Consider the following 56,767-nt stretch of genomic DNA (forward strand, 5'->3'; position numbering starts at 1 on the left):
CTGGGCATTTGAGACCAGATCCCTCACCCAACTAGAAAAATGATGACCAATACCAAAATTTGCTAACATTTGAAATAAGAATGGCCAATGCACAGAGTCAAAAGCTTTATGAAAGTCTAATTTAAGGACAAAGTAAGGTTGAACGCTATGCTGCAAGGAATGAACAATCTCGGATGCCATGATGAACTAGTGTTGGACCCGCTTATTACGGATAAAGGCGAACTGAGAGTCTGAAAAAATCTGGTTAGCCACCGATTTTAGCCTATTCGCCAAAACCTTGGCAAACATCTGATAGAGAGCACTCATAACTGAGATTGGGCAGAATCGTGAAATATCAGTGGTCTCATCATCTTTCGGAATGAGCGAAATAATAGCAACATGAAAATGATAAGGCAGTCTTAAGTTACGATAGAACTCATCAAACAATGCTCACCACGTCTGATTTAACATAGTCCCAAAAGATTCTAAAAAAGTCGACATGAAACCCATCAATGTCAGGCGCTTTCCAACCCGACAGATCCTTAATTACCCTAAAAATCTCATCGTCTTCTAGGGTGGGCACCCTGACTCAGGAGATTCGGGAGGGAGCGTGAGGCAACACAAGGCATCCAGTTTGTCAGAAGGACCAAAGGTAAGATCGTGGTTGGAAGTAATGGGAAAATAAAGGCATAGATGCAGAAAGTCGATCTGAGGATTTATCGGCAAAGATGGTTGGGGATCGGAAAATGCTATATATGAGGATCTCCTGAAGCCCCTTTCATGGACTCTGATAGCTGGCATATCAAGTTGAGACGAGAAGAAAGGGGATGGAATTCAGCTACATTTTTTAAAATCTTTCAAGATTATGGCCAAGCATTACCGACATCAAGTTTCAGTCTGGGAAGAATGATTTGTTTTAAATAAGGGTAAAGAAAGAGGAAGACATGAGGCTGATTATGAGGAAGGGAGCGTGGAAAGTAGCAGGGATAACGTTGATCACTAACGGATGGAAACCCGGCCAAGAGTGGCATCTAGAAGCGATATCAACAGTACCATTGTGGTTGCGGTTACCGGATCTGTCGGTAGAACTATGGGAAGAGTCTGTATTCAGAGGTGTGGCAAAATACTTGAATGCAACTCTCCTTGAAATTGATGATTGGATGAGAAGACAAGACAGGGTGATTTATGCGGGAATCTGCATTGAGGTACCGACGAAGTTCGTACTGGTGAAGGAGATGAAAATTGTGATCGGTCAGAATAAAGTGGTCAAACAGATGTGGATCATTGTATCACAAAGAAGGGAAGGAAATTCGAGCTTCGTCTAGAGCCGGAAAAGACGTTAAATCAAATGATGAGCAATGACATCAAGTGAAACTGAAAAGAGTTTGGAGGAAGGATATGAATCGAGAAGAAAACTTGGTTTCAAATAAATTTGAAATTCTTGGTGGGGTAAACAAAGAGAATGACTTTGTTTCAGAAATGGAGGTAGAGCCGCCGGAATCAATCATGGGTGATCGAAATTGCGGGAAGAAATCCGATGAGGTGAAGGAGTCTTTAAGCAAATCGAGTGACGTGGAGAAGGCTGAGAATTTTTTCTGGCATCATTCCACCGAATTCCGGTGATCAGAATATCAATAGTAACTATTATGTGGATCCAAATAATCAGGGAAATTTCCTGAATAGTGATGGTAAGTTGACTATTAGTTGTGAGGAAAGAATAGAAAGAGTTGTCTTTGGTATGGATTTGGAACCAAAAATCGGAAATGGAAATTTCAAATGAGGAAGGTTGTAGTAAAACCGTTAATAAGGACGATCGGCCAAATGAGTGGGCAATGATTGTGTATGGGCTGGATCAGTCCGGATCCAAAAGAGGTAGACAGACTTCTCTAGATCCACAAAAGAGAAAGTGAGTCCAAACAGCAAAGGGGGAGGGAGAAAAAAGAAAATAAAGCCTATTACGACTGTGCGAAAGTTAACGGCTTCAATGGAGCGAGCAAGTTTTTCCGCTGAGCATATATAGGCGAAAGGATGTTTTGGAGAACCGTGGAAAGCAGGATGAAGGAGCAATAATTTTGAGTGATCCCAAGGTCACCAATAATTCATCTAATTTGGTATTCAAAGGAAAGGATGTCAAAAACAACATTCTTGGATGGGAACTCCAAATTCCAGTTCTTTTCAACATTCTTGGTCTTTGATGATCAGTCGGGAGATTGGAATGCTATCAGAAATTTACAGGAACCTTCAGGAGAGGGGAGCTATAATATTGCAATAGAAGAGTTCAACGGCATGATAAATGAATGTCAGTTGTCAGAAATTGGTTTAGGTAACTCGATGTTTACGTGGCATAATAATAATCAAGTGGGGGCAGATTTGGATCTAGCAAAAATCGACCGTGCATTTGTTAATGCCGGGTGGGTGGTTGAATAAATTTCCAAGATCTTGGGCTGAAGTGCTTTCGAAAAGTGTGTATGATCATAAGGCTATTGTGGTAAGCATTACACAATCTTCGGGAAAAGTGATGGTTCCATTTAAAATTTTCAAAATATGGTTGGAAAAAATTGGGGTGCAGCTGAATCATAAAGGAAGTGTGAAAGATGGAGGTAAGAGGGCGTGATATGTTTAAAATTGTGACTAAACTTGATGAGATCAAAACAAGATTGAAAATTTGGAATAAATCTGAGTTTGGTTTGATTCAAGAGAAGATCAGTGAAGTCAGATTGTGCCTGGAGGATGTCCAAAACGTAGGTGGACTATGGTCAAATCTCGTTGATTGAAGAGGAGTTGTCTCTTGAGGAGAGTTTTTTGGGGGCAGAAAGCATGAGTTACATGGCTAAAAGAAGGAAATCGAAATACAACTTTTTTTCATTGGGATGAATGAAAATGATGCAGGGGAAAAATGGTATGAGCAAGATGACATTGCTCGTCTAGCCAAAGAATTTTTTATGGACTTGTTTTCAAGAGAGGAGGTGGATGCAAAAGTTTTGGAGGGCAAAGCCAATCCGCAGGTGTCTATTGAAGGGATCGAGAATCTTCTTAAAGATGTCATTAGAGAAGAAGTGAAAGAAGCAGTTTTTTAGATGAAAGGCTAAAGTTTCCCACGTCCTGATGGCTTCCCAGGTCTCTTTTTCCAGAATTATTGGGAGATCATTGATGATGAGGTATGCACGGTTGTCATAAATTTTTTTCGGCAAAATATTGAAAAGGATAAATGCCATGAATATTGTTTTGATTCCCAAGGCCGTAGGGGTTAAGAAACTTTCTCAATATAGACCTATTAGTTTATGCAATTTTTTTATACAAGATCTTATCAAAATTTATGGTATTGCTTATGAAAAGTATTCTCCAACGTATTATTTTGAAGAACAAGAGGGCTTTCTTAAAGGGCAGAAGCATACGGGAGAGCATCCTGATAGCTCATGAGATGGTGGATAACTTAAGGTGCAACAAGGATTCAAATTTCATTTTCAAAATGGATCTTATGAAGGCATATGACAGGGTAAGTTGGAGTTTCTTGGAGAATACTCTAATCTTTTTTGGTTTTAATAAGGAGTGGATTCAGAGGATATTGACTTATGTGACAAAGCCCAAGTTTTCTGTTATGATAAATGAGCAACCTAGAGATTGTTTTTTTAGTACTTGCGGAGTTAGACAAGGAGACCCGCTATCGCCATATCTTTTTTTGTTGGTTATGGAAAGGCTTAGCAAAAGGCTAGAGGTTGAAGGAGAGAAAATTGTTAGAAAAGTTTTAAAATTGGTGATTTGGTTCCCACCAAAAGTGCTTTAATAAGTTTAGTCTCATATCTAAGAGAAATAAGTTTTTTTAGTGGTTTAAATAGAGGGTTTGTTCTTTATCGTTTACTTTGGTAATCCATGTGTCTTGGGGTGGCTTGCACATTACACTTTGCACTTTGCACGCTCGCAGCGGTGCGAGGTGCGTATAAGGTGCAAAGGCCCATTTTGACCTTTCAGTTTTCGGATTGTCTGGCCTTTTTAAATGGTTTTAACATGCTTTTATGGTGCATTGTGACTGTTGGACGGTTTTGAAGGCCTTTGAGCACAATCAAAGGTGGGTGACCGTTCAGGGACCTTTTTCGTCCTTATTTCAAACTGTCGAATTTATGGCCATTAATCTCATTTATTGCAAAACGTTTTGATCTTTTTAAGAAATCTATAAATCTCTTCCTTCTTTCGTCTTTTGGAAATAAGAATTTTCTAACTCTTCAGTCGTCTTCTTCATTTCTTCTCGATTTGGCTTGCAGAGTTCAAGTGTGGTAGAGATCATTTGTTCTTGCGAAGCAGTGACTCTCTTGAGGTTCAAGCCTAGTTGTATCCTGGGAACTCAGTCGCAACAAACCCCTTTTCGCATCTTTGAAATTCCCGGAGTGGGGTGATTGAAGTTCTAAAGATAGCGATCTTAAGAACGTGCCTCTAGGCTTGAGATCTCTTTTCTGAAATCATGTTTTGTCACAAGGTTGGACTAACAATTTTAGAACTTCAATATGGCCTTTGATTCGACATCCAACTCCATCAATCTGCTCAGTCGTGACCTTGAAAAACTCGATCGATTTGATGGGTCAAACTTCAAGCAGTGGCAATCAAAGGTCTCTTTCCTGTTGTCTGAGCTGCATATCGACTATGTCCTCAAAAAGGCATGTCCCACTGTCGCTGCTGGAGAAGTTGAGACAGAAGAACATAAGAAAGAGTGAGAGAAGTGGCATACTGACAACTACATATGAAAAGGGCATATCCTGAACACTTTAGCTGATTCTCTCATTGACTTATATTCTCCATTGGAGTCGGCTAGAGAGTTGTGGAATGCTCTGGAGATCAAGTACAATGCAGAAGATGCTGGTAATAAAAGGTTTATCGTAGATCAATATGTTAATTTTTCTATTGTTGATAATAAGCCTATACTTACTCAAATTCATAAGATGCAAATTTTGGCCTATAAGATCAAAGGAGAAGGCATGTATCTTGATAATGACTTCCAAGTTGCTGTCATCATTGGAAAACTACCGGATTCCTGAAAAGAATATAGGAATCACCTAAACATAAAAATGAGAAAATCACTTTAGACAGTCTTCTTAAGGACATCTGAATTGAGGAGGAGACTCGTCTTCATGACAAAAAAATTTTGAGTCCTAAAGAATGTTATCCTAAAGTGAATTTTGTTAGTAACAAGAGTGACAAAATCATGAAAATCCAGAAAATCAAAAAGAATTTCGTGAAAGGAAAAAAGCCAACTGATAAAAAGAAAATTATTTGCTATGTTTGTGGCAAGTTTGATCATTTTGCTAGAGAATGCAGAGAAAAGAAGAGGACTGGTCCTAAGCCAAATGAGTCAGAGGAGAGGCTTGTCGCTCTAATCTCTGAAACCTTTATGGTGGTTGCAAATAAGGACTGGTACCTGGATACTGAAAGCACTGTTCATGTGGCTAACGACAGGAACTTGTTCAAGTCGTATGAACTAGTGGGGGAGGGATGCAATCTCTTTATGAGAAACTTTTTTTCAACTAAAGTGCAGGGAAAAGGGAGTGTGGAAATTAAGTTCACCTTCGGAAAAATCCTAACACTTGAGAATGTCCACTATGCTCCAGAAGTTCAAAAAATTTTAATCTCTGTGGATCTACTGTCACGAAATGGTTTTAAGATTGTTATTGAGTCTGAGATTGTAACTGTGACTAAAGGAAAAATGTTTGTAGGAAAAGGGTTTGCTACTGGTGGTATGTTTAAGATGAGCATAAATGAAACTACTACTTTTGTTTATATGGTTGACTCTTTCTTTAGCATTCACGATTAGGACATATAAATTCTCGTTGCATTCATAATATGAATAACTTTGGCCTTCTTCCTTGTCATGTTAGAATAGAAAATAATCATAAGTATGAGACATGCATTCAAATAAAGCTAACTAGACTTCTGTTTCCTAGTGTAGAAAAGAATTATAAATTGCTTGAAATAGTACATTCTGATGTGTGTACGATGGATAATGTTTTGAGTCGTGGTGGCAATAGGTACTTTAGTACCTTTATAGATGACTATCCAAAATTCAATTGTGTTTATTTGATGAAACATAAATCTGAAGTATTTTAAAAAATTTTCCTTTATTTTGCTGAAGTACAAAATAGATTTAAAATGAAGATTATACATTTAAGAACAGATAGAGGAAGTGAATACTTAGGTGGAGTATTTGATAAATTCTGTAGAGATAATGGTATTATCCATCAAACATCAGCTCCTAGAACTCCTGAACAAAATGGAGTAGCAGAAAAGAAAAACAGAACACTTGTAGAAATGATGAATGTTATGCTTCTTAATACGGTTTTACATTTCAATTTGTAGGGAGAGGCTATACTTACTGCTTGTTATATTCTTAACCGAGTTCCTTATTCCAAATCTGAAAAATCTCCTTATAAATTGTGTTTTGGTAAGAAACTGAATCTTAGTTATTTTTGTGTTTGGGGTTGTTTAGCATATGTTAAAATTTCAGAAAATAAAAGAAAAAAGGTTAGACCTAAAGCATTTAAATGTGCATTTGTTGGGTATGTTGAACATAGTAAAGCATATAAATTTTTTGACATTGTTAATGATGTTGTTGTAGAATCCAGAGATGCATCTTTCATAGAACATAAAAATGCATTTGATTTTCTTCTTGATGACAGTCGTATTATAGTAGATGAACATTCTGTTAATGACATGATTGAATATTCTAATGATTGTGTTGATGAATCAGAAATTGAAGTTAGACACAGTAAACGCATTAGAAAACCAACTAATTTTAGTTCTGACTTTTATACATTTCTAATTGAGAATGATCATGTGTCTTTTCAAGAGGCGATGTCTTCTCAAGATGCTGCCTTTTGGAGAGAAGTTGTAAATGATGAAATTGAATCAATTATGTTTAATAATATTTGGAAATTAGTGGATTTACCTATTGGTTGCAAAACTATTGGCTGCAATTGGATTTTCAAAAAGAAATTAAAAGTTGATGGTATAATCGATAAATTTAAAGCTCGTTTGGTTGCAAAAGGTTTTAAACAAAAAGAAGGTATTGATTATTTTGATACTTTTGCTCCTGTAACCGGAATATCTACTATTAGAATTCTGATTGTCATGGATGCCATATATAAGCTTCAAATCCATCAAATGGACGTAAAAATGACCTTTTTGAATGAAGAATTAGATGAAGAGATATATATGGAGCAACCTGAAGGTTTTGTAGTGCTAGGGCAAGAGCACAAAGTTTGCAAACTTGAGAAATCCTTATATGGATTAAAGCAAACTCCTAAGTAATGGCATAAAAATTTTGATAGTTCTCTGGTACATAATGGTTTTAAAATACATGATGCTGATAAATGTGTCTACAGTAAAGTAGATAGTAGCTCAATTATTATTATATGTTTATATGTTGATGATATGTTTATTTTGGGTAACAATAGTGAATGCATAAATCAAACAAAAAGATTTTTATCTTCCATGTTTTGTATGAAAGACTTGGGTGTTGCAGATGTTACTTTAGGAATCAAAATTGTAAGAAATAATAATGGCATTGCATTATGTCAATCACGTTATATTGAGAAAATTTGTACAAAGTATGGATATCTTAATAGTTCACCAGCATGCACCCCATATGATCCAAATATGAAATTGACTCCTAATGTTGGTGCAAGTGTTCAACAATTAAAATATGTCAGTGTTGTAGGTAGTCTTATGTATACAATGAATTGCACAAGACCTGATATTGCATATGCAATGAGTAAAGTGTGTAGATATACTAATAATCCTGGTCATCAACATTGGAATGCAGTGAACAGGATTCTTATATATCTTAAGCATACTTTATACTTTGGAATCCACTATACCAAGTTTCCTGCTATTATTGAAGGGTATAGTGATGCAAGTTGGAATACCGACTTTGAAGATTCCAAGTCTATGAGTGATTGGGTTTTTACCCTTAGTGGAGGAGCAGTTGCATGAGGGTCTAAGAATCAAACCTGTATAACTCATTCTATAATAGAATCTGAGTTTATTTCTTTGGCATCTGCTTATAGAGAAGTTGAATGACTTAAGAATATGTTAGTAGATATTCCACTAGGTGAGAAGCCTATACCTACTATTTCAATGTTTTGTGATAGCCAATCAGCTATATATAAAGCAAGTAATATGAAATATAATGGGAAGTCTAGACATATTAGTCTAAGATACAATTTTATAAGACAAATGATTGATGATAATATTATATCATTGAAATATGTGAAGTCATGTCAAAATTTGGTAGACCCATTTACAAAAGGCCTTTCGAGATATGTCATCAATAAAACATCGAGGGGAATGGGAATTAAGTCAATTAAGTCATCACCTAAGGATACCCAACCTAGAGCGCTGGAGATCCCACTTGCCTAGGTTCAATGAGAAACGAATTGGTGAATGACATATATTGAGCATATTTATGTAAGCCCATTACTGATGTGTGTTCATGAGTTGTAACCATGTGAGGGTTGAGCTAATAGCTCTTAATGGGTTTGTAGGCCTTAAGGCTATGGTGTGTGTTACAGTACACCTAGACAAACTCACCTATGTGAGTGTAGAAGTGTGAGCCACTTCTTATGAGAATTGACAATTCTCTAGATCACTCATGAATGTAGGAAAGCACAGGGTTCTTAATGTGCCAACATGAAATCCACACAATTAAACTTTTGGAGACCTATGTATGATTGAAAACTCTGTTAACAATATAAGGAGCTAAGTTCAAGGTAAGTCCACTTAGCACCTTGGTTAATTTAGGTTTTCTTTCAATAAGTGGGGGTTCAAGTCTTGCAGACACTCTCACTGATGCATAAGTTTCTATGCAAGCCAAATATATTTTAAAACTAATGGGGGATTGTTAGAAAAGTTTTAAAATTAGTGATTTGGTTCCCACCAAAAGTGTTTTAATAAGTTTAGTCCCATATCTAAGAGAAATAAGTTTTTCTAGTAGTTTAAATAGAGGGTTTGTTCTTTATTCTTTACTTTGGTAATCCATGTGTCTTGGGGTGGCTTGTGGACGTTGTTGCGCATCGTGCAGGAACGGACGCGCCGTTCACGTTTTGATGGCGCACTTCGCACGCTCGCAGCGGTGCGAGGTGCGTATGAGGTGCAAAGGCCCATTTTGACCTTCAGTTTTTGGATTGTCTGGCCTTTTTAAACGGTTTTAACATGCTTTTATGGTGCATTGTGACTGTTGGACGGTTTTGAAGGCCTTTGAGCACAGTCAAAGGTGGGTGATCGTTCAGGGACCTTTTTTGTCCTTATTTCAAACCGTCGGATTTATGGCCATTAATCTCATTTATTGCAAAACGTTTTGATCTTTTTAAGAAATCTATAAATCTCTCCCTTCTTTCGTCTTTTGGAAATAAGAATTTTCTAACTCTCCAGTCGTCTTCTTCCTTTCTTCTTGATTTGGCTTACAGAGTTCAAGTGTGGTAGAGATCATATGTTCTTGCAAAGCAGTGACTCTCTTGAGGTTCAAGCCTAGTTGTATCCTGGGAACTCAGTCGCAACAAACCCCTTTTTGCATCTTCGAAATTTCCGGAGTGGGGCGATTGAAGTTCTAAAAATAGCGATCTTAAGAACATGCCTCTAGGCTTGAGATCTCTTTTCTGAAATCCTTTTTTGTCACAAGGTTGGACTAACAAAAATGAGTATTATCCCTGGTGTTGTGAGGTCCTTTCAACGGAGTCATAGCCTATATGCAAATGATGTTTTATTTTTTATCAATGACCAAGATGGTTCAATTGAGCGATTTGTGATGGTCATAGAGGAATTTGAAAGAAAATTGGGTTTCAAAGTTAGCAAGAAAAAATCTATGTTGATCCCATTCAATGTTCCTCGAAGCTGAATTAATGGAGTTAAATCTCTAACTCAGTAGAGCATTGGAAGCCTACCTATAAAATATTTGGGGGTTTCCATTTTTACTGGCAAATTAAAAATGGGTATGTGCAGCTCTATAATCAGCAAAATGCAATCAACTTCTATGTCAGTTTTTTATGAATTATGTGTGTTTGGTTTGTTCTATCTCACCTCTAGGAGGTTGGGATGGAGTTTTATGGGAGTAAAATTTCTATTAACTGGTGTTTTGATGCTTGTAGTCGTGTTTTGGAGGAGTTACCCAAGTCTGCAAAGCACAAGAGCCGACCTCCTGCTAAATAAGAGTTGACCCCTACGACTTCACAGACGGTTGGGAGGACCCAAGGGTCGACCCCTGCATCCTAGGGGTTGTCTCCTTGGATGCCTTGAGTGGTCATTTGTTTTCAATGGTCGGAAGAATTATCATGGTTAACTTGGTCTTTTCAGCAGTGACCATTTACTGGGTGATGTGCTTTTGACTCTCTCATTCAATCTCTAAAAAATATTGAAAAAGTCATGAGAGAGTTCTTATAGAGTGGGAACTCTGAAAAAAATGTTGTCATTTGATTGGGTGGGATAAACTTTGTCGTCCTAAGAAAGAAGAGGGTATTGGTGTCAGGCGAGTAAGAGAGGTCAACCTAAGTCTCCTTTCGAAAAACTCTTTGAACCTAGTGTTGGGTGTTTCAAACCCTTAGTCTAATCTGGTGAGAGTCAAGTATTTGAGTAGAGTCCCTTTTGTTTAGATGGGTCCTATATGGTGGTCTCTTGGGGATGGAAAGGTATTGGAGAGAGTATGGCCATTTTAAATATAGGAGCCAAGTAGAACATAGGAGATGGTGGAAAGGTGAGTTTTTGGATGGATCACTGGGTTGGTCATTTTTCTTGTGTGTCTTTTAGAGAGCCATAGGAATTTTGGAGAATACCAAGAATTGAATCATATTAAAGTCAAGGAAGTCATTAGTGAGTCTTATAGAAATATTGTGTGTTATATCTAACCAGTCTTTGTAGGTATCCGATTTAATTAAGGTGTTGGTGGAGGAAGTGCCAAGGAATGCTTTGAAGGACAAATTGGTGTGGATGGATGGAAAAGAATTCTCCACAAAGAAGAGTTGGGAATCCATCAGTGACAAGGGTGTACCGTTCAGGTTGGAGAGGATGATTTGGTGCAAAAACCGTAACCCAAGGGCAGCATGACCCTTACATTCTCGATGGAGGGGATGCTTGTAACTCTAGAGTTGCTGAAAAAAAGGAGCCCAATTAGCTAGCATGTGTGTATTATGCAGGAACTCAAAGGAGAACATAGATCACATGTTTATTGGGTATAAGATGGCCAAGATGGTGTGGGAGCAAGTTACACAATATTTCAACACCCAACATAAGGTGGGAGTGTCAGCGAGACTCTAAAGAGGTGGGGAGAAGTGAAATGGAAAAACAAAGCCATTATATCAACATGGCTAGTGTCCTTTTAGATTGTGGTAATAGGAATTTGGGAAATAAAAAAATAAAGTCATCTTTGAGGACCTAAAGATTGATCGTGGAAAAGTCGTATCTCGCACCCTTAATGTAGTTTGTCAGAAGGTTCTTGTAGTGCTGAAAGGAGGTGATCACAGCATAACTCATCCATGGTTGTATGCAGGAAGATGGCAACCTCCGAATGAGGGATAGATTAAGGTCTCAATTGCTAGTATTGAGTCTTATGCTTTCAATATTGGTTTTGCTGTAAGAGATCATAAAGGGCATTTTTTAAAGATAGGCTGGTTAACAAGGAACAACAATGAAGAAGGTGAGAGGTTCAATATTATTATTGAATCGTCTAAGAGAGACTCAGTTGAAGAAATAAAAGCAATGATGGAGGGAAGACATAGGAGAAGATAGGAAATGCTCTATAGAAAATTGTCATCCTTTAATAGATTTCAATGCAAGTGGTGTCTGAACTCTCAAAATAACATAGTATAGCAGAAAATCTGGTGAAGATGGAGAGCCTTCAGGTTGATAGAATTTGGAAAGACAAACCACTAGAGTGGTTTCCATCGATGGTTCTGTGATTTTTGTATACTTTTAATTGATGTGCTGGTCGGGGTCTTGCCTAACCCCAGTTTGATTATATAAAAAAAAAATCTGATTGGACTACATCTCTAACTATGTCCAACACAACCTAACCTGCTTACATGTGATTCAATCCTACTTGGTTATTACAAGCATTATCGGATTCAAACTTTAACTGTTCAAGCTTGCAACCTTGAATCTAAGTGGAATTGAAGGGAAATGAAAGAGAATTGAATAGGGAGAGTGATGCAGAGCATTCTAAAGATTTGAGTTTTGAAGACGAATTAGATCCAAATTCAATTCCCAAAATCTGATTCAGGATGCGATCCATGGCAGATCCAATCGAGCAGGACTATCTAGGTTCAATTGGATCTCTGCATACCCAGATCCATTTTTAATATCGGGTTACAATATCTGAGATATTTTGTATTAGTCTCAGAGATTGTAATTTTATGTTTCGATTCTATTTTGTCATGTCACAGAATCACATTAACTTTGTTTTTGTTTTTATTTTTATTTTTATTTATTTTTTAGGAGCCGGATTCTACAGATCCGTATAGTTCTGGTGTCCTGTAAGATCCTTTTGTGGCACTAGAGGGTGTATGGGGAACGCAGATAGTTTTTTATTTTTTCGCATTTGCATTTTTCTAATGCATTTTGTACAGGATCCAATTCACTGCATGTTTTGGGTTTGGATCAAGATCCATTTCCAAAGGAGGTCCTAATTGGTGTCATTTGGGAATGGACCATCTTGGTCCTCATTCAAAATCTAGCCTTGACTGGTCCAAGTCAAATATAGTTGTTGGACCTTTTAATGCCCATGGCCAAAATTAGCACAAGTCAAACTCGATTTTGAAGGAAGGCTTGCAAAGGCCATACCATCTTTATGGTGGCTCTTCTCCAAGCTCCAGGCCTATTAATGAAGAGAGGTCGACCAAGGGAAGGGGGCTTTGGTGATGAAAATTTTAAAATTTTCTTGGTGGAGAAGAAGTGTTTAAAGGGTGAAGACAATCTCAGTATTTTGACCGTATCTCCCTAGATACCGGTCCAAATTACGCGATCTTTAACTTGTTGTAAAGCTAAGATCGTGACCTACAAGTTTGTTATTTACCATTTTGTGTGATTTCGCTTGGTTAAGTCGCTAAAATCTCTAGTAAGTTTTCTGCTGACGACATCAAGCTCTTTGGTTGGTGGAAAAGCTTGTGTTTGTGATCTTTGAGAAGATCGACCTTGACGTGGTTGTGTAAGCATTCTTGGTTCATGTTGGATGCTGATTCGAGAGACTTTTTCTCAGTATCGGTTGTTTCCCGCGACATCCATTGCCACCTTCATGCGGTTATCGTGTTCATTGGTTCATTTGAGTTTCATTTGTGTTATTTTTATCTTATGTGTTTCGTCTTCGTTGTTACAAATTGTTTGAAAGTTGCAAGTAAACTATTTGTTGTTTGATTGGAATGAGTGTTTAAATTATTTTCATTACGAAGTGATTCTATTATTCATAAAATATCCAGTTTTATTGGTTATTATATAACTCGATTTTCTGTCAAAACTCAGATTCCTGAATCTTGAGTTGTCAGAAATGTTTTCAAAGAAATGATCGTATCAGGCTCGATATAGATCAATTTCCAGCGTTCTTTAGCTTTCCGAAAAGATAAGACATTTTTATACAACTTTGTAGTTGAGACCATTTCGTGAATTGGCCATTTGAGTCCCTGAAAAGTGTTGTCAAAGTCTCGGTCTGACAGGTAACCACTGTCACCAGTTTGGTTCAGAATACTCCTAGTGGTGTTCAGTATTTTTTTGTTATCTAGAGATTTTTTTCATGAAAACTTATTTTGTTTGATTCTGTAGAAAGCTAGAACCTAGATCTAAAATTTTCATGTTTTGAGTTTTAATTGAATCTTCGTTTAAGTGCCTCAAAAGTATTAATCTTTGCTGCTGCTGTCGAATAGTAGAAAATTTAGTTCTTTATTCAATAACTCATACCATTTTCCTGAATTCAAAAATTCGTAGAGCCTTGTAGAAGACTCAAAAAACTTCGAATATTAGTTTGTTGGAAAGGTCTGGATCTGACCTTCGATTTCTCAGTTGGGAGTTTTCGTAAACTCTACTATTTGACAGGTAAAAAACCACTTCAAATAGACTGTCCGCGGAGTCCAGAAGTCTGTCATAGAGTTGTCTGTCCGTCCCAATCCCGAGTCCGTGAAATGAATACCACTGGTCCGAATCCAGTGTTTTTGAATTCGCTGAAAAGCTGTGTGAGTCACGCATAACTTTTATTTGGACCGCATCTATCGAAACAGAGTGCACAGGTCCCAAAATTCTGTTTTCCTAGAGTTTTGTTCGGATTCATTGTCGTATAAGCTTTCGTATGTGTCAAGATCTGTCTGGATCTTGGATCGTAGATCGATGCATACCAAGTTCACATCATGTTATTGCATCAGAGAGGTTGGACAATTAATATTGCAAAAAGTTTAAGATGGAATAAGATGGACGGCTACGATGAAGTGGTGAATATGAAATGATGATATGTAGATCTTAGATAGATCTAAGCCCGAGAGTAACACTATGTTAGAGTGGAAAGGAGTGCTCAATTCTTTATCTGTTAAAACAAAATCAAAATGAAGGTTAGTGATCTTGTTCATGCTCTCTAAGCCAAGGCTTCCTCTGGAAGCTGCACAACGCATCTCTATTACACGGTTTCTCAAAGAAGCTTTCTACAAAACCAAAATACCCTTGTATCCCTTTTACACCCTTCATATAAATTATGGATTCTAATACAAGGATATCCTAAACCTAATATTCAATTACATGATCATTAAGCACACTTACAAACTAAATGGGCTTAAATACATATCCAAATATAAGTGGTCCGATCCAAGTAGACTGGCTCAAGCCACGAGGCTTGTAACAGACTGGCATAATATACTTGCCTCAAAAAACTTTAGTTGTAATTCAACTTAAGCATGGGCATAGGGTTGCTTCGCTGGATCCGAGTCTGTAAGTGGATATGATATGGGTCCAGAATACAAGGTCTTGGTCCAGAAAATGTGAAATTGTCAGTTAGGAAGATAATAGGGGCATTATTGCCACCTAAAACTAAAATAATAAGGGAACATTTAGTTTCTTTCGTAAATTGAATTATTGAAACGAACACCAAGGCCAAACTAATAATACATCCAACAAAGTTGTTCTTATTGAAAGCCTCAAAATTTTGTCCTAAACTAAAAAAAAAATCTCATAAGTTAACCCCCATTTAAACTTTTATATCCAAATGACAAATTTATCCATACAAAATATCAAAAAAACATTTTATGCTTCAACCTTTTAACTCATCTTTGTGCTTGATTTTCTTCATCTCAAACAATAATGGTGATAAAAAATTTAAAACTTTGCTGTGCAATGGTGATGTTAAACCATAATGAACATTATGTATGTTTAAAGGTTAAACAATAACTTTATGTTGAGCATATTTGAAAAATTATGTACACATTTGTATAGGGATAGCATGATAATTTTACCTTCATAATCGAGATTATCCCAAAATCAACCCAGAAGTGGGAAGGAAACGGAGCTATTTGCTTATTGGTGGTCATATTGGGGGTCTTTAGAAACGTAGTAAAATTATTGTGGGTATATAAAAATAAGAGACAAAGTTTCGTGGCAATTTAAAAATTAAACTATGTTTTTAACTATTTATTTATTTATTTATTTCTGCATTTCTTTTAAGAAGGCAACAACTAAAGAGAGAGCCCCTCTCGCTCCTTGCTTGTATCTGCTCCTGCAATGGAGAAGATGAGAACGGTGTGATCTTCACGAGTTTTCGCAGGGGAGTTGCTGTTTTCGGGACATACATTTTAGTGAGTTATCTCTCTCTTTCTCTCTATCCTCATTCCACTCTTTTATCTTTTTTCGATTTTATTTCGATGGTTCTCTTTCATCATTTGGTCGAGTGATTCGGTTCTATTCTGAAAAAGAAATCTCTATGTCAAATCTCCAAATAGGAGTATTTCCTAGTTTTTCTAGAGTTGGCGTAAATCGTAAGTGATTGTAGAAAGGAACCCTTGGTTGCGGAAGATCTAAACCCTAATCCTTCTTTTTTTCCTCTTTTCTTTTGAACAGATATCAAGTTTTCTTATGACCCATATGCGAAGAATTTGGAGAACATGAAACCCAAGCCCTAGGGTTCAGAAAATCCCAACGAATTTCATAACCCAAGTGTTAAATTTGCTGAATTCGAACATTGACGCTCTGAATTTCGAGAATATGCATGATTTTGTGATGACTCACGTCCAAAATTCTTGAGGGAATGTCAGATCAGCCATTAGGGAACAATCGGTTGTTCATGGATCAGATACTCGGGTTTTGATCCCAGGATACCTGAGTTTTCGATGACCCAAATCGAAAAGATTCAAGAAATCAAAGGTCAAACCCATGAAAGGGAGGCATAATCTACTAAGTTTGAAGAAGAAGAAGAGGGGAAATCGATACCAAGTCTTGGAAATTTTATTCTGAAATAGGAAGCTATGACGTGCTTAGCTCTTTCTTTGCAACCTGTAAATGGATCTGATATTCTTCTACAAACCTGCGAATGGTTTCCTCCGGCAAGGGCTTTGGTTGTTCTGTCCGCATTTCGCCAGACCCGCCTTGCCTTTGCTGGTGGCAAGCACTCTGCTTCTGAGGACGCGGACCCGGCTTTGGGCGATGACCCGCTCTCAGCTGCCGGTGGTCAAGTGATTGTTGGGAAAGAAAGCAAATATCGTGTGATTTATCGGCTGGTTAATGGGATCTATGTATTGGGCATCACCACAGTAGATCATGATGACAATGTGAACAATGTGTTCGAATGTATCGAGATTGTGAACCAAGCTGTTAGGGTGATCGTTACGGCCTGTAGAGGTGTTGATGTTAACCCAGACAAGTTAGGGAAGAAATACGCTGAGATTTACATGGCTCTGGACATAATTCTTCGTGGGGTCAGCGGCATTAGGCTTGGAACAATCTTGGCGTCGATCCATGGGGAAGGTATTCCGAAAATGGTTCATTCGGCGTTTGATTCTGAGGGTCGGGTGAGAGGTGCCGAAGGTTGGAACCAAGTTGAGTATGTTTCCTTGGAACATCGAGCGAATATTGAGTTTTTCTCGAATGCCATCTTTGAATTGCCTCCAGAAACCTTAGCTGCTGGTGACGAATATGCTGCGACAATTGCTCCTGCTCCGCAGAGCTCAGCTGGTGCGGCACCACAGCAGCAGCAACAACAGGAGCAGCCAACAGAAGAGGCTGTAGAGAAGGATCCATTTGCAGCCAGTGATGCCATCAATAAACCAGAGCAGCTTGCAGGTGGATTTAAGAAAACCAAGGATGCTTCCTCTGACCTTACTGTTGCTCTTGCTGGGCTTGAAGTTACGAGCCTTCCTCCTGCTGTGGCTGCTCGGTCCACTTTTATTGGTGTGGAAGGTTTTGAAGGAGAGTATGGTGGAATTGAGTTTGGCAATGAAGCAGCAAGTCTTTCCGAAGCTTTTGAAGGGTTTGATAATGCTTTTGGTGGAGGTCTGGATGCTTCTGAATTTGTGACAACTACCAAGGTAGGGCCGAAGATACAGGGACTTGGTGGGCTTGAGGAACTTCAGTCAGGACAAAGTGCTGCAAAGTCGGCCTCAGCTTCAAGTGCTGCTGGTGCAGACACCCCACTTGAAAATCTTCTTGTGAAGAAAACAGAAGAGATGAAGGGCCCTGAGTTATCTTTCTCTGAAGAGATCAATGCAGAATTTTGTGAATCTGTCCTTGTAAGAGTAGGCCTACGAGGCACAGTATTTTTGAGAACTTTACCTCAAAAAGATACAAATAGTAAAGAAACAGAGTTCTCTTTCCGTGTTATTGGTTCAGATGCAATTAAGAGGGCAGCCATTCAAAGTTCTATTGTTAGCAACCTTGGAAACGGGATGTTTCATGTCAGGACTCCTCCTGCTGAGAAGCCACTACCAATTCTCAAATATAGTTTACAGCCACAGCTTACTCCATTGCCCCTGAGGGTGAGACTGGTTAAACGTATAAGTGGAACTTTGCTTTCTGTAATGATACAGTATGTCGCAAACCCAGAGTTACCTGAATCAATCAGGAACGTTGTGTTTGTGGTGAAGTTGCCAGTTGACCCAACATTATTGAAGGTTTCACCAAAAGCAGTTTTGAGTAGACCAGAAAGGGAATTGAGATGGAACATTCAGGAGGTCCCTTTAAAGGGCCCTCCTGGCTGTCTCAGAGCCCAAATGCCTGTTGACTACGCTGATGAAGAGACCGCTAGGAAAGAAATTGAAGTTACTGGGGAGGTGAAATTTTCGGTTGAGGGTAGCAAGCTATCTGGAATTGCTTTAAGTTCGGTTACTGAAGGCATGGTGGACTTCTATGAGGGTGTCCATAGATACTCAGCTGGGAGTTATTTGTGCTATTGATTTATTTAGATGCGGTATTTTTCTTTTACTTTCGTTTTGCAAAGATATTGTTTTGACTATTGTATTTCCCCCTGTACTGTAGTTTGCACTGAGTGATCTGGAATCTTTTCAGGCGAACTTATAGGTTTGCATGGACGATTATGATGCCAAAATGGAGTTTCTTGGTGTCTTAAGATTTTAGTGCCTGTTCTCTTAATATTTTTTCATTTTTTACCAAATATTTGTTTTTCCTGTTTTTTCTCTTCAGATCCGATTGAGTGCATGTTATTGTTTTTTCTTTCCACCTTAATTTCATGGACTCTTTTTTTGGTGTCTAAGAGTTAGCAAAATACCCACTTTCAGTGGGAGTGGAATATTTCACTGATGCTTGTCTGTTTTCTGGCAACTGACATGTAATCCACTCTTAGAAGAATTTCAGAAGTAAAACTCATGCATAATATACAATAGGTCACGAAACTTTAGCATAAAAATTTGATGAATGAGACGTCTTTAAGCATGGTAGCTATCTCAGTTTGAATAATACTTGAGCATGATAGTTGTGTAATTTCTATTAACATTGTGATACGTGGTGAAGATTGGCTTCATTGCTTTCATTTGTTAGACATGGTTTAAGATTATGTTGTCTGTTTGAAAGAAATATGAATCAGTTATGTCTGATCTGTTTTGTTTTCCACTTTATCATGTTTCAGGTTTTAATTTCTCTAGATTCCAGACTAAAAGCTTCTAGTTCCGTTTTGTGTTGCTTTCTATTTTGTTTACTTTTTTGACTTATAACATATTCAGATTTTTCAGAATAGCCAGTGCTAAATTTGTGATACTTCTAAGAAGGCATGCGAGGTGGAGCCAATGCTTGTTTGACACGAATGCTGCAAACAGTTACTGGTTTCAGTGACTAGAGTTTGGAGGTGGAGATGATCAGTAATAAATAATATGTGAATGCTTCTGAGAAGAATGCTAAAACAAAAGCTTGCAGATTGACATCTGCTGATTAAATATCTATCTTCTTTAATATTATCCCCTGCTTAAAATAAATTTTTTCTGAAATTCATGCTGTGAGTTTCAGTTATGCAGATACAGAGGGGTTGTGTTCACCCGTAAACTGACAAAAACATAGTTGGCTGTCATGAGACAGAAATTAAAAGAGAAAGGTCGGGGCTAGTAGGTGTAGTCTCCGGGCTAACAGGTGCAATCTTGCAGCAGGTAGGTGTAGTCTTGGGTTGGCAGATGCAGTCTTGGGGCTGGTTATAACAAGGGATGCTTGATCAATAGAGGAAGAACATCACTAATAAAGATCGATACGAGCATCCAATAAACAACAAGGGCCAAATAAGCAATTGAGTGATACAACTCACCCAAAGAACCAGAGGTAAAAATCAACAGTCAGTAAGAGCCAAAACAAGTGTCAACACAACACTCATAAACCAACAATCTAAGCTGACAAAAAATAGGGGTGCAGACATAACTCACCCCCAACAATCATCATTGGTTCCACAACACGAGTTGCACATAACTCACCTTAAAAGGGCCGAATAAAAATAATGGATGTTTCAAATAGAAAAGTGATGGACTAAGCCAAACAAATAAGCAAATAAGTAAACCTTGAAAAACACATTCTAAGGTAACAAAAATTGATTTGACAATAGTTTCAAATCAAGAGAAGTAACAAGAGTTTGAATCCTCAAATAAGTTTTAGTAAAAACATGTAATGATATGACAAGATAAAATGTTCACCACTGTTCAATTATAAACAAGCATGTCCACCAATAGATATAAAATAAACAAGTACAAAGGTGAACCACAAAGCTCACACTTACAACATCCGCAAGGAAAGCTTTCATATTTTAATAATACCAAGTATGCAAAAATTATAATACTTAAATCCTATGAAAAAACATGTAAGATAATGTTAGTTAAAGAGCCATGAGCTATGTCACATGGGTGGGGGGTGCGGCACTTTAAAAAAACTTGGGTGCAGGGGTGCGGCAAAAATAAATAATATATATATATATATATATATATATATATATATATATATATATATATATATATATATATATATATATATATATATATATATAATCCAAAAGTTGGACATAAACGACCTTGGGTGCGGTCAACACACCTAGGGTCAAGTTTACCACACCGGGTGCCGCACATGCACCCGCGTCGCATCGCATCGACGCGGGTGCGGCACCCAGTTGGCCGAGTCCCTGTGACATAGACCATGAGACTAAGAAATACAAATTGCACAAGTATGTAAAGAGCAAATCATTCAAGTGCAATGTGTTCATTCGTAATAGTCACCTCCCAAGAGGCAAGGACAGAAGCCACAAATGAGTACAAACATAAGGGCCACTAAAGGACAAACATGCATAAATAAAAGCATTAGAATATCCAAAGAGCAATATGATCCTATAGATCTAATGCATGTCAAGATATAATCTGTCACAGGGACTTGACCAACTGGGTGTCGTACCCACGTTGACACGATGCAGGTGCGGCACCCGGTGCTGTCAACTTGACCTTGGGTGCGGTCAACGCACCCATGGTCATTTATGTTCAACTTTTGGACTTTATATATATATTTTATATTTTTGCCGCACCCCCGCACTCAAGTTTTTTGAAAGTGCCGCACCCCCGCACCCGCACCCATGTGACATAGGATATAATATAAGAGCATGTATTACAAATCTAACCAAGGTAAGAATATGAACATGCCATGTATAATGAGAGCATATCAAAATCTTATAAAGTACTCGAGCATGAAAAATTTTTCATGCATATATATAAAAACTTATAATAATATTATATTATCAAATGATACTACAACAAATATCTTTACACAAAGGATAATTTGAAAGTACATCCACAGAAACCTCACAACCCTCAAAACAAAAGGACATGAATTTGAAGGGATTTTTTTTCTTCGACAGAGAAAGCTGGGGTTAGGCAGACCCCTACCAATTATACAACCATACCATTGGGATTCGAACTTGCAACGTCCCAACACAAGGTGACATGCACTAATTGCTCCTGCCTGTCAAGCGGAGCCCCCTGTTGGTACTTTCTTGTGGGTTTTTTTAGTATTCATTCATGTCGTCATTTGTAGAGCAATTCTTTAAATGTATCTATTATCCTCTAGCAAACTGTGCTTCTTTCACTTTTTTTTCTCCCACCAAGCGTTTCTAGTTGCAATTTTTTTTTCATTTATGAACCAACTACTGTTTTTCTTTTTTGAAAGAATGAACAAACTACTGTTAGTGAAGCCATGAAGGAACCTTGTTAGAGATGCAATCACAGTGAGTGCTTAAGGAAAATCATAAGTGGACTCTAATAACTTTACCTACTAGTACTAAACTTATAAAATGCAAATGGATATATAAAATAAATTTCAAATATGATGTCTTAGTTGAACATTATAAAGCATGCTTGGTGGCTAAGGGTTACAATAGGAAGGCCTTGATTACCATGAGACCTTTGTTTTAGTGGCTAAATTAGTAAGTATTAGATGCCTCCTCAAAGCCAACCCCGTGAGAAAATGGTCTCTCTCTCTCTCTCTCTCTATATATATATATATATATATAGAGAGAGAGAGAGAGAGAGAGAGAGAGAGAGAGGTAGCTGCCTACCACATGGCTAGCCTACCGCCGGTAGATGCGTGTTAAGAGTCCATCACACACGTGCGCTCTGGCATGATTAACCACATTTCACACTTGCAACATATACTTGTGATGCAGCCGAGGAATCTGCTGTGAAAACCCAGTCAACTGAAAAATGAAGGCTGGTCCTTTTTATTATTCAATGTAAACTCAAAGAACAATGAAATAAAGAACTGGCAATAAATTGAATAGCCGAGCCCACCACGATAGTGAGGCTTGATTTTATTTCAATCAAATGTCAAGTGACTAATATGATGAACCTTCATGAAGAATAAAAGACAAACTCTGAACAGTATCAAGCAAATGAAAATAGAATGATTGGGAAAAGGAACAAATGCTGAAAGCCAAAAGAAACAGGATGACTGAAAAGAAAAAGGCAAATCAGAAACGAAACAAAGAGAGGCTGCGATTCTTCAAATGTTCTCTGCCTGCGCACGAAACCCTAGAGGGGTTTTTAAAGACTTTGGCTGGATCCGGGTAGCGGGTTCGGGGCATGATGTTGGAATTGGAGATGTCCGACCCGTACTCTCTGCGCTTGCCTAGCACTGGTACACAGCAGAACCTCCCCTCCATGTTTTGGAACCAATATGGGAATTGGATCCACTGCTTGGATCCGATTCCCAAGGTGTAAATCCAATCCCCTACGTGAGTCACGTTGTATGAACCCGAGTCCATCCTGCCCTGCATCATTCTCCCCTGGTTGGAAAAAAGTCAGTTCCGACGACTTGTTCTCACAGTAAGCATTTAGATCATACACAGTAAATGTAGGAGAAAAATGCCAATTTTCGGGCAACTAAATGATGTAAGATCGGTCTAATAGGTTCGTGAGCCAAGAAAGCCCGGGCTCCTTGGTGGGAAGAAGAATTATCTTGTGGCCCTGAAAAACAAATGTGTATGTGTTCCTACGGCCATCATGAATGGTCTTACGGTCAAACTGCCAGGGACTCCCCAAAAGGATGTGGCACACACTCATAGGGGCCACATCACACCACACTTCATCGTGGTAATGCTCCTCCATGGAGAATCGAACTAGGCAACGCGGGGTGATAGGTACCTCGTTCCCTTTTTTGAATCATGTCATTTTATATGGGTTATGACAATCTTTCTGTCTTCAAGTTCAAGGCGGACACAAGACCCTCAGACACCATATTCTCGCACGCCCCAGTATCAATGATAACATTACATGCACGCCCCTCACAATTGCACCGGGTTTTGAAAATATTGTTTCGCAACCATTTTGTCGGGGTCGACTCTCGGGAGGTGGTGAAAACATGACGGGTAGTTAACAAATTTTCAAAGCTGTCATCGAACTCTACAACTGTCATCCCTTCATTTTCTTCAATAGGTGACTCACCCTCACTCTCACTATCGGATGTAGATTCGACAATGCCCTCTACTAAATGGGTGTTCTTACTCATGGTGGGACACTTGGACGCAATATGACCCGACTCTTGACATCTAAAACATCACATGGTGGACCCACTGGGTTTACCTTTGGATCCGGTGTGGTATGCGGGTCCAGACAGATCAGTTTTGCTAGAGTCAACTCCTGGGGTGGACTTTGAGTCTTCTTTCCTAGGGGAGCTCGCTCCCCTGGGGTTGGGAAACTTGACTTGGGTTGACTGGACTGGTCACTACGGGATGTCCTATGTTCTTGCCTCCTTTTCAGTTTCTCCTCCACATTCATAGCATAACTACTGGCCTGATCCAATGACTCGACTATGATACAACTGATGTCGTAAAAAATGGCAGGACGGAGACCAGAAATATCCCTAGTGACCTGCTGGTGGGCGGTCTCCTCGATCTGCATGCGTAGGGAAAGACGATGGAACTCAGCAGTGTAATCCGCCATAGTATTGGTGCCTTGACGCAGGCTCAGGTACTCCTTGTAGGCTCTCTCGGCGTGATCGGACAACATGAACTTAGACTGCATCAACCGCTGCATCTCTTCCCAAGTCTGTACACGCTCTAATCCCTGCCGCTCCCTCGACCTCTGCAACTCAACCCACCATGTCTGTGCTAGGCCCCTCAACCGAGTAGAGGATAGGGAGACACGACGGTGCTCGGCGACATCGTGGTAGTCGAAGAAGAATTGGACGACATATGACCAATCGAAGAACTGCTCTGCATCGAACCAACCTGCGAACTCTGGAAGCTCCAACTTCACCCCATACGTGGAGGGGTGCTCTGGTGCTCTCTGCTGTCGGGCCTCCACCATTCCTACAGGATGCTCGTTTCAGAAGGTGTCATCATCCCATACTGCTTCATCGTCGTGGTATTGTTCGCCTGGCTACTGGGGTGATGAATTTCGACGGCCTGTTGTTGACGCTCTGGTTGCGTCGGTCCCTGCTGAATCTGCCTCGGTTTGGCGGGTCCGTGGGTGGCAGCCATCTGTGGCCGACGTTGTGGCACCAGTATGACAGGAGGTCCAAGGTAAGGGGGATGGGGCTGCCGGGTCTCAGGCTCTAGGTGGGTAGGAACGGGATGGTACAAGTCTGGGTTATGGGTTGGGTTAGGGTAGGGGTAGTGCATTGGGTGGTACGGGATTCTGGATCTGGGTTGGGTTAATGGGTTGGTTCATGTTTGGGGTTAGGTAAGGGTATGGGGTCGGGTTTGGGTAGTATTGGGAGGGTTCACCCGATTGGATCTGGATCGGGTCAAGTCCTAAACTACTCGTCGGACCCAGATTTGGGTAGGTTGGATCAGGGATCGAGTTGTGGGAATAAAAGGTTTGGTTTGAACTTGATCCACGATCCAAATGATTAAGGGCCTAGTTCTGACCCGGCTCAAAATCAAACTGGAGCTCCGTCCGAGTCTGATATGGATCTGGGTCGGCATTGGATCCATTTTGGGGTTCAAAAATAACAGGTTGAATCTGGTTCAGGGCAGCCCGCGAACCGGACCCAACTGGGTAGGTCAGGTGAAGGGGTTCGAGACCCAGACCCGCTTCTTGAGACCCAATGGATGGTCCCTACGAGTCGAGCCTGTGTCCTGCCGAGGAGAAAACTGGACCGGACCCTCTTGGGTTTGACCCAATCCAAAGGGGCCTTCCTGCTCCCGCTTGCGGGTATACTGCCACGGGGCTTCCACGCGCAGGGTCAGGAGGAAACAAAGGGTCCTTCCCGAGTCGGGTCGATAAAACGGGGCCCGAAGTGGGACCCAGCGTGACGCTGGGACCCTGTCGGCCCGACCCGGCCTGAGGTGCTGCCCCCGTGACCCGCTGCCACGAGCCCTGGCCTGCAGGTGGAACCAGCGTAACGTTGGGGTCCTGCTGGCTCGGGCCGACCTGCGACACGATTGCAGGAGCACGCTGCCACAAACCCAAACTTGTAGGTGGACCCAGCATAACGCTGCGGTCCTGCAGGTCCGGTCCGACCTGCGACGTGGTCGCAGGGGCTTGCTGTCTGGGATGCAGTACCCCCACATGGGGAGGGTTGTCTGTCGGGATTCCTTGGTGCAACTGGAGAGTACCTGGATCGGATGGGGGTATTGGGGCCGACAGTAATGCAGTGACACGGCCAGGCTGGGGGTGGGTCGGCTGACGGATTTTTGAGAAGATGGGATTCAAGTTTGCCGTCGCACCGTCGACCAGATTTGCGCCTGGCAGGGATGTGCCAACTGCGTGCTGCCCCATGGGTGATTCAAGAGCGGCAAGTCGATTTTCAAATCCATCCATACGCTTCGACATTGCAGCCACGTCCCGGCTGACGCGCAATAGGTTTTCATCCATTCGGATCATCGTCTCCATCATTCGCGAAATTTGACCCTCGTTGCCGGTGTCCTCCCACTCCTGTCCCTTCGCCGGATCGATCCTCGCATTTGATGGCACGCTGCCAGCGACCGAGGATGCCTGCTTTGATACCATTTGATGCAGTGGAGGAATCGGCTATGAAAACCCAGTCAACTGAAAAATGAAGGTTGGTCCTTCCAGGTCGTGTGATGCGCAGAGATGGGGAAGTAATGCCCACCGATAACTCGGTGAAGCTTGTTTTCCTTTTTTATTATTCAATGTAAACCCAAAGAACAATGAAATAAAGAACTGACAATAAATTGAATAGCAGAGCCCAACACGATAGTGAGGCTTGATTTTATTTCAATCAAATGTCAAGTGACTAATATGCTGAACCTTCGCGAAGAATAAAAGACAAACTCTGAACAGTATCAAGCAAATGAAAAAAGAATGACGGGAAAAGGAACAAACGCTGAAAGCCAAAAGAAACAGGACGGCTGGAAAGAAAAAAGGCAAAATCAGAAACGAAACAAAGAGAGGCTGTGATTCTTCAAATGTTCTCTGCCTGCACACGAAACCCTAGAGGGGTTTTTAAAGACTTTGGCTGGATCCGGGTAGCAGGTCCTGGGCATGATGTTGGATCTGAAGCTGTCCTACCCGTGCTCTCTGCGCTTGCCTGGCACTGGTACACAGTGGAACCTCCCCTCCATGTTTTGGAACCAATATGGGAATTGGATCCACTGCTTGGATCCGATTCCCAGAGTGCAAATCCAGTCCCCTACGTGAGTCGCGTTGTATGAACCCGGGTCCATCCTGCCCTGCATCAACTTGTATCTTCACTTATAAAGGATCATGCGAAATGTTTAATTTTTTTGTCATCTTTCCATTTATGAGGCAAACTGGAGCTTGGGCCTGTCAATGCCACAGGACCTTATCACCATAGCTATCTGATAGTTTGTAGGCATGGTAGCCAAACAAATATTATGCTGTTCTTGGTAAAGGAAATGGATCTTTAGCAACTCTACATATTTATATATTCACGTTCCCAAGTGTTTTTCTCATTGGCTAAAACCAAGGGGGTTTTCCCCCTCTGTAAGTATTTACGTATTTGTCCACATTTTTCGGTGTTTCTTCATTTGTTGTATGTTTTTGATGGCTATGGTCGAGTATATCCTTTTGTCTATTACAGTACGTCTTGTTGGCCATTCTGTGATACTGAATTTAATTGGTTACAGCTTGCATGTTGATTTTGTGGTTTTGTTTAGAGATATTTTACCTCAGGCTTGGACAAAAAGAGGAAAAAGAAAAGAGCGAGAGAGAGACAGGCTCTTGAGGAGCTTCAGAATTCTCAGTCATTGTATATATCAATTCTAGATGTACTTTCTTCCCTCTGTTTCTTTATACTATAAAAAAATTGAGTTGTTTTCATATGTAAAACTGGTTCTTGATCCAATCATTGTCTTCTGTCAAGATGCCCAACAAAAGAAGGGGCAGGTCCTTATGACTGTCCATGTACAAAGCTGTTAAACTAAGAACACATGTTTAGCTGTTGCAGAGTTGCACCATCTTGTGGGAACTGCTTCTCAACCATTATAGTGTTGAAACTGAATAGAGAAGGGATCTGATCCAGTGTGGCAACAATGCCTTGCCAAAACCAACTGGGGCTCTGCTTGTCTGGCAGGAGCAGTTAGTGCACCGTCATTGCAAGTTCGAACCCCAAATGGTATGGTTGTATAACTGGTAGGGCTTAACCCATCTTTGTCTGTTGAAAAAAAAAAACAATGCCTTGCCAAAATCATATAGGCTCTGTTTGGGAGCCTGGTTCTGAGGTGCATTACTGTTTCACTCTCATTTTCTCTGACTGATTGAGAGTAGCGGTGTTGCCAAAATACTTCATTGGGAATAGAGTTGGCAGCCCCAACACCACATTTCAACACCACCTGACAAAATGATGTTTTGGCAACTCGGTCCTCAACGCCACATTTGGGCTACACATGGAATTGGTGTTTCTATCTCAATGTAAGGCTCCCAAATGCAGTCATACGGGCAAGCACCATGGAGATCATCCTAAGATGTGCAGAGATGCAAAATCCTTGTCTCAAGGACTTAATGGATGCCTTGATCTAGTAGAAAGTTAGAACTTTGCACAGAATACCCAAAAGTCTATTTTGCGTTTCTCTCGGATGTCACATGAAACATGACCAAGGATGCCAAGAGCAGCTGTTTGGAATGTCCAGAAAAGTTGGATGAACAGGGATATTGTGTTGGGGGGTGCAATGCAATATCTCATTGTCGCAGGTATCAAGGTGATCTTAATCACTGACTTGTATATTGGAAGGTCTTCAACATCCAATTCTTTCTCAAACTTGGAAGAAGAAAAAAACAATTATACTCTGTATAGCAGTGGCCATTTGTTGGTTGTTAGGGGCATCTCGAAATCATTTAAATTAAAAGTGGCTTTCAAATTAAGTTTGGAATTAGTCTATGTGGCCAAAGGAAGTGGTCATGCCATACACAAATGAAAAGACTCATAGCATGACAAAAGGCCGATAGAGTTTTCCCACAGTTTTGATCAACCCGCAATAAGAGCAAAAAATGAGTGTTGGAATTGGCTGAAGATCTCGGCTAAGTGACTGGATGCCCTTTATTTCTCATTCAATTAATCTTTTTGATAAAATAAACTACAGGTGGTGTCTTAGATAGGGGGTGCACACGAGCCTATCCAAGCCCGAGCCTAGCATGTTTGAGCTCGATTTGATGACAATGGAGCCAGTTCAGGTTCACTCGAGCTTGCTATGAGCCTTAGAGCTGATGTGCAGGCTCAGCTTGCACATTTAGACTTGAGCTCGCCATGAGCTCGGCTCAGCTGGTTCATTTAAAGTCAAGTTTGACTCTTCGTTGCTCCTCCTCTTAACTGCCTAGAAAGATGGAAAGTGATAAGTTAAACCAAAATATAAACTACATGATAAGCTAAAGAAAAGTAGGCCATCCATTCTTAAAGATTGGAGAGAGAGAACACACACGGCACACTAGCCTTGAAAGACAAGGGAGAAAAGTTTTTAAAGTGTTTGTTAGGATTGCCCTAACATATGGCAACTAGCAGAGAACAGGAAAGGGCGAATGCAGTGGATGTCTTAGTGGGAACCGAGATATGGCTGCCAGGGGATCGTGGGGAAGAAAGGCTCGTGGACAAATCAGTGATGGAGGTAGAAGACATGAATCGGACAAACCACCTGCAATTGTGGGCAAGTATTGTGGCTAATGAGAGGAATCAACAAATGATTCCTCTTGGGATATAGAGGATGAGTGAGTTAAACCCTCGTCCCAAGGTAAAGATTTCGCCGAGAAGATATGATCAAATGCTTGAACCGATGAAGTTAACAGTGTTAGCTAGATTTCCAAGGAGCCTAACCGATAAAAGAATGGAATATGACTTCATGATAGGATCCCTAAGGAACCTATGGTCCGATGTGAGCGGGATATCCTTTTTTACTCTAAGAGTATGTTTGATGGCTTGTCTAGGGTTGGATGAAATGAACAAAAAAAACAAAACAGAACATTGGTTTTGTTCATTCTGTAACTACTGTTCCAAGTCCAACGTTTGTTTGGACCATACTCAAATGCTATGTTCCAAATGTTCGTTGTTTGATGACGTTGTGTGGGCAACTTGGACAATCATGGATAATGAGTTGAATTACTTTATTTTGGATCGTATGACCTGATCCGTCCACCATTTTGCATGTTTTAACAAGGTTATTATGGTTTTTTGCTAGAATATGGATCCGATTACGAAATTATATCTAAAATCATGATTTTTTACCCTGAATATGGATTTAAAATTGTATTTTTGCCCCAAATATGAATCTTGAATGAGTTTTTTGCTCCAAATAAGGATCTCAAATGAGATTTTTGCCCTGAATATGGATCTTGAATTGAATTTTTGCCTCAAATATGGAGCTCGAATTGGATATTTGCCTTGAATATGTATTTTTACCCCAAATATATGTTATGCTCTCTCTCTCTTCTTTGGAGAATGGGCTGCTATAATGTAATACGATCCGATCTGGAACAAGTTCAGTTTTAGATCTGATGATGACCAGGAATTGTTTTCAGAGTTTAAAACAAAAGTTTATTAAAGGAAGTTAAAGAAGACATAGTTTGCTTTGCTTTTCAGTATTTCAACAAACAAATAAGGATTATTCATAACATGACCTTTATTCATCTGCAAAAAATCAACTAAATACAAAAGAGTATGAAAGATATACCAACAACTTTTTTAAACAAAAAAGTTACAAGGGTTGCTTCTTCACATTTCAGAAGTTCTGCATATAAGCCATCCGCAACCAGTAATTCATTATGTGTACCCATTTCAACAAGTTGTCCATCTTCCATTACAACAATATAATCAATATTTCTTATAAAACTAAGTTGTCGGACTATGAAGATGGATGACTGACCCAACATGAGGACATCTATAGCTTCTTGAACTGCCCTTTCTGCTTCAAAATCAAGACCTTTAGCAACAGAGAGCTTTATCTTTTGTTCCTTAGTCAAAGCCAACCCAACCCTACTCACCTGAGGTAAAAAATCATTAACATATTTGCAAATGTCATAACATAAATCAATGAATAATTGATTATGATCCCCTTACCTGAGTATCATTTCCTTTGGAAAGTGAGCTGATAAAAGTATATGCATGTGCTATCTTTGTTGCTTCTTCTATCTGATCAATGGTAACATATGACCTTCCATAAACAATATTGTCCTTAATGCTCAAACTCAAAAGGGCAGGCTCTTGAGTAACCAATCCTATCTAACTCTTCAACCACTTTAATTTGAGGCCTTTGATATTCTTCCCATCCAAAAAACTTTCTCCTAAATAAAAAATAAAACCTGAATTATTAAATAAAACATGGCAAATATTATATGTTTTGTTTGTTTTTAAATAGAGCTTGGCTTGAAATTGTTAGATTGTTGCTCCATATGTTACTAATGATGGTCTCATCTTAGAAGTTTAGGCACACTTAGCTTTAAAATTGATTTTTTAGTCTCATTGGATGGATGAGTGAAAATTGAACAAGATGCTTGGGTTTACCAAACTAAATAGATGTGCATGTATGCGTGTATAATACAATGTTAAAGATCTTCAGACGTAGTTCAATTATCAGTAAGTGTTGGCTAACAGAGAAACCAAATTTTAACAAAGGGAAGAACTTTAAAGGAATGACAAATACAAGACCTGGACAGTTAGCCTTTCGCGAACCATGTCCATGAGATAAGTTGCAGACATTGCAATAATGCCTTCACATGCTCCAGCTCCAAGACACATAACCGGAGTTAGCTGTGCATTATTTGCAAAAGCAGATGAAGGCAAGATAGTATCATGACATCCATGCCCACCACCAATAAATACATCATATATAAGTTTAGCAGGATTTCATTTATAAAAATCATTGACTTTTAGGGAAAAAATAAAATAACAAGAATGTATTCTTAAAAAAATTATTCTTATTTTATAATGAAGAAACTTCATGTGTTTTTACTTGGTAGCTAGTGGTAAATACATGGAAATAGGATGATGATGATAGTATTAGGATCAAGTTTATGTTGTTGCTTGGCTTGTGTTTGCACTGTCAAGTCTTCTAATTTGCATAGTTGCATCTTCTACTATTTTATTTCATATTTCACATAATAGGTATGCAAATGCATGCATTTCTTGTTCAATTGAGAAAGAAAGAGGTCTTTGATGGGAGTTAGTTAATGCTTCCTTTGGAGACATATGAATGATTGTTCAATCCTTATCATAAAAAGGACCTTGATAAAAAGGATATAAACACACACACACATTGTGTATGTATATGAAGGTATTTTTGTAATGATTTTTTTTCTTCTTCATATGGTAACTTGTTCACTTACAAAGTTATTTATGCGGCTTCCTCATTTTGATAAGCCTCATTTCTTGTGCCTGGTTTATTTATAAAAGAGCACATTCGGTCTGTGAATAATGGCACTGCAAAAGTAGAATTGTTTACATAAAACTCATCCTTAATGCATAAACAAAGCAATGGAATCAATCGTTTACAGTGAATAAAACCATGAAAAAGGCGACAACATAGCCAACAACTTACTTTAGAATAGTCTTAGGACCACTGCAGTCCTGAAACTAGATGTTGTAACCAACTTCCCCAATTGTGACATCCATCTCCTCTGCAACTCGACGAAATACAGACATTGCAGCTACTCTACAAGGTTGGGTACAAGCAACCTGCTTGCAGTTGCTTGTGTAACCAACCTCAACACCGAATTGAGTGATCTGTTGAATGGTAAACATTGTCTCATAAACATCTCATTGACAAATTATACTAGTGGCTCTCAAGAACCAAAAGCAGCTCAAAGTCTAGAATTTAGTTGCAAAATGATATGGTTAATAACATCTTAATTATTGCATTACAAAGCAAAAACAGAAATCTTTTAACTTCTCCCCAAATTTTTGGACAAGCATTTGCACACGAAACACCATTCTCATGCAATCAAACAATGAAAACCAAAATTCAGATAATCGCAACAAAGAAGAGATCGAAAGAAAGAATGCCAACCTGGGTCGTCTTGCCGCTGCTTGTTTTTCCCATGAAGATGAGTGTCTGGTTCTTCTTCAGCGCATTGAGGAACTCGTGACTCTGCTGCCACACTGGGAGCATCTTCCTCTTCTCGAGAATCTCGTAGTACCGTGTCGAGAATGGTAGAAATGTCCATCGGTTCACCGCCGTCTTCTCGAGCTCTGCCGTAGGGGCGGAACTCTCACCCATGACATTGAAGAGGCTTTTCTCGAATTTCCTCTCTGTCGTCATTCCTAAAGGGTAGAAACAAAACCGCTCACTAAGCTTCGTGGAGGAGATCGCGAGGGGGTTGCAGAGGGCGATGGAGCTCAAAGAGGCACGCTCGTCGAGATGAAATGAACGTTCCCCTCATTCATGTTACTTTTGTAACAGGGGGAGGGTGAAACGAAAATATCATGGGTATAAGGACGCGCCAGACTTGCAGAACACCGTCCACCGCATCCAACGTTTGTGGGAAATCATCGTTCCTAATGAGATTTTCATTTGAATCACATTGAGAACGGCACATCAAACATACCCTAAAGGATGGGCTCTTTTTTATTATAGCCACCAGCTCAGAACAATACAAGGCCATAAGGGCTTCTGGCAAGTGGCAGGCCGAACTTTAGTTACAAACCAATGGAAAGTGGAGATGCCTATGCAGCTAGAGGTCAGCTCCACAGTTTCAGTCTGGATATGATTACCAGAGCTTTCAACGGAATTATGGACCGAGAATGTATTTGTTGGAATTGCAGAGTCTCTAGTGTTAGATCATATTTCAGATCACATCGTTTCACAATCAACATCATGATATAATTTCGAATAGGTATTAACATAATAAACATGATTAACAATCGATCAAAATGAAAATAGAGAGCAGGCATGTTGAGTTTTATATTATACCAAAATCCAAACAAATACAAAGGACCAAACAGATGCATGGAACATAATAAAAACAACAATAACATGTTAATACTATGTAACAGGCTACGACGTATGAAAATACTCCCCTTAGAGAAGATTCACCCCCATATACGATGCAAAAAGGGTCTAACATCCTTCTCCCAGGATACAATAGCCTCAACGATCCAGATCGGTGCACTCCGACGGTAGATCACCCTTCGAAGACAACTTCTTAGAACCGCTATTGCAGAAAACCCCTTTCTGGGAAACACAGGAGAGAGAGAGAGAGAGCGAGAGAGAAAAAGGAGAAATCTTTCACATTTTGTGAATGTGCGGTAACCCTCTAACCACTCCCTTTTATAACCCTTGAACGGTTACAAAAGACGTGGAAGAGACCCGTTACCATTCGATCCAACGGATGTGACGATCCAACGGATCGATCCATTATCCATTCTCCTTTTCCTATTTATTTTAATCCAAATAAAAACGGTAATGCGGGATACAAAGAACATTGGACTTAGAATGGAAATGGCCCTAAAGAGCCAATAACCCGAACCTGAGCCCGGCTCGGCACAGTGCAGCGGGCGAGTGCTCACGCGCGAGCACGCACGCACATGTGTGAGGTAGTCATCCCACTCCCTTGTTCTTTGGAACAAGTGTTAGAATCTCCATATAGGTTATAAAGCCCACATCTTTCTTGAGATTCTTCAATATGGGACTATTCCACATCACCAAATTCCAAACATACTCCATAAAGGAGTGGTTCCCACATGTTTTCTTTATTTGAATTCCCTCTTCTCCTCTTCCTACATCCAACATTCCTCTATAAATTCAAAGAATGAAAACATGAGGAAACAAAGATGCAAGATGGAATAATCTGCAACATGACATATCATGCTTTCAATAATGGTACCTTCCGGTTTAAACCACTACCTTAATTGACTAACTTTACCCCCACAGAAACGAAGTGAACTAAAGTCTTGAACTTGAAACTTTGATGTAGAAGTGTTCATTAGCAATAACACGATAAAGGTTCTGGTTGTAATCTTTAGGGACGATGCGTTAATGGCCATGCACCTGAATCCTGCTTCATGAGTAACTTCAAGAATAACCCAATTCCTTAAACTACGGCCACACAGTCACACTCACATAGGTGGGCTTCTCCAGAGATGCACTGCTAACATCTCGCCTAGAAGGCTTTGAACCCATTCAGAGTTTTAACTCTTCCTTAACTTGCAGCTACAACACCTTTCCAGAGTAATCAGGGAAACATACACTGATATATAGTATCACATTAAAAAGGTGCTATCCAGTTCACCCTACAATTTGTTATTACCACATTGAACCTACTTTCTGGGATCTTCACTCAGATAGGTTGGGTTGCTACTGTAGATGAACTACTGATGAGTTTCAGTCTCATCCTCTCTCTGGATTTCAAGACTAATGACTTATCTAGTCCTTTTGTTAATGGATCAATTGTGTTCTCTTTGGATCCAACATAGTCCACAACAACCACTAACTGAGACACCAGTTCCCTTACAGATTTTATTCTGACTTGGATGTGTCTTTTCTGCTTTTGATTATATTTTATGCTTTTGATTTTTGCAATTGTGGCCATATTGTCACAATGCACAGATATGACATAAATTGGTTTGCTTATTAAAGGAAGTTCCTCCAGAAGTTCTTTTAACTATTCAACTTCCATTCTTGTGATATCTAAAGCACATAACTCAACCTCAAAAGTAGACTGTGACAAGATGGTCTGCTTTACTGATCTCCAGGCAACTGTGATGCCACCCAAGGTAAATATATACCCTGTTACGCCATAACTCCAAGAGTTCATGGCTATCTAGCTTGCATCACTATATCCCTCAAGTACGGCAGAGAATTTCTTGTAATGCAAACTCAAGAAAATAGTTTCTTTCAGGTACCTAAGCACCCTGTCCAATGCCTTCCAATGAGTGCAATATGGACAACTTGTGTATCTACTTAATTTTGTTACTGAGAATGAAATATCTGTTCTTGTGTAATTTGCAAGATACATCAAACTTTTAATAATCTAAGAATATCTTAATTGAGACACAACGACACCAGTCATATTTTTATAAAGAGGAGTAGAATGGTCATATGAAGTTACTACAGATCTTCCTTGGTTATAGCCAAATTTCTCAAGTACTTTCTTAACAAAGTGAGATTAAGAAATAATTATCCCCTTAGCTGAACGAGTCAACTTTAAGCCTAAGATCACATTTGCAATTCTTATATCCTTCATATCAAATTTACTACTAAGAAACGACTTCGTCTTATTCACAATTCCCATATTGGAACCAAACAATAAAATATCATCTACATACAAGTATAAAATAATACATGCATCACTTTTAACTTTGCAATAAATACATTTGTTAGATTCATTGACAACAAAGCCAAATGATAAAATAACTTTATCAAACTTCTCATACCATTGTTTAAGTGCTTGTTTTAGTCTATATAATGACTTAAGTAGTTTAGAAACTTTATTTCCATTACCAGGAGCCACAAAACCCTCAGGTTGATCCATATAGATCTCTTCTTTAAGATCATCATGTAAAAAGGCAGTCTTCACATCCATTTGATGGACCGAGAGATCATAAATGAAGGTCAGTGCAATAAACACCCTAATCGTGGTCATCCGGGTAACCGGAGAATAGGTGTCAAAATAATCTATTCCTTCCTTTTGTTTGAACCCCTTGGCAACCAGTCTCGCCTTGTATTTATCAATGGATCCATCTGGTTTTAACTTCTTCTTAAAGATCCATTTGCACCCAATAATGGAATTACCATGAGAGAGGTCAACCAGTTCCCAAGTGCCATTAGAGACAATGAAGTCCATTTCACTCTTTATGGCTTCTTTCCAATGCCTTGCTTCTGAAGAAGCCATTGCATCACGAAAAGTGGGAGGATCATCCTCGATAAGGTAAGTGATATAATCACTTCCCAAATCCTTGGTAATCCTTGGTCTCTTGCTCCTTCTTGGTTCAACCACTTTCTCAGACTTAATTGGTCTAGAGTGGGAACAAGATGACTTAACTCCCACATTTGTCATCCTTTCCACATGTTCGAGAATGGAACCATAAGTTGAAGGTATATCTAAAGAAGAAAGATTCTGAGGTACACCAACTTTCATGGAAAATACATCCTCAAAGAATGTAGCTTCTCGAAGCTCAACAATAGAGTTTATATCTATGCCAAATATCTCAGATTTAATTACTAAGAACTTATATGCATAATTGTTCTCTACATAACCCAAAAGGACAACATCTACGGTTTTAAGACCCAACTTCTTCCTGTTGTGCTCTAGAACAAGTACCTTTGCAAGACACCCCCATACTTTGAGGTATTTCAAGCTAGATTTTCTATTTCTCTAGAGTTCAAATAGGCTACTATCTTTATACTTTTGGGGAACTCTATTTAGAATATGGCAAGCCGTATTCAGAGCATCCCCCCACATATAGGTAGGTAATCCGGAACTCTCAAGTAGAGCATTTATCATGTTAGTTAGGGTTCTATTCTTTCTTTTTGCAATCTCATTAGATTAAAAAGAATATGAAGCGGTAAACTCATGAACTATGACAACAGATTTGCAATATTCATCAAGTTTGTTAGAGGTATATTCTCCCTCTCTATCATACCTCAATCTTTTAAGTTTTCTACCAGTTTGTGTTTCTGCTTTATTCTTAAAAATAAGAAACTTATCAAAAGCTTCATCTTTTGATTTTGGCAGATACACATAACATTATTTAGTGCCATCATCTATAAAAGTGATAAAGTACTTTTTATGATTTCTAGTTAACACTCCATTAAACTCATAGATATCTATGTGCATCAGATCCAATATTTCAGAATCTCTAACAATCGTATGAAATGGTTTCCTATATTGTTTTGCTTGCACACAAATCTCATATTTTTTAGTTTTATTTATGGAATGTTTAGGAATCATCTTCAAGTTCATCATGCGTTTTACATAATTAAAATTCACATGACCCAACCTATTATACCACAAGTCAGATGATTCTATGTTATAAGCAACATTAGACAATGAATCAAAAGTGACATCATTCTCTAATTTATTACTGCAAACATGTTCAACACAAAGTTTAAACAAACCATCATCTAAATACCCCTCGCCAATAAAGGCTCTAGAATATAAAATAACAACTTTATTACATTAAAATTAAATTTATAACCCTCTCTAACTAGACATGACCCACTTAAAATATTCCTTCTAACTATAGGCACATGATGCACTTTGTGTAGAGAAAGAACTCATCATGAAGGAAACTTCAGATCCACGCATTCAATTCTCAACACCTTTGCAGTAGTGGAGTTGCCCATAGTCATGGATCTACCTTCAACAACCTGGTATGAGACAAAGACAGACTTATCAGCACAAATGTGCACATTAGCATCAGTGTCGACCAACCACTCAGTTGGCACATAAGATAAATTTGAGGGTTAACAGAGACATACTTAGTGTTGGTACCAACGACCTCAGTCACCATGTTGACTTGAGGAGTATCATCTGTGGTCCCATGAGCTTTGGCCTTCTTGGAAGGACATTCCTTGGCCTAGTACCCAACCTGTTCACAATTCCAACACAGTTTGCCCTTTGTCTTTTTCTGGATTTTGGCCTTAGGTTTGAATTGTTTTTTCATTGCAGGTTTAGATTTTTTGCCCTTGCCTTTAAAAGATCTGGTCATCATATTGACTTTAGGTTGTTCAGTTGGCATCACAACTTGCTTCTGACTCGTATGCTCTTCTTCAATGACTATGGCTACCATAAGATCATCCAGGGAGATCTTTCTTCTACGGTGCTTGAGAGACATAACAAAGTTTACTCAAGACTTAGAAATTTTTTTCACGATGGTCATTACTTGAAACCAAGGTTGTTAAATGCGATGAGGCGAAGCGAGGCGTTGAGCCTGTTATGAAGCGAGGCGTTGAAGCGTAAGCTTCATGATCAAAATAATAAAACATATAATATTAATAAAATAATAAAAATTTAAAATAAAAACTACTAATAAATGACAATATAAAATAAATTGTGTCCTCACAAGATCAATTAAGTTCCAAATCCTCATAGTGAAACTTTGAGAAACCAGAGTTTGAAGCTAGAGCTTCCCTCTACAGTGGTCTAAACTAGAGCTTTAACGTCATTTTTACCCGAAATCGCAAAAATTAAGAAGAAAAAATATAGAATCAAATCAACCATCATGATGGAAACTCATCGAAATCCATCTAAGAATGAAGAAATAAAGAAAGGAGATGAGCAAACAGGGGAGGAAGGGTGGTGGTGCTACCTCAGGCCATGCCAATCTGGAGCTTTATCCTTCCAGATTAATTGATAACCGTCCTTGGAAATACAATACAGGATTAAGCATATAGGTAAGTTTGGATTTCAAGCAACCAACTGATGTTTAATGGCTCAGTCATAATGAATAAAAATTAAGGCAAACCTCATTAGTTATCAGGCAAAGACATTATGACAAACCCCATGCAGATGCATAACCCAAAACCGATCGATGCATAAAATTTCTAAGAAATTATTTTTTCATCTTGCACATTATTGACTTCTTTTTTTCCTTTTAATCAGTTGAGCTGTGAATTGGACAGAGAAAATAGGACAAGCTCCAGTTCAATGAAGCTAGCAGATGAGATCGGATGGCTACGACAAGCAACACACAAGAAGCATGACCCATCATTTTCCCAGCCATCCAACCAAGGAAGTGCAAAGCAAGGAGCAGAATTCCATGGATGCGTTGAAGGCCCAAAATCCAAGTTGTAGGAGAAGAGTCAAAAAAGTGTTAGCAAGCACAGAAACGAGAGAAAAAAGGCTGACAGGAATTGGCCCTACAGGTGATGGTTTGCTTTTGGGTGCTGATAACCCTTGTTGGCTGCTAGCTTCTTGTGTACCAACTTCATAAATTAAGTAAACAACAAGATAAAACTGAGAACGCCTCACTGCAGCGCCTCAATACCTTGAGCATGCGCTTCGCCTTTGAGGCGTACGCCTCTCACAACACTGCTTGAAACTTCTCAGAAAGTTTCATATCAGCCTTAGCCAAACTATGGAGCAACAACAGAAACTTGTGTGTCTGTTCATTGACCGACTTGCCTTCAACCAACTGGTACTTCAAAAACTTGACAACCGAGTACTTTTCAAGAGCTTGGTCTTCGATATTGTACTTTTTGTCAAGTTGATCCCATAAGGCTTTAGCAGTGGTAGAGGAGAAGTTGTATACGTCGAACAAAGTGTTGGATAGAGCCAACATAATACAACCACGAAATATACCATCCATCTCTTTCCATACTACTGCCACAATAACAGAGGTTGGATCAGGATCTATTTCAGAAACAGTAGAGCATTTGAATTTCAGAACAGAAATCAAGCCTATAGTCGTGAAGTAGATTTTCATACATTGATGCCAACACTTGAAATTTTGTTCAACAAATTTTTCAGGCATACCAGACATGTCTACTTTCGGTATAAAAGTAGATGAAGTCGACATGCTTAGAATCTTCTCTAAGACTGTTAGATCATATTTCAGATCACATCGTTTCACAATCAGCATCATGATATAAATTTGAATAAGTATTAACATAATAAACATAATTAACATTCGATCGAAACAAAAACAGGGAACAAACATCTCGATTTTCATATTATACCAAAATCCAGATAAATACAAAAGACCAAACAGATGCATAGAATATAATAAAAACAACAGTAACATGTTAATACTATGTAACAGGCTAAGGCATATGAAAATACTCCCCTTAGAGACTTTCCCTTCGAAGACAACCTCTCAGAACCGCTACGGCAGAAAACCCTTTTTTGGGAAACACAGAAGAGAGAGAGAGAGAGAGAGAGAGAGAGAAATGAGAAACCTTTCACGTTCTGTGAATGTGCGGTAACCCTCTAACCACACCCTTTTATAACCCTTGAATGGTTACAAAAGACATGGAAGAGATCCAATGGATGTGACGATCCAACAGATCGATCAGTTATCCATTCTCCTTTTCCTATTTATTTTAATCCAAATAAAAACGATAATGCGGGACAAAAAGAACATTGGACTTCGAATGAAAATGGCCCTAAAGGGCCAATAACCCGAACCGACCTGGCTCTATTCAGCATGACGCAACAGGCGCACGCGCGTGTGCATATGTGTGGTAGTCATCCCACTCCCTTGTTCTTTAATTGAAGCAAGTGTTAGAATCTCCATGTAGGTTATAAAGCCAACAACTTACTTGAGATTCTTCAATATGGGACTATTCAACATCATCAAAGTCCAAACACATTCCATAAAGGAGTGGTCCCCACATGTTTTTTTTATTTGAATTCCCTCCTCTCCTGTTCCTACATCCAACATATAGGAGAAAATTTCTTGGGTGTAAATTACTATACAAGGATGAGGAATGCCTACAATATGCTTGGGTTCGAATGGAAGTACCACTTGATTTCCAACCCTCATGCATGAAAGTAGAGTTTGAAAATGGTTTACTACAACAAGTTCTTTATAAGAGCAGTATTCGCCATTGCTCAATATGTGGTGCATAATTAAGGTATAGAGAGAACACAAGCAATAGGAGAATCACACTGCAAGAAAATACACACAACATGTTGGGTGTAAGAAGAGGAAGTGAGAGAATTCAAATAAAGAAAACGTGGGCACTTTTCCTTTTGGAATAAGTTTGGACTTGATGATGTGAAATAGTCCCATATTGAAGAGTTTCAAGGATGTTATAGGCTTCATAACCTATATGTAAACTCTTACACTTGTTCCTAAGAACAATAGGATGGGATGACTACCACACACATACGCGCGCGCATGCCCACCCGCCGTGCCATGCTGTGCCGAGTCGGGCTGGGCCGGGCTCGGGTTCAGGTTCAGGTAATTGGCCCTTTAGGGCCATATCCAATCAAGATCAATGATCTTTTTACCCCGATTTTCTATGTTATTTGGATAATATAATGGGTTATGAGAAATGGATAACGGGTCACGATTCCTGGTAGTCTGTATCCGTTAACGGGTCTTGACTCCTCAAATTCTGTAACGGGTCCCTTCCACATTTTTGTAACCGTTTGTGGGTTATAAAAAAGTGGTTAGGGCTGGGGTTACAGATATATGATACACACAGAATTCAAAGGAGATCTGACTCTGCGTTTTCTCTCTCCCTGTTGTTCTCGCTCTCTCTCTCCTAAGTTTTCCTAGAAAGGAGTTTTCTGCACAGCGGTTCAGAGAGGTTGTCTTCAAAGGACGATCCGTTGGAGTGCACCGATCTTGATCGTCGAGGCTATTGTATCTTGGGAGAAGGACGCCGGACCTTGTTTGCACCAAATCTTTTCTAAGGGGAGTACTTTCGTATGCCTTAGCCTATTACATAATATTAACATGCTTTGGTTGCTTTTATTGTGTTTTATGCAATTATTTGTTGTTTTGCCTTTGTCTGGATTTTGGTATGATGCGGAAACCAATATGTTTGCTCCTTGTTAATGTTTCGATCAACTGTCTATCATGATTTTTATGTTGATTTATATTCTATTTTATATCATGCTGTTGATTGTGAAACGATACGATCTGAATTATGATCCAACGCAACACTCGATGATATAACATAGTTCAACTCCAGAGTCTACGTCCACGACTCTCAACAGTTCTCTCAAAATGTTCAATGGAAAGGAGAGCTTCCGTTCATGTTTTATATAAACTGTTACAAGCCTTCCTTTGGATTCTGCTTGAATGTAGGGACAGCTTCAGCATCTTGTGAAGTTTCCTTTAGCTGAAAATCCTTTAGATTTGAATTGCTCCCATCTTGATTGGGACACTTTATCTTCTTCTTGCCTTTCTCACATTTGCTTGGATTTGAATTCGTGGATTTGACCATCTTATTTGGATATTCCTCAACAGCCCCTCTCAAGCTCAACGTCTGGGAGCAAACATTGAGCTTGTCATGAGATGTGGACAAAGGTTTGGTCATTAGATCTGCAAGTTGATCCACTGTAGAAATGTACTTAACTTGTAGATGCTTCTTGTAGATATGATCCAGAAAATAATGTGCATCTATCTCAATATGCTTTATGATGAATTGGATTCACAAATAGTTGGATTTGGTTGCAAAAAATCAAAACCATATCTGCTTCTAGTTATAATCAGATATGGTTTTGGTTTAAATGAAAACAAATTTTGTTAGATATCAGATAAATTCTCGATTCATTGAAATCCCTACTGTTGGGCAAGTGAGACAGAGAGTTTTTAGGGTACTGTTTGGAAGTAAAAAAGATGTAGGAAAAGTCATAAAAAGTAAAAAATCTGTACAGTATTTTTTACCCTTTTCAAACGAAAGCGACTTTTACATCGAGGGTGATTTTCTAAAAAAATGAACTTTTTGATAGAAAACATTCCTATGAGAGGGGTGAAGGAATATTTTTTATAAAAAGAAAATAGTGATTTACACTCTCTACCATGTATCTTACAACATCTCATCACCACCCACCCGCCTCATCAAAAACTGTCATCCCCACGATTTTCTACAATCCATCTCACCGCCACCACCTACCATCACTCACATCTTGAAAAACAATATCAAAGAAGCTTATGATTTTCTACCACCACCATCCATCTCATTACCATGACCCATTTATCGAAAAAACCACCTTCTCCACCATCTATCACCACCTACCTCCCAAAAAAATAATGCCAAAGAAGCTCCACCACCGTCACTGTCGTCCATCTCAGCGTCACCCACCTCTAGGAAAATTAGGTCTCCTCTTTCATTTTTTAAGATTTTTTATTTTATTTTTCTGCTACCCAAACAAGTAAAAAATTTTCATTTAAAAAAAAAATTATGATATAAAAACTTTTCCCAGGCAATTTTTTTTTTTTTGCTATGAGTGTTTTTTGCTTTCAAACTGCCCTTAGGCTAATAAGGTCACGAGTGGTGAAATGGGTTTCCGCAATGTTGTCAAATTCTTATCTGCCAAATTTTGACCACAGGAAGGCACGTGTCACAAACCATTAGAAAATGTTAAAACTATTTTTCATAACATTTATTTGAAAATTAGCTGGTTCTGGTCAGGTTTGTATGGAATTTCTGCAAACACTGGTTTTCGGAGGTTATCAAAAAATAAAAAAGAAAAAAACCTGCCATATTGATTACAAAACTGACTTCACAATCTATTTCGGATCCGGATCATGATTCAAAATCATGATTCGGTTCCGGGTTTGGATTAACTATGATCTAGAACCGTATCCGATCCGCTTCAACCCCTACCAAAAACCCTAAAGACCAGCACTCATTTGCCCTATTATACTTCTTCTTTCACCGTCGCCGTCGCCGTCGTTCAAAATCATGATTCGGTTCCGGGTTTGGATTAACTATGATCTAGAACCGTATCCGATCCGCTTCAACCCCTACCAAAAACCCGAAAGACCAGCACTCATTTGCCCTATTATACTTCTTCTTTCACCGTCGCCGTCTCCGTCACCGTCGCCGTCGCCGTCGCCGTCGCTAGCGATGGGTCGGGTGATCAGGGCGCAGAGGAAGGGAGCGGGATCGGTTTTTCGGTCGCACACGCACCACCGGAAGGGTCCGGCGAGGTTCCGGTCGCTGGACTTCGGGGAGCGGAATGGGTACCTGAAGGGGACGGTGACAGAGATCCTGCACGACCCAGGGAGGGGGGCGCCGCTGGCCCGCGTGACCTTCCGGCACCCGTTCCGGTACAAGCATCAGAAGGAGCTCTTCGTGGCCGCCGAGGGCATGTACACCGGCCAGTTCGTCTACTGCGGAAAGAAGGCCACCCTCGCCGTCGGCAACGTTCTCCCCCTCCGCTCCATCCCCGAGGGTGCCGTCGTCTGCAATGTCGAGCACCACGTCGGCGACCGCGGAGTCTTCGCCCGCACCTCAGGCGACTACGCCATCGTCATCAGCCACAACCCTGACAATGGCACCTCCAGGTTCATCGTCTATTCCCTTTCTCTCTAGTTTTCTTCGCGGAATTAGGGTTTTTTGTGTTTTTGATATCTTCTCCTGATTTCCTGTTGCTTTTGAGAGCTAATGCTTTTGGCTTGATTAGTGTGGCGAAACAAAAATCCAGTTTTTTTTCTTGCGTTTTCTTATTTTATTAGTGCTTGTTGTGCTTCTGATCCAGGGTTTTGCATGGCGTTGACGAGTGTTGGGTTTTGATTAGTTAGGTCGTTGTTTTGATTGTTCTTGTGCATACCGTTTACTGACAGAAATTTCTAGGATTTTGTGTAATGCTCGGGAAAGTATTCCGATGGGTTTTTGTTTAAAAAAGATAAATTAGTGCCTGTAATTTGGCCTGATTTTTAGGGTTTTTGTCGCATTTTTCTAAGGATTTTTGTGTTATGTTGGCATAATTTAGGGTTTTGATGTTAATTTGATGCTTGTTCCATGTTATTTTGCGGGGTTTTGGTTACTCGGGGTTGTGTAGTAGTGTTAAGATAATCGTGTGATCTGTCTGAAAATAATAGTTGCTAGTGATTTTGGTAAATAATGTTTGATAGATTTCTTTTCCCATTGCGGGCACTAGTTGATTTCTTATATAACTGTAACGGACATAAATTATTCAGTATTTTTTTTTCAATGGGTGGACTATTTACTTTCTCTGATTGACAACTGTTTGGATCATTTGATGAGAGGACATTGATGTCTTATGGAAATTAATCTTGCGTCGTCTGTGTATGTACGTCCAACCCATGGTTAAGTTGCTTGCACAGTTTTAAAACCAAGTCCAAATTTATTAGCCCTCCTGCTCAATTTTGCTATTTTATCTACACATTTTTTGTTCTATTTAGCTTTTAAGAAAAGGCGGAATCCTTGCAGGAGAAGGATTTGGCAATTTTCTCCTGTCTGGAAAGGAACACAAAGCAAGGATTCAAATTGGCTCATATGGATTACCTTTGGTTCCACAAGTTCTTTTGTCCCAAACAAGATAACATAAATTTAAGACCTTTATTTAATCATAATTATTATGATCTTCCCAAGTAGACCCTTATGTTCCTTCCAATTGCTATAAGCATGATCATGATTGTATAGCGGTTATGCAACTAGGTCAACTATGTAATCATTTGTATAATTGTTGTACTAATCCTGTGTCTACTCTACACAAATATTCTGTTTGTAGCATGTGGTTTTACTCTAAAGACATGTCAGTAACAATGTGGTCAAGGAGCTAGAAAGGTGGTTTTTGTAAGTAGGATGTGATTAGGCAGCTTTGCAGTCTAACCTGATGAGAACATAAAACCACCACTTCTTTTCTAACAAGTTATTTTTATTTTTGCTCTCATAGACATAAGCGAGTGATAACCTTCAATTGCCTCAGTTGCATTCCTTTTTACAAGGTTTATTGTAGGCCTTAGCAATCATCACGGAACCATGCATACATGGAAGTATCCATGTAATTAACTGTGTGCGGTTAAATCTCTCTTGTTTGGAGAATTGCCTTAACCACTGGATGTGTTCCTGCTGTGTCATTATCTTGTCTATGTGGGCAAGTCAGGCCTGTTTATATATTCAGGAATTTGACAGACCTGTTTTTCCTTCCATATTTTTTTTTGTTCTTTTCATAGGATTAAGCTTCCTTCTGGTGCCAAGAAGATTGTGCCGAGTGGTTGCAGAGCCATGATCGGCCAGGTTGCTGGTGGTGGTAGGACAGAAAAACCTATGCTTAAGGCAGGTAATGCTTATCACAAATACCGGGTGAAGAGGAACTGCTGGCCCAAGGTGCGTGGTGTTGCTATGAATCCAGTTGAGCATCCTCATGGTGGTGGTAACCATCAACATATCGGCCATGCCAGTACTGTCCGTCGCGATGCGCCTCCTGGCCAAAAGGTTGGTCTCATTGCTGCAAGAAGGACCGGTCGTCTCAGGGGACAAGCAGCTGCTACTGCTTCCAAGGCAGAGAAGGCTGCTTAGGATCTATTTTTTGCTTTCTTTTTTTGCCTTATTTTCTTTTTGGTTTGTACTTGGAAGTATTGCTGATTCCTCTTTTTGGAGATTCTTTAGACTTGTTCACTCCTTGTGGAGTGGGACATATATTCTGTCTTCTGTTAGAAATTAATCGGATTTTTGTGTTGGTGTTGGGTTAATGATGTTCTTAGTATTTAGGCATGGAGTGTTGTCCATGAATTCCTTTGGAGGGCTTTATCTTCATTCTTTTTACTTCGCTTGCACGTTGAGTTTCTGAGGGAATTGTGAGGGCGATGAACAAAAATCCCATTGCATGTCTTCATTATATTTTGCCCAGAATTAAAAAATGCACCAAACATCTTACTCTGTTACATGTAAATCCAAGGTTCCAAATTTCATACTGCATATCAAGAATGCACTAGGAATTTTTTTACCTTGCGTGGTTTACATTTTTCCACCATCCTAAAACTGATGGCGGTTCTTATTCTTCATACTTAACAGAGAGAGAGAGAGAGAGAGAGAGAGAGAGAGAGAGAGAGAGCATTCACCATTCAACATTACCAAAAAACATCCAACAGAATATTGGATGGGAGAGACAAAAGAGAAACATAAGAGCGAAGCAACCACAATCTAGATGGTGATTGTGCATAGATCATAGTACAAGCCGATCAGCCCCTCCCCCCTACTATGTAACTTAAGAGCTAGATACACATCAGACATGACCTGTTGCCGAAGCCTTCCGAAATCGAATGTGATGCCCCTGAAAAAGATGTCGTTTCTTTCGGTCCATATGACCCACCATGCTGAAAGCAATCAAACCCGCCACAATAATCTCCATTTTTTTTTGTGTCGTACAATCCTGGGACCAAGCAAGAGGTCCCGAATAACGGAGCACGGACGAGTTTGAACAGGTGGTGCACCCCAAGTTTGAAAAAATAAGTCTAGAACGACCGGGCAGAGCCAAAATAGGTGAGTCGTGTCCTCTACAGCCTTCTCGCAAAGAACGCACATGCTTGGAAATTGAATCCCCCGTTTTCTGACATTAATTTGGGTTTGAACACGATCCAGAACCACAAGCCACGCCAAAGCTTTTGCCCTTGGAGCTGGCCCCTTACCCCACATACAATCACTGGGAAACCAGTCCATCCCTGACGGCAACAAGGAATGCTAAACTTGCTTAATGGAGAACCTATCTCTGCTCGCCATGGCCCAGTGAAGCCACGGCAGGCCATGGACCGGCCTAAGATCTCTGCCATTGAAGGATCGAAGTGTTTTCCGCCACTCCAGCCAGAGGGACGAGTGACACACTGAACTTGGTGTGGAAAGAAGGGATTCATGTAGACTACCATATTTTTGCCTAACAAACGTAGCCCAAGAAGATTGAGATGTGGAAGCTTCCCAAGCCTACTTCAAGACTAAAACGATGCTCCTCTTTCTCAGAGCTGGAATCTCCAAGCCGCCTCTCTACCTCGGGAGAACGATCTGTTGCCAAGAAACAAGCGGGTACTTTTTGTGTGACACATTCCCAGACCAAAGGAAGTGCGAAAGCAAACGGTTAATCGTCTGCTCTACTATCGTCGGTATAATAGACATGCTCATTCGAAACTCTGGTAATCTGGCTAAAACATGGCGAATGAGCGTAGTAGGTCTAAGCCTTGTGTAGAGTGGGTTCAAGAAAGAAGGATCTGATGCGAGCCCTCATCTCATGATTAATATGATCATCCCCATCTCCATACTCATATATGCAATGTGAAGCCAAAGTTGATCACCGGGATGAGAAAGGAGATGGACTGTCCTTGTTCATGTTCTTCCAGGCTTGGGCCAATGTGTTTGATGGCTTGTCGAGATTGGACAGAACAAATGAGCGAAGCAATTCAATGCACATGAGCTTGAAATTCAACAAGCATTCATTCAGTTTGGCATGCAAGAACACTTCATGTGATGTGCCTATTCAAAACTTAAAATATTCCATTACACCCTACTTCAAGTTATAATCACATACTCAATTGTCATTAGAAACGATGCATGAACATCGGGAATTCATACTATGTATAACTTAACTGGTTCACATTTGGTTCGAAACCGATTAGGCAAACAGGCAAGATATCATTTCATATAAGCCACTTAGTTGAATCACAAAAATATGGCTTACTTAAACTTATAACAAGACCACCTATTTTACTTGCACCCAATAGGTCACCGGTGGTGCTCACCGCTAGATTATGTTATAGCGAGTACAAAACTCAAATGCAGTTGCCAAGGATTTACAAAACCATTTTTTTTTTAAACAAAGCGAAACAAATGAACCCGCTCAATGGAGACTGGTCTGTCCCATTGTGGGTTGGACTAAAGTCTGATCCATTATCAGATCAGTCCATGAATTCGCACCATTCGGTTCTATATACATAATTTAAACCTTAAAATAAATAAATAAAACTGAACAATTAATCACGATACTAGACAAACGCAGTCCCAAGTAAGGATTGGACTGGTTTATTTCAAATCCTGGGCTAAGGTCTGATCCATAAATGGATCAGACCCAATGGTTCCCACATCGTTTTTCCAAAACATAACAAGCCCAACCCGTTTCAAGGCTGAACTGTTATACTATTTTTTTTTCACAGCAAGGCTACCATTCAGAATCCCATAATACATGAATCACACATGCCTTACATGACAAATTAAAGTCCAAAGAGGGAACTCAGCAGAGAACCCAATTTAACATTACCTGAAATAAACCCTGAGGTAATGGTTGACCATTTGTCACATACTTGGGTCGGCTGGGGTAACCTGAGTCTTTTTTAGGCTCAACTTGGACTCTCTCTCTTTTCTTTTATAAACAAACTTGAGACAGCAATAATAATAAGAAGAAAAACAAAGGACACAACATTAAAAATTAACAAAACTAAAGGTCCTATGCATCATGAAACATGGGACATATATCAAAGGTCAAAACCCATTGATTCATCAAAGTATCTAATTATCATACAAAAGTTCCCTTTTTTTTAATGTGTGCATTTATTTTATTTTACTTTTAATTCACACTTCAATGATCAGTCCCGGCATGACCAGGGCCTGATTCCAGTGGGTTTTACATGCATATGCATGACTGATCCAGTTCATGCATTCAAATATCGGTTTTTTCTATTTTTTTCCAACTGACTTCGATGCTTAATGGATCTGAACCGATATCTTTTCCTTCATACATTAGGATCGATATACAGGTTTAATCCGTACACATTCGAAGCATGCTCATGCATATGAATCTTAGCCTACGGGTGTCAAGTTAGAACCCCTACCTTGAATATGCCAAAAAGAATAATATGAAATCGAAAACCATGAACACCGCTACGTAAACATCACCTCCTTCAATCTTACAAAAGTTGTATGGAGGAAGAGAGAAAAGAGAGAGAATAGGAGAGAGATAAAACAATAAAGGAGAAGAGAGGTGATGATGCGTAAATTACTCATAATTATAATATATTTTTATAGCATAAATGCATCTTTTATAGGTTTAGAACCCTCACTTAAATGTATTTAGGTATCATTGAGCTATGGGTCAAATTTCATTAGAATCAGATTTAAAACAAGAGATATATTGCATTTACAGTGTAGCGGGTCAGACCTCGGGGCGGAACGAGTCAAATTGGATCCAAACAACCTATTTGGGCCTTGAATCTGGGCCAAAACCCAATTCACGATTTTTGAAAATATTTGCTAAATACCCTCTCCAAAAAGGCACCTACCAATAATCTTTTTTTTAATTCTTTTTTTGGAAATAGCCAAAAATTAGGTTTTTGCCTTTAAAAACGAGTTTTGAAAAAGCCCTAGGCGTCTTAGCTTTGAAGAAGACGCCTCCCTCTATCCAACTCTCACTCCACCATTGTCTTTCTCAGCCACAAGCCACCCCTGCTTCTTCTTGGGTCTGCTTGGCTTTGCCAAGCTTCCAGGGCAACCGTCTTCTTTCTCCTCTCTTCCTCTTCTTTTCCATATCTTGCTTTTCCTCTCCTCCTTGCTGAAGCTAACTTCCTTTGCTGTGTTTTGCAGGTAACAACAACCATGGTGGTGAACCAACAGTGAAAGGGGTGTCGTCTGCTCCTCCGCAGCCAGCCGACCCTATCCCCATCTGGCTCTCTGCTCCACCCGTGTCATCGGGACTTCACGCCATATTCAAACCACCTCCAGTTGCAGTTTCCAGCACTCTGCAGCAATGGAGGGTTAGACAACATCATCGAGGCTATGTAGATGCATCTCCCAAGCTTGGACCAGCTCTCTTCGATCTCTTCATTCGTCGAACTTCGGAAGTTGCGCCCGATAAGTCTTTTCTCACCCCTCTCTTGTAGTTAAATCCCATTGTGCATGTGTTTTTCTGTTTTATTTGTGTCTGCATTTTTTATTGTGTTACAACCATAGTGTAGATATGTTGATGCTTAAACCAACATCTAGATCGAGTCCCCGAATGCCAACTCAATCGTTGGTCTCGTTGTTGTCCTATTGTCAAATCGGCTAGATTTTGTCTAGCCGATTTATGTGTTTTTTTCGGGAGTAATTCTGGTTAATTTTATTCTATTGCTCAGGTCACGTCTACAACCCACTGTCCTTTACATGTTTAGGTCGAGTGTAGGTGTTCAATCATTTTTTTTGTGAAGTGCATTGAGTCTAATGGTGAAGATCGGCTAAGCATAGCTTAGTCGATTGTAGAGTGCATCCAAAGTTTTCTTTTCTGTCTTTTGTCTTAGTTAACAACATGTTAATTACGTGATGTGTTGTGTTTAACAGTCTAGATTCAAGTCCCAGTTGTGTGTTAGTTTAGTTTATATTAAACTTTTGGTCGGTTTTCGTTTTATTAATGAAAATGATTTATTGTTGTGTGTTTGGTAACATTGTTTTACATATGTTAATGGTTGTCATCTTCCTCACTGGAGAAGGCAGCCATGGCTGAAGCTTCCGGTCTAGGTGAGTCTAGGTTCAGTGTACTTTGTTTTTGGTAAGTTTTAGCATTTAGATAATTGATTTAGATTTGTGTTTTTAATTAAAATAGTTGTAGCCGATTTTTCTATTGTGTTCCTGTTTAGTCCATGCATCTAGGTTAGATATTCGCTACATTAGATAGTATATAGTATAGTTTTAATTTGCCTTAGGTTTTCAAGATCAAGTTTAGCAATTTAGGTAAGTATTATGTCTTCATTCATGTTAACTTAGAGTTAGATTTAGATTTGATTTTTGTATTCTTAGTGATTAGTTAGTTGATGTTAGTTCAGTTATTTTAGCTTAGTCGAGTTCATTAGTTTAACATATTAACTTTTAATTGTATGATTAATCTAATTTAATTAGCACTTGCATGTCTTCTAGAATTTTAGCCTAGAATTAATTCATATTTCGTGTGAATAACTTAAGTAGTAACTTTAGATTTCAATTCCTTATCATAGTTAAGTTTGTTTACTATTAAATAAATGGTTTTAATATTGTAAATGATTGTTATTCTAAGAAAAAGTGCAAACATTGCATTCGTTCCAGTGAATAGTGTATTGAAGTAAAAACCTGATTTTTGCATCAATTTTTGCTCATTATTTTATGTGTACTTTTTCTGAGTTTTTATGAAATTATTATTCTATTTTATTCATTTGTGTGTTAACTATATAAAAACCAAAAATCAGCTCATTTTGAGTTAATTTGGTTTGACTTGTAAGCATTTTTTAAAATCAGGTTTCTCGCGCTTTGAATTTTTGGGACAAACGAGTTCCAGATTTTCTACAAACTTGGAATGCTTATATTCGAAGCTTCTGAATTATTTTTTTAAATCCGTAAAATCTGAAAGATTTTTGAATCTATCAGAAAGAGAACTAAAAAAAAATCTTAAAAATCAGACTCTGTTTGCCCCTTCGAACTCACTATTTTTTAAAACCTGTCAGAATCCAGTGTTGCACTTCATTGAGGGCAAAACGGTCTTTTAGCTAGTTGATTGATTTAAGTTAGTTTTTTTGTTTTTTCTGCATAATATTAGTGTATTAATAGTAGTTAGTTTAGTTAGGATTAATATCAGTAGCTAGTTTACTTTGATTTTGCATTTTCTTTTATTTCTAGTTAATTGTAATTTAGTTTAGTAATTAGTTTAGAATTTGTGTTAGTTTAATTTTTAGAAGTACTTATTGAATTGTTACTGACTTTTCTTTTCTATGCATTAGGTTGACAAACAACTACAAGTTGAAGGTAATTTCGTCAAGCACGAGAAAGCTTGAATTAATAAAATGACAGAAATACCCCTACAACCTGGAGAAGCTTGAGCAACTTAGTTTAGGATTTTCTTTTATTTTGTCATTTAAGTATAGTTGTTTAATTTAGTTGTAAACATTTGTGATATTAATGAATTGAATTTTTTTGAAATAATTGTGAATGTATCCCATTCCCTAAGGATTCGACCCGTACTTGCCACATTTGTGGAAAGTCAGTTTTTATTATCTTTGGTTGACGATTTTCTAAAAGATCTTAACGAAAACAATGTTTTAAAAATAATACATCAAAAAGTTCAACCAAAATTTGGCACCGTTGCTGGGGAACGAGACAATTATATTCTATTATTTCTGAAATTTTAGTTTATTAATAATTGTTTAGTTAATTATTTTATTTATTCTAGTAGTAGGATCAACATAGTTAATAAATATAGGATTCACTTATTGTTTTCCTAGGATTCACTTGAATGCATACTTCAAGGAGCGATTAGACAGGTGGGTTTTAGCGAACATAGTTTATGATTTTCTGTATCTGTTTATTTTGTGATTTAGATTAGATTTTGTTCTTTTATTCTAATAGCATAGTCAGTTAGTTCTGGCATAGTTTAGAGTAGTTACTGTTATTTACTCTTTGCTTTTGTGATTTTATTTACAACATTTAGATTAGTTTAGTTTAGATAGATTTAGGTTCGTTCCATACATCTGGTCTTAGCACCAGTGTATACAGGGGCGAAAAGCTTTGGGTACTCCATTGCATCCTTTTGTCGATGACCCAGAGAGAATTTTATATTCTCCTCGAAGTTTGAGAACAATGGGTGACATAGATCCTCCAGCTCCAGTCCCTCCCCGCGCTTTGAGGGAGTACTTCACTCCCACAGACTATGTCCGGGCATCCTGCATTCGGAGATCCAATGTAGGAGTGCCTCATTATGAGATTAAGGCCAGTATCATTCAAATGCTCTCATTCTTCTACAACCTTAGTCATGAGGATCCCTATAGGCATCTTGACGAGTTCCTTGAAATCTGTTCTACAGTGAAGATACAAAATTTTGATGACGATGCTTTGAGATTGAACATGTTCTCATTCTCATTGTGGGATAAGGCTAAGTATTGGCTAAAATCCTTAGATTCCATAGAAATAGAGTCCCGTGATTAGATGCAGCAGGAGTTCCTAAGAAAATACTTTCCCATAGGTAGAATAGACCAGTTTAGGTGAGCCATCACTAGCTTCTCAGAGCTAGATGGTGAGCAATTTCATGAGACCGAGGAAAGGATGAAGAATCTCCTTAGGAAGTGTCCCCACCATCAGGTGCCGAGATGACAACTGGTGCAAAGTTTCTACGATGGATTGTCTGATAGAAATCGTTAGATGATCGACTCTTCTTGCGAGGGGACATTCATGTTGAAGAACAAAGCGGAAGCATGGAGACTGTTTGACACTTAAGTAGAGAATTTCCTCCATCATGCCTCTAGCTCTCGTTCTGAGAGACCCACACCCAGCATTCCCAAGAAAAGTGGTGTTCTAGAGATTGGTCCATCTACTGCACTACAATGCAAAGTGGATATGCTTTCGCAGAAGCTAGATCAACTTCTCGCAGGCCACCCCCCATCCATCAGGTGTGTACTCTTTGTGCCAATCTGGCACATTCTGTCACTGAGTGCCCTTCGGCAACTCAGTACCTTGAATTTGTTCATAAACAAGTTCAGGCTGCTCAGGGGTTCGCCAATCTCCCGAATGACCCATTCACATCTACTTATAATCCAGGTTGGCGAAACCACCCTAATTTTTCATGAAAAAATCAACAAGCCCCAGTCCCTGCCCCTCCATCCCACCAAGATAGGCCTAGCTCTTTCACTTAGACTTTTCATAGGCCAAATTACTCTCAGCCCTCTCCTACCTTCTCCATGGTTACCCCTCAGGAGACAACTTCACAGATATCTTTTGAGGAGAAGATTCTTCAAGCATTACAGGAGGTAAAACCCTCCAATCACAACGCTATGGAGAAATGTAACCAAACGCTAAACTCCCATACCCAGTCCATAGCTAAGCTTGAAACACAGATGGGTCAGTTAGCGGATGCTTTGACGAGGAGAACCGAGGGTAGTCGACCGAGCCAACCGGTGTTGAATAAAAAAGGAAAGGAACTTTAGGCTTCCAAGATCGGAGCAGAGATGGTGTATCATATGTATATAGTAGAAATAGGATTTCATTTATGATTGCTTTTATTTTGACTTGGATTTCATGTCTGTCATGCAGGTATGTGCATTATGTAATGATTCAATGGATGAGTTGCAGTTATCATACACAAAGCACGCCTTCAGAAGCAGACTATTGACCAGATCAGCAGAAAACTATGCATTCGTATATGCATAGTGGTGGTGCAAAGTCAAGTCAATCATCAGCTTCAGAGGCTCGGGCATATCAGGTTGCATCTATTCTTTCTTTCGTATCTATTTTATTGTTCTTTAGTGTGCATCTGCATTGTATGTTTGCATATTTTTGTATGCCACTAGGGACAGTGTCATTCAAGCATGGAGAGATGGTTTAGATGCACACTAAACTTTTTTTATGTCAGGTAGCTAAAAACTCATAAAATTAGGTCTTTAAGAAACAAATTGTAGCATATATGATTGTTTTGCATAATCTGACAATTTAGAATTTTTTTTAGCCCTATGTGAATTTTTTTTTCTTCTGAACTAATATGAAAAGTAGTTATTTATATAAAATTCAAAGAAAAGATAGTATTTGAATGTTTGAGTTATTTTGAATCACTAAAGTATAAGTATGCACAGTATAGTTTGAAAAGCTAAGCAAATGAAAAATATTTAGAAAAATGAGCTTAAAAGAAAAAGAGCTTACATTTAGTTGTTGATGTCTTCGTGATTCCTAGTAGCTGAGCTTAAACACAAGTTGAAGTGTTTGAGTCTCATGACGAAAAGGATAACGAAGGAGATCATCTTCTTGTCTAGTCGATATTTGTGGCCTATTTGGTTCGAGCAAGTAGAGTCTAAAGGGTGTTTTACACCTGGTGCTTTAAAGCCATCTAGCTTGGGAGTCACTGATTCGAAGGCTCGTTACATGAACTTCATAGAAATCCTAATAGATAGAGACATTGCACATGACGAGAGAAAGACTATACGTAAACTATTAAAATGCAAGGTCTAGTGACTCAAGCAATTAAGTCTGAGGGATACTATGTATTTGGTGCCCTAAGGTCATTTAGCCTAGGAGTCACTGACCCAAAGCTCGCTACACGGGTCACGAACACTAGAAATTTGAAATAGTGCTCAATTGAGAAGAATTAAAAAATATGGAAAATTGAAAATCAAAAGAAAAAGAATGAGCTTAATGAGAAAAATTCATTGCTTAGGAATAATTATGAAACACTGTGTAGAAAATATACAAGTGATGATAAATAAATAATAACATGATAATACTTGAATTTATGAGAAAATTCATAGATAATTACAACTTTAGAAAAGTGAAAGGAAACAAATTTTACTGTGGTGGCATAAAAATTCTAAATTTGTTGAGAGAATGTAAAGTACATGAAATATTTGTTGAAACAAATTTCTTAATTGCTTGATACTTTTAAAAAAGAATTTATTGCTGCATGACAGTGATGTTTGTGGGTAGCATCTCTGCAAACCCTCACGAGACCTTACTCGTCTACTGGGGTAACTCAGGGGTTTAAAGAGCATGTTGCAAGTACTAAATGCAACCGTGATTCCTACGAAAGTGAGTTAGTTGTTTAATGAAAGTTGCATTTTATTCAGACAGTCCATATCTTCATTGCGAGGGTAGAGGATATTGCTAGGGACTGACAATTATTCTAGCATGGGGGGTATTTGATAATACGTAAATTACTCAAAATTATAATATATTTTTATAGCATAAACACAACATTTATAGGTTTAGAACCCTCACTTAGATGCATTTAGGTGTCATTGAGTTATGGTTTGAATTTCGTTCGAATCAGACTTAAAACGAGAGAGATATTGCATTTTCACTATAGCGGGTCAGACCTCGGGGCGAAATGAGTCAAATTGGATCCAAACAACCCATTTGGGTCTTAGAGCTGGGCCAAAACTCCACAATCCAACCCCATTCACTATTTTTGAAAATATTTGCTAAATACCCCCTCCAAAAAGGTGCCTACCAATAATCTTTTTTTTAATCTCTTTTTTGGAAATAGCCAAAAATTAGGTTTTTACCTTTAAAAACAAATTTTGAAAAATCCCTAGGCGTCTTTGATTTGGAGAAGATGCCTCCCTCCATCCAACTCTCACTCCACCATTATCTTCCTTAGCCACAAGC

General features: G+C 39.1%; 2 protein-coding genes across 4 annotated transcripts; both read left to right on the forward strand.

Annotated features, from left to right (window-relative positions):
- Nucleotides 1–15,660: 15,660 nt before the first annotated feature.
- On the forward strand, nucleotides 15,661–27,174 carry LOC149834715 (uncharacterized). 3 transcript variants are annotated; one of them, XM_090010272.1, is made up of 3 exons: nucleotides 15,665–15,770; nucleotides 16,033–18,373; nucleotides 26,984–27,174. In XM_090010272.1, the coding sequence occupies exon 2, from the start codon at nucleotides 16,437–16,439 to the stop codon at nucleotides 18,357–18,359; it is 1,923 nt and encodes a 640-aa protein (XP_089866398.1). In that variant the 5' UTR covers nucleotides 15,665–15,770; nucleotides 16,033–16,436; the 3' UTR covers nucleotides 18,360–18,373; nucleotides 26,984–27,174. The 3 variants fall into 3 exon arrangements, with proteins under 3 accessions (XP_089866397.1, XP_089866398.1, XP_089866399.1); XM_090010273.1 differs by lacking the exon at nucleotides 26,984–27,174 and adding an exon at nucleotides 19,143–19,394; XM_090010271.1 differs by lacking the exon at nucleotides 26,984–27,174 and having other exon boundaries at nucleotides 15,661–15,770; nucleotides 16,033–18,531.
- A 16,565-nt stretch (nucleotides 27,175–43,739) lies between these two features.
- On the forward strand, nucleotides 43,740–46,398 carry LOC149834716 (large ribosomal subunit protein uL2). The gene is made up of 2 exons (XM_090010274.1): nucleotides 43,740–44,244; nucleotides 45,880–46,398. Exons 1-2 carry the CDS (start codon nucleotides 43,805–43,807, stop codon nucleotides 46,223–46,225), a joined length of 786 nt encoding a protein of 261 aa, XP_089866400.1. The 5' UTR covers nucleotides 43,740–43,804; the 3' UTR covers nucleotides 46,226–46,398.
- Nucleotides 46,399–56,767: the final 10,369 nt, after the last annotated feature.

Source organism: Nuphar pumila, chromosome 6, assembly GCF_984573655.1.
Source record: "Nuphar pumila chromosome 6, dmNupPumi1.hap1.1, whole genome shotgun sequence".
In the NCBI taxonomy this organism is placed as follows: domain Eukaryota; kingdom Viridiplantae; phylum Streptophyta; class Magnoliopsida; order Nymphaeales; family Nymphaeaceae; genus Nuphar; species Nuphar pumila.

What these genes read in the sequence shown, in the direction of transcription:
- LOC149834715 (XM_090010271.1), top strand. Translation starts at nt 16,437, where the DNA reads ATGACGTGCTTAGCTCTTTCTTTGCAACCTGTAAATGGATCTGATATT.
- LOC149834716 (XM_090010274.1), top strand. Translation starts at nt 43,805, where the DNA reads ATGGGTCGGGTGATCAGGGCGCAGAGGAAGGGAGCGGGATCGGTTTTT. An exon ending in CCTGACAATGGCACCTCCAG is followed by an intron (nt 44,245 to 45,879) that starts GTTCATCGTCTA and finishes TTCTTTTCATAG; the next exon opens with GATTAAGCTTCCTTCTGGTG.